The sequence below is a fragment of the Microcebus murinus genome, chromosome 13 (genome assembly GCF_040939455.1).
Source record: "Microcebus murinus isolate Inina chromosome 13, M.murinus_Inina_mat1.0, whole genome shotgun sequence".
Lineage (NCBI taxonomy): Eukaryota > Metazoa > Chordata > Mammalia > Primates > Cheirogaleidae > Microcebus > Microcebus murinus.
In genome coordinates, this window is record NC_134116.1 from 270,997 (window position 1) to 322,386 (window position 51,390).

The 51,390-nt window shown below is 62.6% G+C and overlaps 13 pseudogenes; all 13 read left to right on the top strand.

The window, feature by feature from the left end:
* The first annotated feature begins 1,383 nt into the window (after positions 1-1,383).
* Positions 1,384-1,502, top strand: LOC142875098 (uncharacterized; annotated as a pseudogene).
* Positions 1,503-5,347: 3,845 nt separating this feature from the next.
* On the top strand, positions 5,348-5,466 carry LOC142875099 (uncharacterized; annotated as a pseudogene).
* A 3,845-nt stretch (positions 5,467-9,311) lies between these two features.
* Positions 9,312-9,430, top strand: LOC142875100 (uncharacterized; annotated as a pseudogene).
* A 3,843-nt stretch (positions 9,431-13,273) lies between these two features.
* On the top strand, positions 13,274-13,392 carry LOC142875197 (uncharacterized; annotated as a pseudogene).
* A 3,845-nt stretch (positions 13,393-17,237) lies between these two features.
* On the top strand, positions 17,238-17,356 carry LOC142875198 (uncharacterized; annotated as a pseudogene).
* Positions 17,357-21,200: 3,844 nt separating this feature from the next.
* Positions 21,201-21,319, top strand: LOC142875199 (uncharacterized; annotated as a pseudogene).
* Positions 21,320-25,154: 3,835 nt separating this feature from the next.
* On the top strand, positions 25,155-25,273 carry LOC142875200 (uncharacterized; annotated as a pseudogene).
* Positions 25,274-29,118: 3,845 nt separating this feature from the next.
* LOC142875101 (uncharacterized) lies at positions 29,119-29,237 on the top strand (annotated as a pseudogene).
* A 3,845-nt stretch (positions 29,238-33,082) lies between these two features.
* Positions 33,083-33,201, top strand: LOC142875103 (uncharacterized; annotated as a pseudogene).
* A 3,846-nt stretch (positions 33,202-37,047) lies between these two features.
* Positions 37,048-37,166, top strand: LOC142875104 (uncharacterized; annotated as a pseudogene).
* Positions 37,167-41,011: 3,845 nt separating this feature from the next.
* Positions 41,012-41,130, top strand: LOC142875105 (uncharacterized; annotated as a pseudogene).
* A 3,844-nt stretch (positions 41,131-44,974) lies between these two features.
* Positions 44,975-45,093, top strand: LOC142875202 (uncharacterized; annotated as a pseudogene).
* A 3,846-nt stretch (positions 45,094-48,939) lies between these two features.
* Positions 48,940-49,058, top strand: LOC142875203 (uncharacterized; annotated as a pseudogene).
* The last annotated feature ends 2,332 nt before the right edge of the window (positions 49,059-51,390 follow it).

The following is a 51,390-nucleotide window of genomic DNA, read 5'->3' on the forward strand; positions in this document are numbered from 1 at the left end:
CCAGGAGTAGAGGAGCAGGAAGGGGAAGGGGGTGGCCATGCGAGGGGACACTTTCAGGCCAAGTCCCAGCTTCAGTCTGATCCTCCTGGGAACCCCGGGGTGGACATCACACCTCCTGGTTGCCCCGCTCTGAGACAAGGAGCCGGGCTTCGCATTGCCACAGCAGCCAGTCGTGGGCTGAGGACACCTGGGGCGTTGGGAACTCCCTGGCTTCTCCTTGGTTTAACATCTGGAGCTGCTTGTGAATCGTGCCGCCACACACACCCGAGTGCAGGTGTCTTCTGCACAGACTGCGGGCCTCGCTCTTCTGAATGCCGCTAGCTCGCGACCCACCCACGGGTGAACCTGGTCAGGGTACTTTCTCTCAGGGGCAGACTCTGATCCGGGCGGGCTACCGGTGTCTCTGTTTGCTCCTTTCTTTCTTCCACTTCGGGAAAGGCTTCCTTACTGGGTGTGGAAATCTCCTATGCCTTTCCTCGCCTATTCTGTCAGCTCTAAAATTCTCTTTCGGTTGCCACCCTCACAGATGGATTAGGAAACTCTTTGCGGTGCACTCATTAGTGAAATGACCTCAATGACGCTGGAATCCAATATCTAATCGCCAATTTTTAGCGAGTCCACACGCCAGGGTGGTCGGGGTCCAATGCAGCCCCGGCCAGGCCCAGGCCCCTTGGACTGGGCCACAGGAGGACACAGAGGAGGGTCCCGGCCCCCACGGTAGGTAGAGGTGCGGGCAGTTCTCCAAGGGCTTGGGTGTTTTCCAGAGGGAGGAGATGGAGGGGACTGATTTCTTCAGCGCCCCACAAACCACGCCACCCCACCCCACCCTTGGGACACATCCCGAGAGAGAGAGAGACGCCCCATACACTGGCTCCCCTCCCCCGTGCGCTGTGCCCCAGCCCTGGCCCGGGGGAATAGGCGGCCGCCGGGCCACAGGGTGGGGGGCGCAGCTGAAAGGGGTTGTGGGGGAGGGCCGCCCCTGGCTGGGGTCAAAGGGCGAGCGCCCCGCCCCTCCCGCCCGTGCGCAGTCAGCGGCCCCGGCGCGCTGGGGGTGGGGGGCGGGGAGGTGAAGGAGGCCAGGCGAGGAGAGGAGGGGGGCTGGAAGGGCTCCACCTTGGCGGGTCCAGCCGTGGAGGCGCATCTTGTGTGAGTGTGAGTGAGTGAGTGCGTGTGAGTGTGAGTGTGTGTGTATACAGAGACAGCCCCCAACCCCGGCCCGCCGCTCCCTGCCCGCCCCGCCTGTCACCCCCGTCCCTCGGAGCCCGCGGGACGCGGCCGGCGAACTCAACAGGCCCGACCCGGCGCGGGGCCTGGGGCGGGAGGAGGCGGCGGGGAAGCGCAGAGAGGCTCGGCTTCTTGAGCGGGGCAGGGGCGCCCTCCGCCGTCCACGGCCACACCACCCCGAACGCGCCCGATCCCGTCTGGTCTCGGAAGCTAAGCAGGGTCGGGCCTGGTTAGAACTTGGATGGGAGACCGCCCGGGAATACCGGGTGCCGTAGGCTTCTTCTTTTTTTTTTTTTTTTGCCTCTGGTTCTGTCGCGTTTCTGGGAGTGCGGGGGCGGCCCGGGGTGGGGGTGACCCCCACCCTCAGCGCCCGCCGGCCGCGGTGCCTGGCGCCCCAGCCCGCACCGTGGGGCCTCCTCTTGTCCCGAGCCGTGACACCGCCGCCACGCGGCAGCATGCGTGGCTTCTGGACTGTCAGGTCTCAGACCAAAGGTCTGCTCTGTTGGAGCCGACACGCTGGAGGAAACCTTGAGAGTCTGAGAGGGGAGGGAGTTCCAGAAGAAGGCCAGGATGTCATTTTGAGGGAGTATGTGACCAGAACTCCTCCCGTTGCTTTTGGGGTTCTATGGGCTACACGTAGGAATCTTTGGTGGTGGCACCTGATGTTCGGGGATCCGGAGTCACACCCAGACCTGCTCCACAGGCCTCCTTTTACTTTTCTCTTCGGATTCATTTTTTTTTTTTTTTTTTTTTTTGAGACAGAGTCTCGGTTTGTTGCCCAGGCTAGAGTGAGTGCCGTGGCGTCAGCCTAGCTCACAGCAACTTCAAACTCCTGGGCTCGAGTGATCCTTCTGCCTCAGCCTCCCGGGTAGCTGGGACTGCAGGCATGCGCCACCATGCCCCGCTAATTTTTTATATATATATCAGTTGGCCAATTAATTTCTTTCTATTTATAGTAGAGACGGGGTCTCGCTCTTGCTCAGGCTGGTTTTGAACTCCTGACCTTGAGCAATCCGCCCGCCTCGGCCTCCCAAGAGCTAGGATTACAGGCGTGAGCCACAGCGCCCGGCCGGATTCATTATTTTTAAAAAGTGTCTCTTATCTCTATTATTGCATTTACTTTTCTCTCTCTTTTCAAGCAGATGATGGGAGTCCAAGTATTAAGGTGACATGTGTTGCCCGTGCCCCCCTCCCCCCCCCGTGTTCTTATTCATTTACCCCTCATGTTGTTCCAGCATATTGTGGGGGCACCAATGTTAAGGACGGGTGCGTTGCCCTCTCCCAGCCTCCCCCCTCGGGTCAGAGCTTCAAGTGCGCCCATCCCCCAGTCGGTGCGTACCCACCCCATTCCTAATGGATGTGTATGCCCATCCCCTCCCCCCACCCGCCCGACACCCACCCGAAGAAGGTGATTCCTCTGTGTCCACTTAGGTGTCCATCGGTTCGTACCCATTTGCTGGTGAGCGCGAGCACGTGGTGCTCGTGTGTCCATTCTTGGGATACTTGGCTTACTGGAACGGGTTCCAGCTCTGGCCAGGAGAACCACGAGAGGTGCCCCCTCACCGCTGCTCCTCATAGCCGAATAGCACTCCGTGGTGTCCACGCGCCACATTTTATTTACCCACTCGTGGGTCGATGGGCACTCGGGTGGCTTCCAGGTCTTTGCGATTGTGACTTGTGCCCTGACACTAACCCTAACCCTTACCCAGCCCGTCTCCTCCACGGCCCCTGCCTGACTGACTCCTTCCCGCCCGGCCTATCACCTGTCACCGTCCTCTGCCCCTGCCTGACACGCTCCTCCCCGCCCGGGCCGTCACCGTCCTCGGCCCCTGCCTGACGGGGCTCCTCCGTCGCCTGGGCCTTCCAAGGGCTTGGTGTGGACGCTGGTTCCAGGACGCCCTCCCAGGAACCCGGTAGCAGGGCGGCCGCAGCGTCTCGCGCAACCCAACCGTCCGCCGGCTGGCCGCCGTGGCTAAGTGGCCTGCGGGGGACGTGCTCCCGCTGTGCCGTGGGGGCCCAGCCTGGTGTCTTCTCTGAGGCCCCGCGGCTGCCGCTCCCCGCAAGGGGAGAGCCGCGGAGGTGGGGACCGCCTCCTCATGGGGACGTACACCCAGCTCTCCAAGTCGGATTCCGGGGCTCTCTGTCCTGCCAGAAGGCCCAGCTGGCCTGCGGGTCCTCAGAGTGGCAAAAACATCCGAAAACTGAGATTGAGGGTCCGGTGGGTGTCTGCACTTTTGTGCTGGGCACCCCAGGGAGGCCCGGGGGCTGGCTGGACAACGCGGTCTGCTGGGCTGGGGGGGGGGTTTGGAGGAGCAACTGATGCCCTTTGCACTTTGGGTAGCAAGTGTCTGAGGTGTCTCTGGGCCCTGTGCCATGTGGGGGCGGGGGCGGAGGCGGGGTGGGAGGAGGAGGAGGAGGAGGAGGAGGAGGAGGAGGAGGAGGTGGGAAGGGCCGTGGCCTGCAGTCGTGTTCCCCGGGGTGGCACAGCATGTGGCTTCTTCCACAGGCTGCTTGGCCTGGGCTCCCTGCACCTGGGCCTTTGGAGGACTGGCCCTGTGCTTGCCAACACTTCCTGCAGGGACCCAGAGCTGGGAGGTTGCATCTCTCAGCCCTGGGTCGGGCAGAGCCCCAGCGGGCCATGCCCACAACCTCTCTCAGCAGGGGTCCCCCAGAAGGCTCCTTTGGGACCAGGATTCTCTTGCGGGTGACTCTTTAAGGTCTGGCCCCTGGATGGAGGGGCACCAGGAGTAGAGGAGCAGGAAGGGGAAGGGGGTGGCCATGCGAGGGGACACTTTCAGGCCAAGTCCCAGCTTCAGTCTGATCCTCCTGGGAACCCCGGGGTGGACATCACACCTCCTGGTTGCCCCGCTCTGAGACAAGGAGCCGGGCTTCGCATTGCCACAGCAGCCAGTCGTGGGCTGAGGACACCTGGGGCGTTGGGAACTCCCTGGCTTCTCCTTGGTTTAACATCTGGAGCTGCTTGTGAATCGTGCCGCCACACACACCCGAGTGCAGGTGTCTTCTGCACAGACTGCGGGCCTCGCTCTTCTGAATGCCGCTAGCTCGCGACCCACCCACGGGTGAACCTGGTCAGGGTACTTTCTCTCAGGGGCAGACTCTGATCCGGGCGGGCTACCGGTGTCTCTGTTTGCTCCTTTCTTTCTTCCACTTCGGGAAAGGCTTCCTTACTGGGTGTGGAAATCTCCTATGCCTTTCCTCGCCTATTCTGTCAGCTCTAAAATTCTCTTTCGGTTGCCACCCTCACAGATGGATTAGGAAACTCTTTGCGGTGCACTCATTAGTGAAATGACCTCAATGACGCTGGAATCCAATATCTAATCGCCAATTTTTAGCGAGTCCACACGCCAGGGTGGTCGGGGTCCAATGCAGCCCCGGCCAGGCCCAGGCCCCTTGGACTGGGCCACAGGAGGACACAGAGGAGGGTCCCGGCCCCCACGGTAGGTAGAGGTGCGGGCAGTTCTCCAAGGGCTTGGGTGTTTTCCAGAGGGAGGAGATGGAGGGGACTGATTTCTTCAGCGCCCCACAAACCACGCCACCCCACCCCACCCATGGGACACATCCCGAGAGAGAGAGAGACGCCCCATACACTGGCTCCCCTCCCCCGTGCGCTGTGCCCCAGCCCTGGCCGGGGGAATAGGCGGCCGCCGGGCCACAGGGTGGGGGGCGCAGCTGAAAGGGGTTGTGGGGGAGGGCCGCCCCTGGCTGGGGTCAAAGGGCGAGCGCCCCGCCCCTCCCGCCCGTGCGCAGTCAGCGGCCCCGGCGCGCTGGGGGTGGGGGGCGGGGAGGTGAAGGAGGCCAGGCGAGGAGAGGAGGGGGGCTGGAAGGGCTCCACCTTGGCGGGTCCAGCCGTGGAGGCGCATCTTGTGTGAGTGTGAGTGAGTGAGTGCGTGTGAGTGTGAGTGTGTGTGTATACAGAGACAGCCCCCAACCCCGGCCCGCCGCTCCCTGCCCGCCCCGCCTGTCACCCCCGTCCCTCGGAGCCCGCGGGACGCGGCCGGCGAACTCAACAGGCCCGACCCGGCGCGGGGCCTGGGGCGGGAGGAGGCGGCGGGGAAGCGCAGAGAGGCTCGGCTTCTTGAGCGGGGCAGGGGCGCCCTCCGCCGTCCACGGCCACACCACCCCGAACGCGCCCGATCCCGTCTGGTCTCGGAAGCTAAGCAGGGTCGGGCCTGGTTAGAACTTGGATGGGAGACCGCCCGGGAATACCGGGTGCCGTAGGCTTCTTCTTTTTTTTTTTTTTTGCCTCTGGTTCTGTCGCGTTTCTGGGAGTGCGGGGGCGGCCCGGGGTGGGGGTGACCCCCACCCTCAGCGCCCGCCGGCCGCGGTGCCTGGCGCCCCAGCCCGCACCGTGGGGCCTCCTCTTGTCCCGAGCCGTGACACCGCCGCCACGCGGCAGCATGCGTGGCTTCTGGACTGTCAGGTCTCAGACCAAAGGTCTGCTCTGTGGGAGCCGACACGCTGGAGGAAACCTTGAGAGTCTGAGAGGGGAGGGAGTTCCAGAAGAAGGCCAGGATGTCATTTTGAGGGAGTATGTGACCAGAACTCCTCCCGTTGCTTTTGGGGTTCTATGGGCTACACGTAGGAATCTTTGGTGGTGGCACCTGATGTTCGGGGATCCGGAGTCACACCCAGACCTGCTCCACAGGCCTCCTTTTACTTTTCTCTTCGGATTCATTTTTTTTTTTTTTTTTTTTTTTTGAGACAGAGTCTCGGTTTGTTGCCCAGGCTAGAGTGAGTGCCGTGGCGTCAGCCTAGCTCACAGCAACTTCAAACTCCTGGGCTCGAGTGATCCTTCTGCCTCAGCCTCCCGGGTAGCTGGGACTGCAGGCATGCGCCACCATGCCCCGCTAATTTTTTATATATATATCAGTTGGCCAATTAATTTCTTTCTATTTATAGTAGAGACGGGGTCTCGCTCTTGCTCAGGCTGGTTTTGAACTCCTGACCTTGAGCAATCCGCCCGCCTCGGCCTCCCAAGAGCTAGGATTACAGGCGTGAGCCACAGCGCCCGGCCGGATTCATTATTTTTAAAAAGTGTCTCTTATCTCTATTATTGCATTTACTTTTCTCTCTCTTTTCAAGCAGATGATGGGAGTCCAAGTATTAAGGTGACATGTGTTGCCCGTGCCCCCCTCCCCCCCCCGTGTTCTTATTCATTTACCCCTCATGTTGTTCCAGCATATTGTGGGGGCACCAATGTTAAGGACGGGTGCGTTGCCCTCTCCCAGCCTCCCCCCTCGGGTCAGAGCTTCAAGTGCGCCCATCCCCCAGTCGGTGCGTACCCACCCCATTCCTAATGGATGTGTATGCCCATCCCCTCCCCCCACCCGCCCGACACCCACCCGAAGAAGGTGATTCCTCTGTGTCCACTTAGGTGTCCATCGGTTCGTACCCATTTGCTGGTGAGCGCGAGCACGTGGTGCTCGTGTGTCCATTCTTGGGATACTTGGCTTACTGGAACGGGTTCCAGCTCTGGCCAGGAGAACCACGAGAGGTGCCCCCTCACCGCTGCTCCTCATAGCCGAATAGCACTCCGTGGTGTCCACGCGCCACATTTTATTTACCCACTCGTGGGTCGATGGGCACTCGGGTGGCTTCCAGGTCTTTGCGATTGTGACTTGTGCCCTGACACTAACCCTAACCCTTACCCAGCCCGTCTCCTCCACGGCCCCTGCCTGACTGACTCCTTCCCGCCCGGCCTATCACCTGTCACCGTCCTCTGCCCCTGCCTGACACGCTCCTCCCCGCCCGGGCCGTCACCGTCCTCGGCCCCTGCCTGACGGGGCTCCTCCGTCGCCTGGGCCTTCCAAGGGCTTGGTGTGGACGCTGGTTCCAGGACGCCCTCCCAGGAACCCGGTAGCAGGGCGGCCGCAGCGTCTCGCGCAACCCAACCGTCCGCCGGCTGGCCGCCGTGGCTAAGTGGCCTGCGGGGGACGTGCTCCCGCTGTGCCGTGGGGGCCCAGCCTGGTGTCTTCTCTGAGGCCCCGCGGCTGCCGCTCCCCGCAAGGGGAGAGCCGCGGAGGTGGGGACCGCCTCCTCATGGGGACGTACACCCAGCTCTCCAAGTCGGATTCCGGGGCTCTCTGTCCTGCCAGAAGGCCCAGCTGGCCTGCGGGTCCTCAGAGTGGCAAAAACATCCGAAAACTGAGATTGAGGGTCCGGTGGGTGTCTGCACTTTTGTGCTGGGCACCCCAGGGAGGCCCGGGGGCTGGCTGGACAACGCGGTCTGCTGGGCTGGGGGGGGGGTTTGGAGGAGCAACTGATGCCCTTTGCACTTTGGGTAGCAAGTGTCTGAGGTGTCTCTGGGCCCTGTGCCATGTGGGGGCGGGGGCGGAGGCGGGGTGGGAGGAGGAGGAGGAGGAGGAGGAGGAGGAGGAGGAGGAGGTGGGAAGGGCCGTGGCCTGCAGTCGTGTTCCCCGGGGTGGCACAGCATGTGGCTTCTTCCACAGGCTGCTTGGCCTGGGCTCCCTGCACCTGGGCCTTTGGAGGACTGGCCCTGTGCTTGCCAACACTTCCTGCAGGGACCCAGAGCTGGGAGGTTGCATCTCTCAGCCCTGGGTCGGGCAGAGCCCCAGCGGGCCATGCCCACAACCTCTCTCAGCAGGGGTCCCCCAGAAGGCTCCTTTGGGACCAGGATTCTCTTGCGGGTGACTCTTTAAGGTCTGGCCCCTGGATGGAGGGGCACCAGGAGTAGAGGAGCAGGAAGGGGAAGGGGGTGGCCATGCGAGGGGACACTTTCAGGCCAAGTCCCAGCTTCAGTCTGATCCTCCTGGGAACCCCGGGGTGGACATCACACCTCCTGGTTGCCCCGCTCTGAGACAAGGAGCCGGGCTTCGCATTGCCACAGCAGCCAGTCGTGGGCTGAGGACACCTGGGGCGTTGGGAACTCCCTGGCTTCTCCTTGGTTTAACATCTGGAGCTGCTTGTGAATCGTGCCGCCACACACACCCGAGTGCAGGTGTCTTCTGCACAGACTGCGGGCCTCGCTCTTCTGAATGCCGCTAGCTCGCGACCCACCCACGGGTGAACCTGGTCAGGGTACTTTCTCTCAGGGGCAGACTCTGATCCGGGCGGGCTACCGGTGTCTCTGTTTGCTCCTTTCTTTCTTCCACTTCGGGAAAGGCTTCCTTACTGGGTGTGGAAATCTCCTATGCCTTTCCTCGCCTATTCTGTCAGCTCTAAAATTCTCTTTCGGTTGCCACCCTCACAGATGGATTAGGAAACTCTTTGCGGTGCACTCATTAGTGAAATGACCTCAATGACGCTGGAATCCAATATCTAATCGCCAATTTTTAGCGAGTCCACACGCCAGGGTGGTCGGGGTCCAATGCAGCCCCGGCCAGGCCCAGGCCCCTTGGACTGGGCCACAGGAGGACACAGAGGAGGGTCCCGGCCCCCACGGTAGGTAGAGGTGCGGGCAGTTCTCCAAGGGCTTGGGTGTTTTCCAGAGGGAGGAGATGGAGGGGACTGATTTCTTCAGCGCCCCACAAACCACGCCACCCCACCCCACCCATGGGACACATCCCGAGAGAGAGAGAGACGCCCCATACACTGGCTCCCCTCCCCCGTGCGCTGTGCCCCAGCCCTGGCCGGGGGAATAGGCGGCCGCCGGGCCACAGGGTGGGGGGCGCAGCTGAAAGGGGTTGTGGGGGAGGGCCGCCCCTGGCTGGGGTCAAAGGGCGAGCGCCCCGCCCCTCCCGCCCGTGCGCAGTCAGCGGCCCCGGCGCGCTGGGGGTGGGGGGCGGGGAGGTGAAGGAGGCCAGGCGAGGAGAGGAGGGGGGCTGGAAGGGCTCCACCTTGGCGGGTCCAGCCGTGGAGGCGCATCTTGTGTGAGTGTGAGTGAGTGAGTGCGTGTGAGTGTGAGTGTGTGTGTATACAGAGACAGCCCCCAACCCCGGCCCGCCGCTCCCTGCCCGCCCCGCCTGTCACCCCCGTCCCTCGGAGCCCGCGGGACGCGGCCGGCGAACTCAACAGGCCCGACCCGGCGCGGGGCCTGGGGCGGGAGGAGGCGGCGGGGAAGCGCAGAGAGGCTCGGCTTCTTGAGCGGGGCAGGGGCGCCCTCCGCCGTCCACGGCCACACCACCCCGAACGCGCCCGATCCCGTCTGGTCTCGGAAGCTAAGCAGGGTCGGGCCTGGTTAGAACTTGGATGGGAGACCGCCCGGGAATACCGGGTGCCGTAGGCTTCTTCTTTTTTTTTTTTTTTGCCTCTGGTTCTGTCGCGTTTCTGGGAGTGCGGGGGCGGCCCGGGGTGGGGGTGACCCCCACCCTCAGCGCCCGCCGGCCGCGGTGCCTGGCGCCCCAGCCCGCACCGTGGGGCCTCCTCTTGTCCCGAGCCGTGACACCGCCGCCACGCGGCAGCATGCGTGGCTTCTGGACTGTCAGGTCTCAGACCAAAGGTCTGCTCTGTGGGAGCCGACACGCTGGAGGAAACCTTGAGAGTCTGAGAGGGGAGGGAGTTCCAGAAGAAGGCCAGGATGTCATTTTGAGGGAGTATGTGACCAGAACTCCTCCCGTTGCTTTTGGGGTTCTATGGGCTACACGTAGGAATCTTTGGTGGTGGCACCTGATGTTCGGGGATCCGGAGTCACACCCAGACCTGCTCCACAGGCCTCCTTTTACTTTTCTCTTCGGATTCATTTTTTTTTTTTTTTTTTTTTTTTGAGACAGAGTCTCGGTTTGTTGCCCAGGCTAGAGTGAGTGCCGTGGCGTCAGCCTAGCTCACAGCAACTTCAAACTCCTGGGCTCGAGTGATCCTTCTGCCTCAGCCTCCCGGGTAGCTGGGACTGCAGGCATGCGCCACCATGCCCCGCTAATTTTTTATATATATATCAGTTGGCCAATTAATTTCTTTCTATTTATAGTAGAGACGGGGTCTCGCTCTTGCTCAGGCTGGTTTTGAACTCCTGACCTTGAGCAATCCGCCCGCCTCGGCCTCCCAAGAGCTAGGATTACAGGCGTGAGCCACAGCGCCCGGCCGGATTCATTATTTTTAAAAAGTGTCTCTTATCTCTATTATTGCATTTACTTTTCTCTCTCTTTTCAAGCAGATGATGGGAGTCCAAGTATTAAGGTGACATGTGTTGCCCGTGCCCCCCTCCCCCCCCCGTGTTCTTATTCATTTACCCCTCATGTTGTTCCAGCATATTGTGGGGGCACCAATGTTAAGGACGGGTGCGTTGCCCTCTCCCAGCCTCCCCCCTCGGGTCAGAGCTTCAAGTGCGCCCATCCCCCAGTCGGTGCGTACCCACCCCATTCCTAATGGATGTGTATGCCCATCCCCTCCCCCCACCCGCCCGACACCCACCCGAAGAAGGTGATTCCTCTGTGTCCACTTAGGTGTCCATCGGTTCGTACCCATTTGCTGGTGAGCGCGAGCACGTGGTGCTCGTGTGTCCATTCTTGGGATACTTGGCTTACTGGAACGGGTTCCAGCTCTGGCCAGGAGAACCACGAGAGGTGCCCCCTCACCGCTGCTCCTCATAGCCGAATAGCACTCCGTGGTGTCCACGCGCCACATTTTATTTACCCACTCGTGGGTCGATGGGCACTCGGGTGGCTTCCAGGTCTTTGCGATTGTGACTTGTGCCCTGACACTAACCCTAACCCTTACCCAGCCCGTCTCCTCCACGGCCCCTGCCTGACTGACTCCTTCCCGCCCGGCCTATCACCTGTCACCGTCCTCTGCCCCTGCCTGACACGCTCCTCCCCGCCCGGGCCGTCACCGTCCTCGGCCCCTGCCTGACGGGGCTCCTCCGTCGCCTGGGCCTTCCAAGGGCTTGGTGTGGACGCTGGTTCCAGGACGCCCTCCCAGGAACCCGGTAGCAGGGCGGCCGCAGCGTCTCGCGCAACCCAACCGTCCGCCGGCTGGCCGCCGTGGCTAAGTGGCCTGCGGGGGACGTGCTCCCGCTGTGCCGTGGGGGCCCAGCCTGGTGTCTTCTCTGAGGCCCCGCGGCTGCCGCTCCCCGCAAGGGGAGAGCCGCGGAGGTGGGGACCGCCTCCTCATGGGGACGTACACCCAGCTCTCCACGTCGGATTCCGGGGCTCTCTGTCCTGCCAGAAGGCCCAGCTGGCCTGCGGGTCCTCAGAGTGGCAAAAACATCCGAAAACTGAGATTGAGGGTCCGGTGGGTGTCTGCACTTTTGTGCTGGGCACCCCAGGGAGGCCCGGGGGCTGGCTGGACAACGCGGTCTGCTGGGCTGGGGGGGGGGTTTGGAGGAGCAACTGATGCCCTTTGCACTTTGGGTAGCAAGTGTCTGAGGTGTCTCTGGGCCCTGTGCCATGTGGGGGCGGGGGCGGAGGCGGGGTGGGAGGAGGAGGAGGAGGAGGAGGAGGAGGAGGAGGAGGTGGGAAGGGCCGTGGCCTGCAGTCGTGTTCCCCGGGGTGGCACAGCATGTGGCTTCTTCCACAGGCTGCTTGGCCTGGGCTCCCTGCACCTGGGCCTTTGGAGGACTGGCCCTGTGCTTGCCAACACTTCCTGCAGGGACCCAGAGCTGGGAGGTTGCATCTCTCAGCCCTGGGTCGGGCAGAGCCCCAGCGGGCCATGCCCACAACCTCTCTCAGCAGGGGTCCCCCAGAAGGCTCCTTTGGGACCAGGATTCTCTTGCGGGTGACTCTTTAAGGTCTGGCCCCTGGATGGAGGGGCACCAGGAGTAGAGGAGCAGGAAGGGGAAGGGGGTGGCCATGCGAGGGGACACTTTCAGGCCAAGTCCCAGCTTCAGTCTGATCCTCCTGGGAACCCCGGGGTGGACATCACACCTCCTGGTTGCCCCGCTCTGAGACAAGGAGCCGGGCTTCGCATTGCCACAGCAGCCAGTCGTGGGCTGAGGACACCTGGGGCGTTGGGAACTCCCTGGCTTCTCCTTGGTTTAACATCTGGAGCTGCTTGTGAATCGTGCCGCCACACACACCCGAGTGCAGGTGTCTTCTGCACAGACTGCGGGCCTCGCTCTTCTGAATGCCGCTAGCTCGCGACCCACCCACGGGTGAACCTGGTCAGGGTACTTTCTCTCAGGGGCAGACTCTGATCCGGGCGGGCTACCGGTGTCTCTGTTTGCTCCTTTCTTTCTTCCACTTCGGGAAAGGCTTCCTTACTGGGTGTGGAAATCTCCTATGCCTTTCCTCGCCTATTCTGTCAGCTCTAAAATTCTCTTTCGGTTGCCACCCTCACAGATGGATTAGGAAACTCTTTGCGGTGCACTCATTAGTGAAATGACCTCAATGACGCTGGAATCCAATATCTAATCGCCAATATTTAGCGAGTCCACACGCCAGGGTGGTCGGGGTCCAATGCAGCCCCGGCCAGGCCCAGGCCCCTTGGACTGGGCCACAGGAGGACACAGAGGAGGGTCCCGGCCCCCACGGTAGGTAGAGGTGCGGGCAGTTCTCCAAGGGCTTGGGTGTTTTCCAGAGGGAGGAGATGGAGGGGACTGATTTCTTCAGCGCCCCACAAACCACGCCACCCCACCCCACCCATGGGACACATCCCGAGAGAGAGAGAGACGCCCCATACACTGGCTCCCCTCCCCCGTGCGCTGTGCCCCAGCCCTGGCCCGGGGGAATAGGCGGCCGCCGGGCCACAGGGTGGGGGGCGCAGCTGAAAGGGGTTGTGGGGGAGGGCCGCCCCTGGCTGGGGTCAAAGGGCGAGCGCCCCGCCCCTCCCGCCCGTGCGCAGTCAGCGGCCCCGGCGCGCTGGGGGTGGGGGGCGGGGAGGTGAAGGAGGCCAGGCGAGGAGAGGAGGGGGGCTGGAAGGGCTCCACCTTGGCGGGTCCAGCCGTGGAGGCGCATCTTGTGTGAGTGTGAGTGAGTGAGTGCGTGTGAGTGTGAGTGTGTGTGTATACAGAGACAGCCCCCAACCCCGGCCCGCCGCTCCCTGCCCGCCCCGCCTGTCACCCCCGTCCCTCGGAGCCCGCGGGACGCGGCCGGCGAACTCAACAGGCCCGACCCGGCGCGGGGCCTGGGGCGGGAGGAGGCGGCGGGGAAGCGCAGAGAGGCTCGGCTTCTTGAGCGGGGCAGGGGCGCCCTCCTCCATCCACGGCCACACCACCCCGAACGCGCCCGATCCCGTCTGGTCTCGGAAGCTAAGCAGGGTCGGGCCTGGTTAGAACTTGGATGGGAGACCGCCCGGGAATACCGGGTGCCGTAGGCTTCTTCTTTTTTTTTTTTTTTGCCTCTGGTTCTGTCGCGTTTCTGGGAGTGCGGGGGCGGCCCGGGGTGGGGGTGACCCCCACCCTCAGCGCCCGCCGGCCGCGGTGCCTGGCGCCCCAGCCCGCACCGTGGGGCCTCCTCTTGTCCCGAGCCGTGACACCGCCGCCACGCGGCAGCATGCGTGGCTTCTGGACTGTCAGGTCTCAGACCAAAGGTCTGCTCTGTGGGAGCCGACACGCTGGAGGAAACCTTGAGAGTCTGAGAGGGGAGGGAGTTCCAGAAGAAGGCCAGGATGTCATTTTGAGGGAGTATGTGACCAGAACTCCTCCCGTTGCTTTTGGGGTTCTATGGGCTACACGTAGGAATCTTTGGTGGTGGCACCTGATGTTCGGGGATCCGGAGTCACACCCAGACCTGCTCCACAGGCCTCCTTTTACTTTTCTCTTCGGATTCATTTTTTTTTTTTTTTTTTTTTTTTGAGACAGAGTCTCGGTTTGTTGCCCAGGCTAGAGTGAGTGCCGTGGCGTCAGCCTAGCTCACAGCAACTTCAAACTCCTGGGCTCGAGTGATCCTTCTGCCTCAGCCTCCCGGGTAGCTGGGACTGCAGGCATGCGCCACCATGCCCCGCTAATTTTTTATATATATATCAGTTGGCCAATTAATTTCTTTCTATTTATAGTAGAGACGGGGTCTCGCTCTTGCTCAGGCTGGTTTTGAACTCCTGACCTTGAGCAATCCGCCCGCCTCGGCCTCCCAAGAGCTAGGATTACAGGCGTGAGCCACAGCGCCCGGCCGGATTCATTATTTTTAAAAAGTGTCTCTTATCTCTATTATTGCATTTACTTTTCTCTCTCTTTTCAAGCAGATGATGGGAGTCCAAGTATTAAGGTGACATGTGTTGCCCGTGCCCCCCTCCCCCCCCCCCGTGTTCTTATTCATTTACCCCTCATGTTGTTCCAGCATATTGTGGGGGCACCAATGTTAAGGACGGGTGCGTTGCCCTCTCCCAGCCTCCCCCCTCGGGTCAGAGCTTCAAGTGCGCCCATCCCCCAGTCGGTGCGTACCCACCCCATTCCTAATGGATGTGTATGCCCATCCCCTCCCCCCACCCGCCCGACACCCACCCGAAGAAGGTGATTCCTCTGTGTCCACTTAGGTGTCCATCGGTTCGTACCCATTTGCTGGTGAGCGCGAGCACGTGGTGCTCGTGTGTCCATTCTTGGGATACTTGGCTTACTGGAACGGGTTCCAGCTCTGGCCAGGAGAACCACGAGAGGTGCCCCCTCACCGCTGCTCCTCATAGCCGAATAGCACTCCGTGGTGTCCACGCGCCACATTTTATTTACCCACTCGTGGGTCGATGGGCACTCGGGTGGCTTCCAGGTCTTTGCGATTGTGACTTGTGCCCTGACACTAACCCTAACCCTTACCCAGCCCGTCTCCTCCACGGCCCCTGCCTGACTGACTCCTTCCCGCCCGGCCTATCACCTGTCACCGTCCTCTGCCCCTGCCTGACACGCTCCTCCCCGCCCGGGCCGTCACCGTCCTCGGCCCCTGCCTGACGGGGCTCCTCCGTCGCCTGGGCCTTCCAAGGGCTTGGTGTGGACGCTGGTTCCAGGACGCCCTCCCAGGAACCCGGTAGCAGGGCGGCCGCAGCGTCTCGCGCAACCCAACCGTCCGCCGGCTGGCCGCCGTGGCTAAGTGGCCTGCGGGGGACGTGCTCCCGCTGTGCCGTGGGGGCCCAGCCTGGTGTCTTCTCTGAGGCCCCGCGGCTGCCGCTCCCCGCAAGGGGAGAGCCGCGGAGGTGGGGACCGCCTCCTCATGGGGACGTACACCCAGCTCTCCACGTCGGATTCCGGGGCTCTCTGTCCTGCCAGAAGGCCCAGCTGGCCTGCGGGTCCTCAGAGTGGCAAAAACATCCGAAAACTGAGATTGAGGGTCCGGTGGGTGTCTGCACTTTTGTGCTGGGCACCCCAGGGAGGCCCGGGGGCTGGCTGGACAACGCGGTCTGCTGGGCTGGGGGGGGGGTTTGGAGGAGCAACTGATGCCCTTTGCACTTTGGGTAGCAAGTGTCTGAGGTGTCTCTGGGCCCTGTGCCATGTGGGGGCGGGGGCGGAGGCGGGGTGGGAGGAGGAGGAGGAGGAGGAGGAGGAGGAGGAGGAGGTGGGAAGGGCCGTGGCCTGCAGTCGTGTTCCCCGGGGTGGCACAGCATGTGGCTTCTTCCACAGGCTGCTTGGCCTGGGCTCCCTGCACCTGGGCCTTTGGAGGACTGGCCCTGTGCTTGCCAACACTTCCTGCAGGGACCCAGAGCTGGGAGGTTGCATCTCTCAGCCCTGGGTCGGGCAGAGCCCCAGCGGGCCATGCCCACAACCTCTCTCAGCAGGGGTCCCCCAGAAGGCTCCTTTGGGACCAGGATTCTCTTGCGGGTGACTCTTTAAGGTCTGGCCCCTGGATGGAGGGGCACCAGGAGTAGAGGAGCAGGAAGGGGAAGGGGGTGGCCATGCGAGGGGACACTTTCAGGCCAAGTCCCAGCTTCAGTCTGATCCTCCTGGGAACCCCGGGGTGGACATCACACCTCCTGGTTGCCCCGCTCTGAGACAAGGAGCCGGGCTTCGCATTGCCACAGCAGCCAGTCGTGGGCTGAGGACACCTGGGGCGTTGGGAACTCCCTGGCTTCTCCTTGGTTTAACATCTGGAGCTGCTTGTGAATCGTGCCGCCACACACACCCGAGTGCAGGTGTCTTCTGCACAGACTGCGGGCCTCGCTCTTCTGAATGCCGCTAGCTCGCGACCCACCCACGGGTGAACCTGGTCAGGGTACTTTCTCTCAGGGGCAGACTCTGATCCGGGCGGGCTACCGGTGTCTCTGTTTGCTCCTTTCTTTCTTCCACTTCGGGAAAGGCTTCCTTACTGGGTGTGGAAATCTCCTATGCCTTTCCTCGCCTATTCTGTCAGCTCTAAAATTCTCTTTCGGTTGCCACCCTCACAGATGGATTAGGAAACTCTTTGCGGTGCACTCATTAGTGAAATGACCTCAATGACGCTGGAATCCAATATCTAATCGCCAATTTTTAGCGAGTCCACACGCCAGGGTGGTCGGGGTCCAATGCAACCCCGGCCAGGCCCAGGCCCCTTGGACTGGGCCACAGGAGGACACAGAGGAGGGTCCCGGCCCCCACGGTAGGTAGAGGTGCGGGCAGTTCTCCAAGGGCTTGGGTGTTTTCCAGAGGGAGGAGATGGAGGGGACTGATTTCTTCAGCGCCCCACAAACCACGCCACCCCACCCCACCCATGGGACACATCCCGAGAGAGAGAGAGACGCCCCATACACTGGCTCCCCTCCCCCGTGCGCTGTGCCCCAGCCCTGGCCCGGGGGAATAGGCGGCCGCCGGGCCACAGGGTGGGGGGCGCAGCTGAAAGGGGTTGTGGGGGAGGGCCGCCCCTGGCTGGGGTCAAAGGGCGAGCGCCCCGCCCCTCCCGCCCGTGCGCAGTCAGCGGCCCCGGCGCGCTGGGGGTGGGGGGCGGGGAGGTGAAGGAGGCCAGGCGAGGAGAGGAGGGGGGCTGGAAGGGCTCCACCTTGGCGGGTCCAGCCGTGGAGGCGCATCTTGTGTGAGTGTGAGTGAGTGAGTGCGTGTGAGTGTGAGTGTGTGTGTATACAGAGACAGCCCCCAACCCCGGCCCGCCGCTCCCTGCCCGCCCCGCCTGTCACCCCCGTCCCTCGGAGCCCGCGGGACGCGGCCGGCGAACTCAACAGGCCCGACCCGGCGCGGGGCCTGGGGCGGGAGGAGGCGGCGGGGAAGCGCAGAGAGGCTCGGCTTCTTGAGCGGGGCAGGGGCGCCCTCCTCCATCCACGGCCACACCACCCCGAACGCGCCCGATCCCGTCTGGTCTCGGAAGCTAAGCAGGGTCGGGCCTGGTTAGAACTTGGATGGGAGACCGCCCGGGAATACCGGGTGCCGTAGGCTTCTTCTTTTTTTTTTTTTTTGCCTCTGGTTCTGTCGCGTTTCTGGGAGTGCGGGGGCGGCCCGGGGTGGGGGTGACCCCCACCCTCAGCGCCCGCCGGCCGCGGTGCCTGGCGCCCCAGCCCGCACCGTGGGGCCTCCTCTTGTCCCGAGCCGTGACACCGCCGCCACGCGGCAGCATGCGTGGCTTCTGGACTGTCAGGTCTCAGACCAAAGGTCTGCTCTGTGGGAGCCGACACGCTGGAGGAAACCTTGAGAGTCTGAGAGGGGAGGGAGTTCCAGAAGAAGGCCAGGATGTCATTTTGAGGGAGTATGTGACCAGAACTCCTCCCGTTGCTTTTGGGGTTCTATGGGCTACACGTAGGAATCTTTGGTGGTGGCACCTGATGTTCGGGGATCCGGAGTCACACCCAGACCTGCTCCACAGGCCTCCTTTTACTTTTCTCTTCGGATTCATTTTTTTTTTTTTTTTTTTTTTTGAGACAGAGTCTCGGTTTGTTGCCCAGGCTAGAGTGAGTGCCGTGGCGTCAGCCTAGCTCACAGCAACTTCAAACTCCTGGGCTCGAGTGATCCTTCTGCCTCAGCCTCCCGGGTAGCTGGGACTGCAGGCATGCGCCACCATGCCCCGCTAATTTTTTATATATATATCAGTTGGCCAATTAATTTCTTTCTATTTATAGTAGAGACGGGGTCTCGCTCTTGCTCAGGCTGGTTTTGAACTCCTGACCTTGAGCAATCCGCCCGCCTCGGCCTCCCAAGAGCTAGGATTACAGGCGTGAGCCACAGCGCCCGGCCGGATTCATTATTTTTAAAAAGTGTCTCTTATCTCTATTATTGCATTTACTTTTCTCTCTCTTTTCAAGCAGATGATGGGAGTCCAAGTATTAAGGTGACATGTGTTGCCCGTGCCCCCCTCCCCCCCCCCCGTGTTCTTATTCATTTACCCCTCATGTTGTTCCAGCATATTGTGGGGGCACCAATGTTAAGGACGGGTGCGTTGCCCTCTCCCAGCCTCCCCCCTCGGGTCAGAGCTTCAAGTGCGCCCATCCCCCAGTCGGTGCGTACCCACCCCATTCCTAATGGATGTGTATGCCCATCCCCTCCCCCCACCCGCCCGACACCCACCCGAAGAAGGTGATTCCTCTGTGTCCACTTAGGTGTCCATCGGTTCGTACCCATTTGCTGGTGAGCGCGAGCACGTGGTGCTCGTGTGTCCATTCTTGGGATACTTGGCTTACTGGAACGGGTTCCAGCTCTGGCCAGGAGAACCACGAGAGGTGCCCCCTCACCGCTGCTCCTCATAGCCGAATAGCACTCCGTGGTGTCCACGCGCCACATTTTATTTACCCACTCGTGGGTCGATGGGCACTCGGGTGGCTTCCAGGTCTTTGCGATTGTGACTTGTGCCCTGACACTAACCCTAACCCTTACCCAGCCCGTCTCCTCCACGGCCCCTGCCTGACTGACTCCTTCCCGCCCGGCCTATCACCTGTCACCGTCCTCTGCCCCTGCCTGACACGCTCCTCCCCGCCCGGGCCGTCACCGTCCTCGGCCCCTGCCTGACGGGGCTCCTCCGTCGCCTGGGCCTTCCAAGGGCTTGGTGTGGACGCTGGTTCCAGGACGCCCTCCCAGGAACCCGGTAGCAGGGCGGCCGCAGCGTCTCGCGCAACCCAACCGTCCGCCGGCTGGCCGCCGTGGCTAAGTGGCCTGCGGGGGACGTGCTCCCGCTGTGCCGTGGGGGCCCAGCCTGGTGTCTTCTCTGAGGCCCCGCGGCTGCCGCTCCCCGCAAGGGGAGAGCCGCGGAGGTGGGGACCGCCTCCTCATGGGGACGTACACCCAGCTCTCCACGTCGGATTCCGGGGCTCTCTGTCCTGCCAGAAGGCCCAGCTGGCCTGCGGGTCCTCAGAGTGGCAAAAACATCCGAAAACTGAGATTGAGGGTCCGGTGGGTGTCTGCACTTTTGTGCTGGGCACCCCAGGGAGGCCCGGGGGCTGGCTGGACAACGCGGTCTGCTGGGCTGGGGGGGGGGTTTGGAGGAGCAACTGATGCCCTTTGCACTTTGGGTAGCAAGTGTCTGAGGTGTCTCTGGGCCCTGTGCCATGTGGGGGCGGGGGCGGAGGCGGGGTGGGAGGAGGAGGAGGAGGAGGAGGAGGAGGAGGAGGAGGTGGGAAGGGCCGTGGCCTGCAGTCGTGTTCCCCGGGGTGGCACAGCATGTGGCTTCTTCCACAGGCTGCTTGGCCTGGGCTCCCTGCACCTGGGCCTTTGGAGGACTGGCCCTGTGCTTGCCAACACTTCCTGCAGGGACCCAGAGCTGGGAGGTTGCATCTCTCAGCCCTGGGTCGGGCAGAGCCCCAGCGGGCCATGCCCACAACCTCTCTCAGCAGGGGTCCCCCAGAAGGCTCCTTTGGGACCAGGATTCTCTTGCGGGTGACTCTTTAAGGTCTGGCCCCTGGATGGAGGGGCACCAGGAGTAGAGGAGCAGGAAGGGGAAGGGGGTGGCCATGCGAGGGGACACTTTCAGGCCAAGTCCCAGCTTCAGTCTGATCCTCCTGGGAACCCCGGGGTGGACATCACACCTCCTGGTTGCCCCGCTCTGAGACAAGGAGCCGGGCTTCGCATTGCCACAGCAGCCAGTCGTGGGCTGAGGACACCTGGGGCGTTGGGAACTCCCTGGCTTCTCCTTGGTTTAACATCTGGAGCTGCTTGTGAATCGTGCCGCCACACACACCCGAGTGCAGGTGTCTTCTGCACAGACTGCGGGCCTCGCTCTTCTGAATGCCGCTAGCTCGCGACCCACCCACGGGTGAACCTGGTCAGGGTACTTTCTCTCAGGGGCAGACTCTGATCCGGGCGGGCTACCGGTGTCTCTGTTTGCTCCTTTCTTTCTTCCACTTCGGGAAAGGCTTCCTTACTGGGTGTGGAAATCTCCTATGCCTTTCCTCGCCTATTCTGTCAGCTCTAAAATTCTCTTTCGGTTGCCACCCTCACAGATGGATTAGGAAACTCTTTGCGGTGCACTCATTAGTGAAATGACCTCAATGACGCTGGAATCCAATATCTAATCGCCAATTTTTAGCGAGTCCACACGCCAGGGTGGTCGGGGTCCAATGCAGCCCCGGCCAGGCCCAGGCCCCTTGGACTGGGCCACAGGAGGACACAGAGGAGGGTCCCGGCCCCCACGGTAGGTAGAGGTGCGGGCAGTTCTCCAAGGGCTTGGGTGTTTTCCAGAGGGAGGAGATGGAGGGGACTGATTTCTTCAGCGCCCCACAAACCACGCCACCCCACCCCACCCATGGGACACATCCCGAGAGAGAGAGAGACGCCCCATACACTGGCTCCCCTCCCCCGTGCGCTGTGCCCCAGCCCTGGCCCGGGGGAATAGGCGGCCGCCGGGCCACAGGGTGGGGGGCGCAGCTGAAAGGGGTTGTGGGGGAGGGCCGCCCCTGGCTGGGGTCAAAGGGCGAGCGCCCCGCCCCTCCCGCCCGTGCGCAGTCAGCGGCCCCGGCGCGCTGGGGGTGGGGGGCGGGGAGGTGAAGGAGGCCAGGCGAGGAGAGGAGGGGGGCTGGAAGGGCTCCACCTTGGCGGGTCCAGCCGTGGAGGCGCATCTTGTGTGAGTGTGAGTGAGTGAGTGCGTGTGAGTGTGAGTGTGTGTGTATACAGAGACAGCCCCCAACCCCGGCCCGCCGCTCCCTGCCCGCCCCGCCTGTCACCCCCGTCCCTCGGAGCCCGCGGGACGCGGCCGGCGAACTCAACAGGCCCGACCCGGCGCGGGGCCTGGGGCGGGAGGAGGCGGCGGGGAAGCGCAGAGAGGCTCGGCTTCTTGAGCGGGGCAGGGGCGCCCTCCGCCATCCACGGCCACACCACCCCGAACGCGCCCGATCCCGTCTGGTCTCGGAAGCTAAGCAGGGTCGGGCCTGGTTAGAACTTGGATGGGAGACCGCCCGGGAATACCGGGTGCCGTAGGCTTCTTTTTTTTTTTTTTTTGCCTCTGGTTCTGTCGCGTTTCTGGGAGTGCGGGGGCGGCCCGGGGTGGGGGTGACCCCCACCCTCAGCGCCCGCCGGCCGCGGTGCCTGGCGCCCCAGCCCGCACCGTGGGGCCTCCTCTTGTCCCGAGCCGTGACACCGCCGCCACGCGGCAGCATGCGTGGCTTCTGGACTGTCAGGTCTCAGACCAAAGGTCTGCTCTGTGGGAGCCGACACGCTGGAGGAAACCTTGAGAGTCTGAGAGGGGAGGGAGTTCCAGAAGAAGGCCAGGATGTCATTTTGAGGGAGTATGTGACCAGAACTCCTCCCGTTGCTTTTGGGGTTCTATGGGCTACACGTAGGAATCTTTGGTGGTGGCACCTGATGTTCGGGGATCCGGAGTCACACCCAGACCTGCTCCACAGGCCTCCTTTTACTTTTCTCTTCGGATTCATTTTTTTTTTTTTTTTTTTTTTTTGAGACAGAGTCTCGGTTTGTTGCCCAGGCTAGAGTGAGTGCCGTGGCGTCAGCCTAGCTCACAGCAACTTCAAACTCCTGGGCTCGAGTGATCCTTCTGCCTCAGCCTCCCGGGTAGCTGGGACTGCAGGCATGCGCCACCATGCCCCGCTAATTTTTTATATATATATCAGTTGGCCAATTAATTTCTTTCTATTTATAGTAGAGACGGGGTCTCGCTCTTGCTCAGGCTGGTTTTGAACTCCTGACCTTGAGCAATCCGCCCGCCTCGGCCTCCCAAGAGCTAGGATTACAGGCGTGAGCCACAGCGCCCGGCCGGATTCATTATTTTTAAAAAGTGTCTCTTATCTCTATTATTGCATTTACTTTTCTCTCTCTTTTCAAGCAGATGATGGGAGTCCAAGTATTAAGGTGACATGTGTTGCCCGTGCCCCCCTCCCCCCCCCCCCGTGTTCTTATTCATTTACCCCTCATGTTGTTCCAGCATATTGTGGGGGCACCAATGTTAAGGACGGGTGCGTTGCCCTCTCCCAGCCTCCCCCCTCGGGTCAGAGCTTCAAGTGCGCCCATCCCCCAGTCGGTGCGTACCCACCCCATTCCTAATGGATGTGTATGCCCATCCCCTCCCCCCACCCGCCCGACACCCACCCGAAGAAGGTGATTCCTCTGTGTCCACTTAGGTGTCCATCGGTTCGTACCCATTTGCTGGTGAGCGCGAGCACGTGGTGCTCGTGTGTCCATTCTTGGGATACTTGGCTTACTGGAACGGGTTCCAGCTCTGGCCAGGAGAACCACGAGAGGTGCCCCCTCACCGCTGCTCCTCATAGCCGAATAGCACTCCGTGGTGTCCACGCGCCACATTTTATTTACCCACTCGTGGGTCGATGGGCACTCGGGTGGCTTCCAGGTCTTTGCGATTGTGACTTGTGCCCTGACACTAACCCTAACCCTTACCCAGCCCGTCTCCTCCACGGCCCCTGCCTGACTGACTCCTTCCCGCCCGGCCTATCACCTGTCACCGTCCTCTGCCCCTGCCTGACACGCTCCTCCCCGCCCGGGCCGTCACCGTCCTCGGCCCCTGCCTGACGGGGCTCCTCCGTCGCCTGGGCCTTCCAAGGGCTTGGTGTGGACGCTGGTTCCAGGACGCCCTCCCAGGAACCCGGTAGCAGGGCGGCCGCAGCGTCTCGCGCAACCCAACCGTCCGCCGGCTGGCCGCCGTGGCTAAGTGGCCTGCGGGGGACGTGCTCCCGCTGTGCCGTGGGGGCCCAGCCTGGTGTCTTCTCTGAGGCCCCGCGGCTGCCGCTCCCCGCAAGGGGAGAGCCGCGGAGGTGGGGACCGCCTCCTCATGGGGACGTACACCCAGCTCTCCACGTCGGATTCCGGGGCTCTCTGTCCTGCCAGAAGGCCCAGCTGGCCTGCGGGTCCTCAGAGTGGCAAAAACATCCGAAAACTGAGATTGAGGGTCCGGTGGGTGTCTGCACTTTTGTGCTGGGCACCCCAGGGAGGCCCGGGGGCTGGCTGGACAACGCGGTCTGCTGGGCTGGGGGGGGGGTTTGGAGGAGCAACTGATGCCCTTTGCACTTTGGGTAGCAAGTGTCTGAGGTGTCTCTGGGCCCTGTGCCATGTGGGGGCGGGGGCGGAGGCGGGGTGGGAGGAGGAGGAGGAGGAGGAGGAGGAGGTGGGAAGGGCCGTGGCCTGCAGTCGTGTTCCCCGGGGTGGCACAGCATGTGGCTTCTTCCACAGGCTGCTTGGCCTGGGCTCCCTGCACCTGGGCCTTTGGAGGACTGGCCCTGTGCTTGCCAACACTTCCTGCAGGGACCCAGAGCTGGGAGGTTGCATCTCTCAGCCCTGGGTCGGGCAGAGCCCCAGCGGGCCATGCCCACAACCTCTCTCAGCAGGGGTCCCCCAGAAGGCTCCTTTGGGACCAGGATTCTCTTGCGGGTGACTCTTTAAGGTCTGGCCCCTGGATGGAGGGGCACCAGGAGTAGAGGAGCAGGAAGGGGAAGGGGGTGGCCATGCGAGGGGACACTTTCAGGCCAAGTCCCAGCTTCAGTCTGATCCTCCTGGGAACCCCGGGGTGGACATCACACCTCCTGGTTGCCCCGCTCTGAGACAAGGAGCCGGGCTTCGCATTGCCACAGCAGCCAGTCGTGGGCTGAGGACACCTGGGGCGTTGGGAACTCCCTGGCTTCTCCTTGGTTTAACATCTGGAGCTGCTTGTGAATCGTGCCGCCACACACACCCGAGTGCAGGTGTCTTCTGCACAGACTGCGGGCCTCGCTCTTCTGAATGCCGCTAGCTCGCGACCCACCCACGGGTGAACCTGGTCAGGGTACTTTCTCTCAGGGGCAGACTCTGATCCGGGCGGGCTACCGGTGTCTCTGTTTGCTCCTTTCTTTCTTCCACTTCGGGAAAGGCTTCCTTACTGGGTGTGGAAATCTCCTATGCCTTTCCTCGCCTATTCTGTCAGCTCTAAAATTCTCTTTCGGTTGCCACCCTCACAGATGGATTAGGAAACTCTTTGCGGTGCACTCATTAGTGAAATGACCTCAATGACGCTGGAATCCAATATCTAATCGCCAATTTTTAGCGAGTCCACACGCCAGGGTGGTCGGGGTCCAATGCAGCCCCGGCCAGGCCCAGGCCCCTTGGACTGGGCCACAGGAGGACACAGAGGAGGGTCCCGGCCCCCACGGTAGGTAGAGGTGCGGGCAGTTCTCCAAGGGCTTGGGTGTTTTCCAGAGGGAGGAGATGGAGGGGACTGATTTCTTCAGCGCCCCACAAACCACGCCACCCCACCCCACCCATGGGACACATCCCGAGAGAGAGAGAGACGCCCCATACACTGGCTCCCCTCCCCCGTGCGCTGTGCCCCAGCCCTGGCCCGGGGGAATAGGCGGCCGCCGGGCCACAGGGTGGGGGGCGCAGCTGAAAGGGGTTGTGGGGGAGGGCCGCCCCTGGCTGGGGTCAAAGGGCGAGCGCCCCGCCCCTCCCGCCCGTGCGCAGTCAGCGGCCCCGGCGCGCTGGGGGTGGGGGGCGGGGAGGTGAAGGAGGCCAGGCGAGGAGAGGAGGGGGGCTGGAAGGGCTCCACCTTGGCGGGTCCAGCCGTGGAGGCGCATCTTGTGTGAGTGTGAGTGAGTGAGTGCGTGTGAGTGTGAGTGTGTGTGTATACAGAGACAGCCCCCAACCCCGGCCCGCCGCTCCCTGCCCGCCCCGCCTGTCACCCCCGTCCCTCGGAGCCCGCGGGACGCGGCCGGCGAACTCAACAGGCCCGACCCGGCGCGGGGCCTGGGGCGGGAGGAGGCGGCGGGGAAGCGCAGAGAGGCTCGGCTTCTTGAGCGGGGCAGGGGCGCCCTCCGCCATCCACGGCCACACCACCCCGAACGCGCCCGATCCCGTCTGGTCTCGGAAGCTAAGCAGGGTCGGGCCTGGTTAGAACTTGGATGGGAGACCGCCCGGGAATACCGGGTGCCGTAGGCTTCTTTTTTTTTTTTTTTTGCCTCTGGTTCTGTCGCGTTTCTGGGAGTGCGGGGGCGGCCCGGGGTGGGGGTGACCCCCACCCTCAGCGCCCGCCGGCCGCGGTGCCTGGCGCCCCAGCCCGCACCGTGGGGCCTCCTCTTGTCCCGAGCCGTGACACCGCCGCCACGCGGCAGCATGCGTGGCTTCTGGACTGTCAGGTCTCAGACCAAAGGTCTGCTCTGTGGGAGCCGACACGCTGGAGGAAACCTTGAGAGTCTGAGAGGGGAGGGAGTTCCAGAAGAAGGCCAGGATGTCATTTTGAGGGAGTATGTGACCAGAACTCCTCCCGTTGCTTTTGGGGTTCTATGGGCTACACGTAGGAATCTTTGGTGGTGGCACCTGATGTTCGGGGATCCGGAGTCACACCCAGACCTGCTCCACAGGCCTCCTTTTACTTTTCTCTTCGGATTCATTTTTTTTTTTTTTTTTTTTTTTTTGAGACAGAGTCTCGGTTTGTTGCCCAGGCTAGAGTGAGTGCCGTGGCGTCAGCCTAGCTCACAGCAACTTCAAACTCCTGGGCTCGAGTGATCCTTCTGCCTCAGCCTCCCGGGTAGCTGGGACTGCAGGCATGCGCCACCATGCCCCGCTAATTTTTTATATATATATCAGTTGGCCAATTAATTTCTTTCTATTTATAGTAGAGACGGGGTCTCGCTCTTGCTCAGGCTGGTTTTGAACTCCTGACCTTGAGCAATCCGCCCGCCTCGGCCTCCCAAGAGCTAGGATTACAGGCGTGAGCCACAGCGCCCGGCCGGATTCATTATTTTTAAAAAGTGTCTCTTATCTCTATTATTGCATTTACTTTTCTCTCTCTTTTCAAGCAGATGATGGGAGTCCAAGTATTAAGGTGACATGTGTTGCCCGTGCCCCCCTCCCCCCCCCCCCGTGTTCTTATTCATTTACCCCTCATGTTGTTCCAGCATATTGTGGGGGCACCAATGTTAAGGACGGGTGCGTTGCCCTCTCCCAGCCTCCCCCCTCGGGTCAGAGCTTCAAGTGCGCCCATCCCCCAGTCGGTGCGTACCCACCCCATTCCTAATGGATGTGTATGCCCATCCCCTCCCCCCACCCGCCCGACACCCACCCGAAGAAGGTGATTCCTCTGTGTCCACTTAGGTGTCCATCGGTTCGTACCCATTTGCTGGTGAGCGCGAGCACGTGGTGCTCGTGTGTCCATTCTTGGGATACTTGGCTTACTGGAACGGGTTCCAGCTCTGGCCAGGAGAACCACGAGAGGTGCCCCCTCACCGCTGCTCCTCATAGCCGAATAGCACTCCGTGGTGTCCACGCGCCACATTTTATTTACCCACTCGTGGGTCGATGGGCACTCGGGTGGCTTCCAGGTCTTTGCGATTGTGACTTGTGCCCTGACACTAACCCTAACCCTTACCCAGCCCGTCTCCTCCACGGCCCCTGCCTGACTGACTCCTTCCCGCCCGGCCTATCACCTGTCACCGTCCTCTGCCCCTGCCTGACACGCTCCTCCCCGCCCGGGCCGTCACCGTCCTCGGCCCCTGCCTGACGGGGCTCCTCCGTCGCCTGGGCCTTCCAAGGGCTTGGTGTGGACGCTGGTTCCAGAACGCCCTCCCAGGAACCCGGTAGCAGGGCGGCCGCAGCGTCTCGCGCAACCCAACCGTCCGCCGGCTGGCCGCCGTGGCTAAGTGGCCTGCGGGGGACGTGCTCCCGCTGTGCCGTGGGGGCCCAGCCTGGTGTCTTCTCTGAGGCCCCGCGGCTGCCGCTCCCCGCAAGGGGAGAGCCGCGGAGGTGGGGACCGCCTCCTCATGGGGACGTACACCCAGCTCTCCACGTCGGATTCCGGGGCTCTCTGTCCTGCCAGAAGGCCCAGCTGGCCTGCGGGTCCTCAGAGTGGCAAAAACATCCGAAAACTGAGATTGAGGGTCCGGTGGGTGTCTGCACTTTTGTGCTGGGCACCCCAGGGAGGCCCGGGGGCTGGCTGGACAACGCGGTCTGCTGGGCTGGGGGGGGGGTTTGGAGGAGCAACTGATGCCCTTTGCACTTTGGGTAGCAAGTGTCTGAGGTGTCTCTGGGCCCTGTGCCATGTGGGGGCGGGGGCGGAGGCGGGGTGGGAGGAGGAGGAGGAGGAGGAGGAGGAGGAGGAGGAGGTGGGAAGGGCCGTGGCCTGCAGTCGTGTTCCCCGGGGTGGCACAGCATGTGGCTTCTTCCACAGGCTGCTTGGCCTGGGCTCCCTGCACCTGGGCCTTTGGAGGACTGGCCCTGTGCTTGCCAACACTTCCTGCAGGGACCCAGAGCTGGGAGGTTGCATCTCTCAGCCCTGGGTCGGGCAGAGCCCCAGGGGGCCATGCCCACAACCTCTCTCAGCAGGGGTCCCCCAGAAGGCTCCTTTGGGACCAGGATTCTCTTGCGGGTGACTCTTTAAGGTCTGGCCCCTGGATGGAGGGGCACCAGGAGTAGAGGAGCAGGAAGGGGAAGGGGGTGGCCATGCGAGGGGACACTTTCAGGCCAAGTCCCAGCTTCAGTCTGATCCTCCTGGGAACCCCGGGGTGGACATCACACCTCCTGGTTGCCCCGCTCTGAGACAAGGAGCCGGGCTTCGCATTGCCACAGCAGCCAGTCGTGGGCTGAGGACACCTGGGGCGTTGGGAACTCCCTGGCTTCTCCTTGGTTTAACATCTGGAGCTGCTTGTGAATCGTGCCGCCACACACACCCGAGTGCAGGTGTCTTCTGCACAGACTGCGGGCCTCGCTCTTCTGAATGCCGCTAGCTCGCGACCCACCCACGGGTGAACCTGGTCAGGGTACTTTCTCTCAGGGGCAGACTCTGATCCGGGCGGGCTACCGGTGTCTCTGTTTGCTCCTTTCTTTCTTCCACTTCGGGAAAGGCTTCCTTACTGGGTGTGGAAATCTCCTATGCCTTTCCTCGCCTATTCTGTCAGCTCTAAAATTCTCTTTCGGTTGCCACCCTCACAGATGGATTAGGAAACTCTTTGCGGTGCACTCATTAGTGAAATGACCTCAATGACGCTGGAATCCAATATCTAATCGCCAATTTTTAGCGAGTCCACACGCCAGGGTGGTCGGGGTCCAATGCAGCCCCGGCCAGGCCCAGGCCCCTTGGACTGGGCCACAGGAGGACACAGAGGAGGGTCCCGGCCCCCACGGTAGGTAGAGGTGCGGGCAGTTCTCCAAGGGCTTGGGTGTTTTCCAGAGGGAGGAGATGGAGGGGACTGATTTCTTCAGCGCCCCACAAACCACGCCACCCCACCCCACCCTTGGGACACATCCCGAGAGAGAGAGAGACGCCCCATACACTGGCTCCCCTCCCCCGTGCGCTGTGCCCCAGCCCTGGCCCGGGGGAATAGGCGGCCGCCGGGCCACAGGGTGGGGGGCGCAGCTGAAAGGGGTTGTGGGGGAGGGCCGCCCCTGGCTGGGGTCAAAGGGCGAGCGCCCCGCCCCTCCCGCCCGTGCGCAGTCAGCGGCCCCGGCGCGCTGGGGGTGGGGGGCGGGGAGGTGAAGGAGGCCAGGCGAGGAGAGGAGGGGGGCTGGAAGGGCTCCACCTTGGCGGGTCCAGCCGTGGAGGCGCATCTTGTGTGAGTGTGAGTGAGTGAGTGCGTGTGAGTGTGAGTGTGTGTGTATACAGAGACAGCCCCCAACCCCGGCCCGCCGCTCCCTGCCCGCCCCGCCTGTCACCCCCGTCCCTCGGAGCCCGCGGGACGCGGCCGGCGAACTCAACAGGCCCGACCCGGCGCGGGGCCTGGGGCGGGAGGAGGCGGCGGGGAAGCGCAGAGAGGCTCGGCTTCTTGAGCGGGGCAGGGGCGCCCTCCGCCGTCCACGGCCACACCACCCCGAACGCGCCCGATCCCGTCTGGTCTCGGAAGCTAAGCAGGGTCGGGCCTGGTTAGAACTTGGATGGGAGACCGCCCGGGAATACCGGGTGCCGTAGGCTTCTTCTTTTTTTTTTTTTTTTGCCTCTGGTTCTGTCGCGTTTCTGGGAGTGCGGGGGCGGCCCGGGGTGGGGGTGACCCCCACCCTCAGCGCCCGCCGGCCGCGGTGCCTGGCGCCCCAGCCCGCACCGTGGGGCCTCCTCTTGTCCCGAGCCGTGACACCGCCGCCACGCGGCAGCATGCGTGGCTTCTGGACTGTCAGGTCTCAGACCAAAGGTCTGCTCTGTTGGAGCCGACACGCTGGAGGAAACCTTGAGAGTCTGAGAGGGGAGGGAGTTCCAGAAGAAGGCCAGGATGTCATTTTGAGGGAGTATGTGACCAGAACTCCTCCCGTTGCTTTTGGGGTTCTATGGGCTACACGTAGGAATCTTTGGTGGTGGCACCTGATGTTCGGGGATCCGGAGTCACACCCAGACCTGCTCCACAGGCCTCCTTTTACTTTTCTCTTCGGATTCATTTTTTTTTTTTTTTTTTTTTTTGAGACAGAGTCTCGGTTTGTTGCCCAGGCTAGAGTGAGTGCCGTGGCGTCAGCCTAGCTCACAGCAACTTCAAACTCCTGGGCTCGAGTGATCCTTCTGCCTCAGCCTCCCGGGTAGCTGGGACTGCAGGCATGCGCCACCATGCCCCGCTAATTTTTTATATATATATCAGTTGGCCAATTAATTTCTTTCTATTTATAGTAGAGACGGGGTCTCGCTCTTGCTCAGGCTGGTTTTGAACTCCTGACCTTGAGCAATCCGCCCGCCTCGGCCTCCCAAGAGCTAGGATTACAGGCGTGAGCCACAGCGCCCGGCCGGATTCATTATTTTTAAAAAGTGTCTCTTATCTCTATTATTGCATTTACTTTTCTCTCTCTTTTCAAGCAGATGATGGGAGTCCAAGTATTAAGGTGACATGTGTTGCCCGTGCCCCCCTCCCCCCCCCGTGTTCTTATTCATTTACCCCTCATGTTGTTCCAGCATATTGTGGGGGCACCAATGTTAAGGACGGGTGCGTTGCCCTCTCCCAGCCTCCCCCCTCGGGTCAGAGCTTCAAGTGCGCCCATCCCCCAGTCGGTGCGTACCCACCCCATTCCTAATGGATGTGTATGCCCATCCCCTCCCCCCACCCGCCCGACACCCACCCGAAGAAGGTGATTCCTCTGTGTCCACTTAGGTGTCCATCGGTTCGTACCCATTTGCTGGTGAGCGCGAGCACGTGGTGCTCGTGTGTCCATTCTTGGGATACTTGGCTTACTGGAACGGGTTCCAGCTCTGGCCAGGAGAACCACGAGAGGTGCCCCCTCACCGCTGCTCCTCATAGCCGAATAGCACTCCGTGGTGTCCACGCGCCACATTTTATTTACCCACTCGTGGGTCGATGGGCACTCGGGTGGCTTCCAGGTCTTTGCGATTGTGACTTGTGCCCTGACACTAACCCTAACCCTTACCCAGCCCGTCTCCTCCACGGCCCCTGCCTGACTGACTCCTTCCCGCCCGGCCTATCACCTGTCACCGTCCTCTGCCCCTGCCTGACACGCTCCTCCCCGCCCGGGCCGTCACCGTCCTCGGCCCCTGCCTGACGGGGCTCCTCCGTCGCCTGGGCCTTCCAAGGGCTTGGTGTGGACGCTGGTTCCAGGACGCCCTCCCAGGAACCCGGTAGCAGGGCGGCCGCAGCGTCTCGCGCAACCCAACCGTCCGCCGGCTGGCCGCCGTGGCTAAGTGGCCTGCGGGGGACGTGCTCCCGCTGTGCCGTGGGGGCCCAGCCTGGTGTCTTCTCTGAGGCCCCGCGGCTGCCGCTCCCCGCAAGGGGAGAGCCGTGGAGGTGGGGACCGCCTCCTCATGGGGACGTACACCCAGCTCTCCAAGTCGGATTCCGGGGCTCTCTGTCCTGCCAGAAGGCCCAGCTGGCCTGCGGGTCCTCAGAGTGGCAAAAACATCCGAAAACTGAGATTGAGGGTCCGGTGGGTGTCTGCACTTTTGTGCTGGGCACCCCAGGGAGGCCCGGGGGCTGGCTGGACAACGCGGTCTGCTGGGCTGGGGGGGGGGTTTGGAGGAGCAACTGATGCCCTTTGCACTTTGGGTAGCAAGTGTCTGAGGTGTCTCTGGGCCCTGTGCCATGTGGGGGCGGGGGCGGAGGCGGGGTGGGAGGAGGAGGAGGAGGAGGAGGAGGAGGAGGAGGAGGAGGTGGGAAGGGCCGTGGCCTGCAGTCGTGTTCCCCGGGGTGGCACAGCATGTGGCTTCTTCCACAGGCTGCTTGGCCTGGGCTCCCTGCACCTGGGCCTTTGGAGGACTGGCCCTGTGCTTGCCAACACTTCCTGCAGGGACCCAGAGCTGGGAGGTTGCATCTCTCAGCCCTGGGTCGGGCAGAGCCCCAGCGGGCCATGCCCACAACCTCTCTCAGCAGGGGTCCCCCAGAAGGCTCCTTTGGGACCAGGATTCTCTTGCGGGTGACTCTTTAAGGTCTGGCCCCTGGATGGAGGGGCACCAGGAGTAGAGGAGCAGGAAGGGGAAGGGGGTGGCCATGCGAGGGGACACTTTCAGGCCAAGTCCCAGCTTCAGTCTGATCCTCCTGGGAACCCCGGGGTGGACATCACACCTCCTGGTTGCCCCGCTCTGAGACAAGGAGCCGGGCTTCGCATTGCCACAGCAGCCAGTCGTGGGCTGAGGACACCTGGGGCGTTGGGAACTCCCTGGCTTCTCCTTGGTTTAACATCTGGAGCTGCTTGTGAATCGTGCCGCCACACACACCCGAGTGCAGGTGTCTTCTGCACAGACTGCGGGCCTCGCTCTTCTGAATGCCGCTAGCTCGCGACCCACCCACGGGTGAACCTGGTCAGGGTACTTTCTCTCAGGGGCAGACTCTGATCCGGGCGGGCTACCGGTGTCTCTGTTTGCTCCTTTCTTTCTTCCACTTCGGGAAAGGCTTCCTTACTGGGTGTGGAAATCTCCTATGCCTTTCCTCGCCTATTCTGTCAGCTCTAAAATTCTCTTTCGGTTGCCACCCTCACAGATGGATTAGGAAACTCTTTGCGGTGCACTCATTAGTGAAATGACCTCAATGACGCTGGAATCCAATATCTAATCGCCAATTTTTAGCGAGTCCACACGCCAGGGTGGTCGGGATCCAATGCAGCCCCGGCCAGGCCCAGGCCCCTTGGACTGGGCCACAGGAGGACACAGAGGAGGGTCCCGGCCCCCACGGTAGGTAGAGGTGCGGGCAGTTCTCCAAGGGCTTGGGTGTTTTCCAGAGGGAGGAGATGGAGGGGACTGATTTCTTCAGCGCCCCACAAACCACGCCACCCCACCCCACCCTTGGGACACATCCCGAGAGAGAGAGAGACGCCCCATACACTGGCTCCCCTCCCCCGTGCGCTGTGCCCCAGCCCTGGCCGGGGGAATAGGCGGCCGCCGGGCCACAGGGTGGGGGGCGCAGCTGAAAGGGGTTGTGGGGGAGGGCCGCCCCTGGCTGGGGTCAAAGGGCGAGCGCCCCGCCCCTCCCGCCCGTGCGCAGTCAGCGGCCCCGGCGCGCTGGGGGTGGGGGGCGGGGAGGTGAAGGAGGCCAGGCGAGGAGAGGAGGGGGGCTGGAAGGGCTCCACCTTGGCGGGTCCAGCCGTGGAGGCGCATCTTGTGTGAGTGTGAGTGAGTGAGTGCGTGTGAGTGTGAGTGTGTGTGTATACAGAGACAGCCCCCAACCCCGGCCCGCCGCTCCCTGCCCGCCCCGCCTGTCACCCCCGTCCCTCGGAGCCCGCGGGACGCGGCCGGCGAACTCAACAGGCCCGACCCGGCGCGGGGCCTGGGGCGGGAGGAGGCGGCGGGGAAGCGCAGAGAGGCTCGGCTTCTTGAGCGGGGCAGGGGCGCCCTCCGCCGTCCACGGCCACACCACCCCGAACGCGCCCGATCCCGTCTGGTCTCGGAAGCTAAGCAGGGTCGGGCCTGGTTAGAACTTGGATGGGAGACCGCCCGGGAATACCGGGTGCCGTAGGCTTCTTCTTTTTTTTTTTTTTTGCCTCTGGTTCTGTCGCGTTTCTGGGAGTGCGGGGGCGGCCCGGGGTGGGGGTGACCCCCACCCTCAGCGCCCGCCGGCCGCGGTGCCTGGCGCCCCAGCCCGCACCGTGGGGCCTCCTCTTGTCCCGAGCCGTGACACCGCCGCCACGCGGCAGCATGCGTGGCTTCTGGACTGTCAGGTCTCAGACCAAAGGTCTGCTCTGTGGGAGCCGACACGCTGGAGGAAACCTTGAGAGTCTGAGAGGGGAGGGAGTTCCAGAAGAAGGCCAGGATGTCATTTTGAGGGAGTATGTGACCAGAACTCCTCCCGTTGCTTTTGGGGTTCTATGGGCTACACGTAGGAATCTTTGGTGGTGGCACCTGATGTTCGGGGATCCGGAGTCACACCCAGACCTGCTCCACAGGCCTCCTTTTACTTTTCTCTTCGGATTCATTTTTTTTTTTTTTTTTTTTTTTTGAGACAGAGTCTCGGTTTGTTGCCCAGGCTAGAGTGAGTGCCGTGGCGTCAGCCTAGCTCACAGCAACTTCAAACTCCTGGGCTCGAGTGATCCTTCTGCCTCAGCCTCCCGGGTAGCTGGGACTGCAGGCATGCGCCACCATGCCCCGCTAATTTTTTATATATATATCAGTTGGCCAATTAATTTCTTTCTATTTATAGTAGAGACGGGGTCTCGCTCTTGCTCAGGCTGGTTTTGAACTCCTGACCTTGAGCAATCCGCCCGCCTCGGCCTCCCAAGAGCTAGGATTACAGGCGTGAGCCACAGCGCCCGGCCGGATTCATTATTTTTAAAAAGTGTCTCTTATCTCTATTATTGCATTTACTTTTCTCTCTCTTTTCAAGCAGATGATGGGAGTCCAAGTATTAAGGTGACATGTGTTGCCCGTGCCCCCCTCCCCCCCCCCCCGTGTTCTTATTCATTTACCCCTCATGTTGTTCCAGCATATTGTGGGGGCACCAATGTTAAGGACGGGTGCGTTGCCCTCTCCCAGCCTCCCCCCTCGGGTCAGAGCTTCAAGTGCGCCCATCCCCCAGTCGGTGCGTACCCACCCCATTCCTAATGGATGTGTATGCCCATCCCCTCCCCCCACCCGCCCGACACCCACCCGAAGAAGGTGATTCCTCTGTGTCCACTTAGGTGTCCATCGGTTCGTACCCATTTGCTGGTGAGCGCGAGCACGTGGTGCTCGTGTGTCCATTCTTGGGATACTTGGCTTACTGGAACGGGTTCCAGCTCTGGCCAGGAGAACCACGAGAGGTGCCCCCTCACCGCTGCTCCTCATAGCCGAATAGCACTCCGTGGTGTCCACGCGCCACATTTTATTTACCCACTCGTGGGTCGATGGGCACTCGGGTGGCTTCCAGGTCTTTGCGATTGTGACTTGTGCCCTGACACTAACCCTAACCCTTACCCAGCCCGTCTCCTCCACGGCCCCTGCCTGACTGACTCCTTCCCGCCCGGCCTATCACCTGTCACCGTCCTCTGCCCCTGCCTGACACGCTCCTCCCCGCCCGGGCCGTCACCGTCCTCGGCCCCTGCCTGACGGGGCTCCTCCGTCGCCTGGGCCTTCCAAGGGCTTGGTGTGGACGCTGGTTCCAGAACGCCCTCCCAGGAACCCGGTAGCAGGGCGGCCGCAGCGTCTCGCGCAACCCAACCGTCCGCCGGCTGGCCGCCGTGGCTAAGTGGCCTGCGGGGGACGTGCTCCCGCTGTGCCGTGGGGGCCCAGCCTGGTGTCTTCTCTGAGGCCCCGCGGCTGCCGCTCCCCGCAAGGGGAGAGCCGCGGAGGTGGGGACCGCCTCCTCATGGGGACGTACACCCAGCTCTCCACGTCGGATTCCGGGGCTCTCTGTCCTGCCAGAAGGCCCAGCTGGCCTGCGGGTCCTCAGAGTGGCAAAAACATCCGAAAACTGAGATTGAGGGTCCGGTGGGTGTCTGCACTTTTGTGCTGGGCACCCCAGGGAGGCCCGGGGGCTGGCTGGACAACGCGGTCTGCTGGGCTGGGGGGGGGGTTTGGAGGAGCAACTGATGCCCTTTGCACTTTGGGTAGCAAGTGTCTGAGGTGTCTCTGGGCCCTGTGCCATGTGGGGGCGGGGGCGGAGGCGGGGTGGGAGGAGGAGGAGGAGGAGGAGGAGGAGGAGGAGGAGGTGGGAAGGGCCGTGGCCTGCAGTCGTGTTCCCCGGGGTGGCACAGCATGTGGCTTCTTCCACAGGCTGCTTGGCCTGGGCTCCCTGCACCTGGGCCTTTGGAGGACTGGCCCTGTGCTTGCCAACACTTCCTGCAGGGACCCAGAGCTGGGAGGTTGCATCTCTCAGCCCTGGGTCGGGCAGAGCCCCAGGGGGCCATGCCCACAACCTCTCTCAGCAGGGGTCCCCCAGAAGGCTCCTTTGGGACCAGGATTCTCTTGCGGGTGACTCTTTAAGGTCTGGCCCCTGGATGGAGGGGCACCAGGAGTAGAGGAGCAGGAAGGGGAAGGGGGTGGCCATGCGAGGGGACACTTTCAGGCCAAGTCCCAGCTTCAGTCTGATCCTCCTGGGAACCCCGGGGTGGACATCACACCTCCTGGTTGCCCCGCTCTGAGACAAGGAGCCGGGCTTCGCATTGCCACAGCAGCCAGTCGTGGGCTGAGGACACCTGGGGCGTTGGGAACTCCCTGGCTTCTCCTTGGTTTAACATCTGGAGCTGCTTGTGAATCGTGCCGCCACACACACCCGAGTGCAGGTGTCTTCTGCACAGACTGCGGGCCTCGCTCTTCTGAATGCCGCTAGCTCGCGACCCACCCACGGGTGAACCTGGTCAGGGTACTTTCTCTCAGGGGCAGACTCTGATCCGGGCGGGCTACCGGTGTCTCTGTTTGCTCCTTTCTTTCTTCCACTTCGGGAAAGGCTTCCTTACTGGGTGTGGAAATCTCCTATGCCTTTCCTCGCCTATTCTGTCAGCTCTAAAATTCTCTTTCGGTTGCCACCCTCACAGATGGATTAGGAAACTCTTTGCGGTGCACTCATTAGTGAAATGACCTCAATGACGCTGGAATCCAATATCTAATCGCCAATTTTTAGCGAGTCCACACGCCAGGGTGGTCGGGGTCCAATGCAGCCCCGGCCAGGCCCAGGCCCCTTGGACTGGGCCACAGGAGGACACAGAGGAGGGTCCCGGCCCCCACGGTAGGTAGAGGTGCGGGCAGTTCTCCAAGGGCTTGGGTGTTTTCCAGAGGGAGGAGATGGAGGGGACTGATTTCTTCAGCGCCCCACAAACCACGCCACCCCACCCCACCCTTGGGACACATCCCGAGAGAGAGAGAGACGCCCCATACACTGGCTCCCCTCCCCCGTGCGCTGTGCCCCAGCCCTGGCCCGGGGGAATAGGCGGCCGCCGGGCCACAGGGTGGGGGGCGCAGCTGAAAGGGGTTGTGGGGGAGGGCCGCCCCTGGCTGGGGTCAAAGGGCGAGCGCCCCGCCCCTCCCGCCCGTGCGCAGTCAGCGGCCCCGGCGCGCTGGGGGTGGGGGGCGGGGAGGTGAAGGAGGCCAGGCGAGGAGAGGAGGGGGGCTGGAAGGGCTCCACCTTGGCGGGTCCAGCCGTGGAGGCGCATCTTGTGTGAGTGTGAGTGAGTGAGTGCGTGTGAGTGTGAGTGTGTGTGTATACAGAGACAGCCCCCAACCCCGGCCCGCCGCTCCCTGCCCGCCCCGCCTGTCACCCCCGTCCCTCGGAGCCCGCGGGACGCGGCCGGCGAACTCAACAGGCCCGACCCGGCGCGGGGCCTGGGGCGGGAGGAGGCGGCGGGGAAGCGCAGAGAGGCTCGGCTTCTTGAGCGGGGCAGGGGCGCCCTCCGCCGTCCACGGCCACACCACCCCGAACGCGCCCGATCCCGTCTGGTCTCGGAAGCTAAGCAGGGTCGGGCCTGGTTAGAACTTGGATGGGAGACCGCCCGGGAATACCGGGTGCCGTAGGCTTCTTCTTTTTTTTTTTTTTTTGCCTCTGGTTCTGTCGCGTTTCTGGGAGTGCGGGGGCGGCCCGGGGTGGGGGTGACCCCCACCCTCAGCGCCCGCCGGCCGCGGTGCCTGGCGCCCCAGCCCGCACCGTGGGGCCTCCTCTTGTCCCGAGCCGTGACACCGCCGCCACGCGGCAGCATGCGTGGCTTCTGGACTGTCAGGTCTCAGACCAAAGGTCTGCTCTGTTGGAGCCGACACGCTGGAGGAAACCTTGAGAGTCTGAGAGGGGAGGGAGTTCCAGAAGAAGGCCAGGATGTCATTTTGAGGGAGTATGTGACCAGAACTCCTCCCGTTGCTTTTGGGGTTCTATGGGCTACACGTAGGAATCTTTGGTGGTGGCACCTGATGTTCGGGGATCCGGAGTCACACCCAGACCTGCTCCACAGGCCTCCTTTTACTTTTCTCTTCGGATTCATTTTTTTTTTTTTTTTTTTTTTTGAGACAGAGTCTCGGTTTGTTGCCCAGGCTAGAGTGAGTGCCGTGGCGTCAGCCTAGCTCACAGCAACTTCAAACTCCTGGGCTCGAGTGATCCTTCTGCCTCAGCCTCCCGGGTAGCTGGGACTGCAGGCATGCGCCACCATGCCCCGCTAATTTTTTATATATATATCAGTTGGCCAATTAATTTCTTTCTATTTATAGTAGAGACGGGGTCTCGCTCTTGCTCAGGCTGGTTTTGAACTCCTGACCTTGAGCAATCCGCCCGCCTCGGCCTCCCAAGAGCTAGGATTACAGGCGTGAGCCACAGCGCCCGGCCGGATTCATTATTTTTAAAAAGTGTCTCTTATCTCTATTATTGCATTTACTTTTCTCTCTCTTTTCAAGCAGATGATGGGAGTCCAAGTATTAAGGTGACATGTGTTGCCCGTGCCCCCCTCCCCCCCCCGTGTTCTTATTCATTTACCCCTCATGTTGTTCCAGCATATTGTGGGGGCACCAATGTTAAGGACGGGTGCGTTGCCCTCTCCCAGCCTCCCCCCTCGGGTCAGAGCTTCAAGTGCGCCCATCCCCCAGTCGGTGCGTACCCACCCCATTCCTAATGGATGTGTATGCCCATCCCCTCCCCCCACCCGCCCGACACCCACCCGAAGAAGGTGATTCCTCTGTGTCCACTTAGGTGTCCATCGGTTCGTACCCATTTGCTGGTGAGCGCGAGCACGTGGTGCTCGTGTGTCCATTCTTGGGATACTTGGCTTACTGGAACGGGTTCCAGCTCTGGCCAGGAGAACCACGAGAGGTGCCCCCTCACCGCTGCTCCTCATAGCCGAATAGCACTCCGTGGTGTCCACGCGCCACATTTTATTTACCCACTCGTGGGTCGATGGGCACTCGGGTGGCTTCCAGGTCTTTGCGATTGTGACTTGTGCCCTGACACTAACCCTAACCCTTACCCAGCCCGTCTCCTCCACGGCCCCTGCCTGACTGACTCCTTCCCGCCCGGCCTATCACCTGTCACCGTCCTCTGCCCCTGCCTGACACGCTCCTCCCCGCCCGGGCCGTCACCGTCCTCGGCCCCTGCCTGACGGGGCTCCTCCGTCGCCTGGGCCTTCCAAGGGCTTGGTGTGGACGCTGGTTCCAGGACGCCCTCCCAGGAACCCGGTAGCAGGGCGGCCGCAGCGTCTCGCGCAACCCAACCGTCCGCCGGCTGGCCGCCGTGGCTAAGTGGCCTGCGGGGGACGTGCTCCCGCTGTGCCGTGGGGGCCCAGCCTGGTGTCTTCTCTGAGGCCCCGCGGCTGCCGCTCCCCGCAAGGGGAGAGCCGTGGAGGTGGGGACCGCCTCCTCATGGGGACGTACACCCAGCTCTCCAAGTCGGATTCCGGGGCTCTCTGTCCTGCCAGAAGGCCCAGCTGGCCTGCGGGTCCTCAGAGTGGCAAAAACATCCGAAAACTGAGATTGAGGGTCCGGTGGGTGTCTGCACTTTTGTGCTGGGCACCCCAGGGAGGCCCGGGGGCTGGCTGGACAACGCGGTCTGCTGGGCTGGGGGGGGGGTTTGGAGGAGCAACTGATGCCCTTTGCACTTTGGGTAGCAAGTGTCTGAGGTGTCTCTGGGCCCTGTGCCATGTGGGGGCGGGGGCGGAGGCGGGGTGGGAGGAGGAGGAGGAGGAGGAGGAGGAGGAGGAGGAGGAGGTGGGAAGGGCCGTGGCCTGCAGTCGTGTTCCCCGGGGTGGCACAGCATGTGGCTTCTTCCACAGGCTGCTTGGCCTGGGCTCCCTGCACCTGGGCCTTTGGAGGACTGGCCCTGTGCTTGCCAACACTTCCTGCAGGGACCCAGAGCTGGGAGGTTGCATCTCTCAGCCCTGGGTCGGGCAGAGCCCCAGCGGGCCATGCCCACAACCTCTCTCAGCAGGGGTCCCCCAGAAGGCTCCTTTGGGACCAGGATTCTCTTGCGGGTGACTCTTTAAGGTCTGGCCCCTGGATGGAGGGGCACCAGGAGTAGAGGAGCAGGAAGGGGAAGGGGGTGGCCATGCGAGGGGACACTTTCAGGCCAAGTCCCAGCTTCAGTCTGATCCTCCTGGGAACCCCGGGGTGGACATCACACCTCCTGGTTGCCCCGCTCTGAGACAAGGAGCCGGGCTTCGCATTGCCACAGCAGCCAGTCGTGGGCTGAGGACACCTGGGGCGTTGGGAACTCCCTGGCTTCTCCTTGGTTTAACATCTGGAGCTGCTTGTGAATCGTGCCGCCACACACACCCGAGTGCAGGTGTCTTCTGCACAGACTGCGGGCCTCGCTCTTCTGAATGCCGCTAGCTCGCGACCCACCCACGGGTGAACCTGGTCAGGGTACTTTCTCTCAGGGGCAGACTCTGATCCGGGCGGGCTACCGGTGTCTCTGTTTGCTCCTTTCTTTCTTCCACTTCGGGAAAGGCTTCCTTACTGGGTGTGGAAATCTCCTATGCCTTTCCTCGCCTATTCTGTCAGCTCTAAAATTCTCTTTCGGTTGCCACCCTCACAGATGGATTAGGAAACTCTTTGCGGTGCACTCATTAGTGAAATGACCTCAATGACGCTGGAATCCAATATCTAATCGCCAATTTTTAGCGAGTCCACACGCCAGGGTGGTCGGGATCCAATGCAGCCCCGGCCAGGCCCAGGCCCCTTGGACTGGGCCACAGGAGGACACAGAGGAGGGTCCCGGCCCCCACGGTAGGTAGAGGTGCGGGCAGTTCTCCAAGGGCTTGGGTGTTTTCCAGAGGGAGGAGATGGAGGGGACTGATTTCTTCAGCGCCCCACAAACCACGCCACCCCACCCCACCCTTGGGACACATCCCGAGAGAGAGAGAGACGCCCCATACACTGGCTCCCCTCCCCCGTGCGCTGTGCCCCAGCCCTGGCCGGGGGAATAGGCGGCCGCCGGGCCACAGGGTGGGGGGCGCAGCTGAAAGGGGTTGTGGGGGAGGGCCGCCCCTGGCTGGGGTCAAAGGGCGAGCGCCCCGCCCCTCCCGCCCGTGCGCAGTCAGCGGCCCCGGCGCGCTGGGGGTGGGGGGCGGGGAGGTGAAGGAGGCCAGGCGAGGAGAGGAGGGGGGCTGGAAGGGCTCCACCTTGGCGGGTCCAGCCGTGGAGGCGCATCTTGTGTGAGTGTGAGTGAGTGAGTGCGTGTGAGTGTGAGTGTGTGTGTATACAGAGACAGCCCCCAACCCCGGCCCGCCGCTCCCTGCCCGCCCCGCCTGTCACCCCCGTCCCTCGGAGCCCGCGGGACGCGGCCGGCGAACTCAACAGGCCCGACCCGGCGCGGGGCCTGGGGCGGGAGGAGGCGGCGGGGAAGCGCAGAGAGGCTCGGCTTCTTGAGCGGGGCAGGGGCGCCCTCCGCCGTCCACGGCCACACCACCCCGAACGCGCCCGATCCCGTCTGGTCTCGGAAGCTAAGCAGGGTCGGGCCTGGTTAGAACTTGGATGGGAGACCGCCCGGGAATACCGGGTGCCGTAGGCTTCTTCTTTTTTTTTTTTTTTGCCTCTGGTTCTGTCGCGTTTCTGGGAGTGCGGGGGCGGCCCGGGGTGGGGGTGACCCCCACCCTCAGCGCCCGCCGGCCGCGGTGCCTGGCGCCCCAGCCCGCACCGTGGGGCCTCCTCTTGTCCCGAGCCGTGACACCGCCGCCACGCGGCAGCATGCGTGGCTTCTGGACTGTCAGGTCTCAGACCAAAGGTCTGCTCTGTGGGAGCCGACACGCTGGAGGAAACCTTGAGAGTCTGAGAGGGGAGGGAGTTCCAGAAGAAGGCCAGGATGTCATTTTGAGGGAGTATGTGACCAGAACTCCTCCCGTTGCTTTTGGGGTTCTATGGGCTACACGTAGGAATCTTTGGTGGTGGCACCTGATGTTCGGGGATCCGGAGTCACACCCAGACCTGCTCCACAGGCCTCCTTTTACTTTTCTCTTCGGATTCATTTTTTTTTTTTTTTTTTTTTTTTGAGACAGAGTCTCGGTTTGTTGCCCAGGCTAGAGTGAGTGCCGTGGCGTCAGCCTAGCTCACAGCAACTTCAAACTCCTGGGCTCGAGTGATCCTTCTGCCTCAGCCTCCCGGGTAGCTGGGACTGCAGGCATGCGCCACCATGCCCCGCTAATTTTTTATATATATATCAGTTGGCCAATTAATTTCTTTCTATTTATAGTAGAGACGGGGTCTCGCTCTTGCTCAGGCTGGTTTTGAACTCCTGACCTTGAGCAATCCGCCCGCCTCGGCCTCCCAAGAGCTAGGATTACAGGCGTGAGCCACAGCGCCCGGCCGGATTCATTATTTTTAAAAAGTGTCTCTTATCTCTATTATTGCATTTACTTTTCTCTCTCTTTTCAAGCAGATGATGGGAGTCCAAGTATTAAGGTGACATGTGTTGCCCGTGCCCCCCTCCCCCCCCCCGTGTTCTTATTCATTTACCCCTCATGTTGTTCCAGCATATTGTGGGGGCACCAATGTTAAGGACGGGTGCGTTGCCCTCTCCCAGCCTCCCCCCTCGGGTCAGAGCTTCAAGTGCGCCCATCCCCCAGTCGGTGCGTACCCACCCCATTCCTAATGGATGTGTATGCCCATCCCCTCCCCCCACCCGCCCGACACCCACCCGAAGAAGGTGATTCCTCTGTGTCCACTTAGGTGTCCATCGGTTCGTACCCATTTGCTGGTGAGCGCGAGCACGTGGTGCTCGTGTGTCCATTCTTGGGATACTTGGCTTACTGGAACGGGTTCCAGCTCTGGCCAGGAGAACCACGAGAGGTGCCCCCTCACCGCTGCTCCTCATAGCCGAATAGCACTCCGTGGTGTCCACGCGCCACATTTTATTTACCCACTCGTGGGTCGATGGGCACTCGGGTGGCTTCCAGGTCTTTGCGATTGTGACTTGTGCCCTGACACTAACCCTAACCCTTACCCAGCCCGTCTCCTCCACGGCCCCTGCCTGACTGACTCCTTCCCGCCCGGCCTATCACCTGTCACCGTCCTCTGCCCCTGCCTGACACGCTCCTCCCCGCCCGGGCCGTCACCGTCCTCGGCCCCTGCCTGACGGGGCTCCTCCGTCGCCTGGGCCTTCCAAGGGCTTGGTGTGGACGCTGGTTCCAGGACGCCCTCCCAGGAACCCGGTAGCAGGGCGGCCGCAGCGTCTCGCGCAACCCAACCGTCCGCCGGCTGGCCGCCGTGGCTAAGTGGCCTGCGGGGGACGTGCTCCCGCTGTGCCGTGGGGGCCCAGCCTGGTGTCTTCTCTGAGGCCCCGCGGCTGCCGCTCCCCGCAAGGGGAGAGCCGCGGAGGTGGGGACCGCCTCCTCATGGGGACGTACACCCAGCTCTCCACGTCGGATTCCGGGGCTCTCTGTCCTGCCAGAAGGCCCAGCTGGCCTGCGGGTCCTCAGAGTGGCAAAAACATCCGAAAACTGAGATTGAGGGTCCGGTGGGTGTCTGCACTTTTGTGCTGGGCACCCCAGGGAGGCCCGGGGGCTGGCTGGACAACGCGGTCTGCTGGGCTGGGGGGGGGGTTTGGAGGAGCAACTGATGCCCTTTGCACTTTGGGTAGCAAGTGTCTGAGGTGTCTCTGGGCCCTGTGCCATGTGGGGGCGGGGGCGGAGGCGGGGTGGGAGGAGGAGGAGGAGGAGGAGGAGGAGGAGGAGGAGGTGGGAAGGGCCGTGGCCTGCAGTCGTGTTCCCCGGGGTGGCACAGCATGTGGCTTCTTCCACAGGCTGCTTGGCCTGGGCTCCCTGCACCTGGGCCTTTGGAGGACTGGCCCTGTGCTTGCCAACACTTCCTGCAGGGACCCAGAGCTGGGAGGTTGCATCTCTCAGCCCTGGGTCGGGCAGAGCCCCAGCGGGCCATGCCCACAACCTCTCTCAGCAGGGGTCCCCCAGAAGGCTCCTTTGGGACCAGGATTCTCTTGCGGGTGACTCTTTAAGGTCTGGCCCCTGGATGGAGGGGCACCAGGAGTAGAGGAGCAGGAAGGGGAAGGGGGTGGCCATGCGAGGGGACACTTTCAGGCCAAGTCCCAGCTTCAGTCTGATCCTCCTGGGAACCCCGGGGTGGACATCACACCTCCTGGTTGCCCCGCTCTGAGACAAGGAGCCGGGCTTCGCATTGCCACAGCAGCCAGTCGTGGGCTGAGGACACCTGGGGCGTTGGGAACTCCCTGGCTTCTCCTTGGTTTAACATCTGGAGCTGCTTGTGAATCGTGCCGCCACACACACCCGAGTGCAGGTGTCTTCTGCACAGACTGCGGGCCTCGCTCTTCTGAATGCCGCTAGCTCGCGACCCACCCACGGGTGAACCTGGTCAGGGTACTTTCTCTCAGGGGCAGACTCTGATCCGGGCGGGCTACCGGTGTCTCTGTTTGCTCCTTTCTTTCTTCCACTTCGGGAAAGGCTTCCTTACTGGGTGTGGAAATCTCCTATGCCTTTCCTCGCCTATTCTGTCAGCTCTAAAATTCTCTTTCGGTTGCCACCCTCACAGATGGATTAGGAAACTCTTTGCGGTGCACTCATTAGTGAAATGACCTCAATGACGCTGGAATCCAATATCTAATCGCCAATTTTTAGCGAGTCCACACGCCAGGGTGGTCGGGGTCCAATGCAGCCCCGGCCAGGCCCAGGCCCCTTGGACTGGGCCACAGGAGGACACAGAGGAGGGTCCCGGCCCCCACGGTAGGTAGAGGTGCGGGCAGTTCTCCAAGGGCTTGGGTGTTTTCCAGAGGGAGGAGATGGAGGGGACTGATTTCTTCAGCGCCCCACAAACCACGCCACCCCACCCCACCCATGGGACACATCCCGAGAGAGAGAGAGACGCCCCATACACTGGCTCCCCTCCCCCGTGCGCTGTGCCCCAGCCCTGGCCCGGGGGAATAGGCGGCCGCCGGGCCACAGGGTGGGGGGCGCAGCTGAAAGGGGTTGTGGGGGAGGGCCGCCCCTGGCTGGGGTCAAAGGGCGAGCGCCCCGCCCCTCCCGCCCGTGCGCAGTCAGCGGCCCCGGCGCGCTGGGGGTGGGGGGCGGGGAGGTGAAGGAGGCCAGGCGAGGAGAGGAGGGGGGCTGGAAGGGCTCCACCTTGGCGGGTCCAGCCGTGGAGGCGCATCTTGTGTGAGTGTGAGTGAGTGAGTGCGTGTGAGTGTGAGTGTGTGTGTATACAGAGACAGCCCCCAACCCCGGCCCGCCGCTCCCTGCCCGCCCCGCCTGTCACCCCCGTCCCTCGGAGCCCGCGGGACGCGGCCGGCGAACTCAACAGGCCCGACCCGGCGCGGGGCCTGGGGCGGGAGGAGGCGGCGGGGAAGCGCAGAGAGGCTCGGCTTCTTGAGCGGGGCAGGGGCGCCCTCCGCCATCCACGGCCACACCACCCCGAACGCGCCCGATCCCGTCTGGTCTCGGAAGCTAAGCAGGGTCGGGCCTGGTTAGAACTTGGATGGGAGACCGCCCGGGAATACCGGGTGCCGTAGGCTTCTTCTTTTTTTTTTTTTTTGCCTCTGGTTCTGTCGCGTTTCTGGGAGTGCGGGGGCGGCCCGGGGTGGGGGTGACCCCCACCCTCAGCGCCCGCCGGCCGCGGTGCCTGGCGCCCCAGCCCGCACCGTGGGGCCTCCTCTTGTCCCGAGCCGTGACACCGCCGCCACGCGGCAGCATGCGTGGCTTCTGGACTGTCAGGTCTCAGACCAAAGGTCTGCTCTGTGGGAGCCGACACGCTGGAGGAAACCTTGAGAGTCTGAGAGGGGAGGGAGTTCCAGAAGAAGGCCAGGATGTCATTTTGAGGGAGTATGTGACCAGAACTCCTCCCGTTGCTTTTGGGGTTCTATGGGCTACACGTAGGAATCTTTGGTGGTGGCACCTGATGTTCGGGGATCCGGAGTCACACCCAGACCTGCTCCACAGGCCTCCTTTTACTTTTCTCTTCGGATTCATTTTTTTTTTTTTTTTTTTTTTTTTGAGACAGAGTCTCGGTTTGTTGCCCAGGCTAGAGTGAGTGCCGTGGCGTCAGCCTAGCTCACAGCAACTTCAAACTCCTGGGCTCGAGTGATCCTTCTGCCTCAGCCTCCCGGGTAGCTGGGACTGCAGGCATGCGCCACCATGCCCCGCTAATTTTTTATATATATATCAGTTGGCCAATTAATTTCTTTCTATTTATAGTAGAGACGGGGTCTCGCTCTTGCTCAGGCTGGTTTTGAACTCCTGACCTTGAGCAATCCGCCCGCCTCGGCCTCCCAAGAGCTAGGATTACAGGCGTGAGCCACAGCGCCCGGCCGGATTCATTATTTTTAAAAAGTGTCTCTTATCTCTATTATTGCATTTACTTTTCTCTCTCTTTTCAAGCAGATGATGGGAGTCCAAGTATTAAGGTGACATGTGTTGCCCGTGCCCCCCTCCCCCCCCCCCGTGTTCTTATTCATTTACCCCTCATGTTGTTCCAGCATATTGTGGGGGCACCAATGTTAAGGACGGGTGCGTTGCCCTCTCCCAGCCTCCCCCCTCGGGTCAGAGCTTCAAGTGCGCCCATCCCCCAGTCGGTGCGTACCCACCCCATTCCTAATGGATGTGTATGCCCATCCCCTCCCCCCACCCGCCCGACACCCACCCGAAGAAGGTGATTCCTCTGTGTCCACTTAGGTGTCCATCGGTTCGTACCCATTTGCTGGTGAGCGCGAGCACGTGGTGCTCGTGTGTCCATTCTTGGGATACTTGGCTTACTGGAACGGGTTCCAGCTCTGGCCAGGAGAACCACGAGAGGTGCCCCCTCACCGCTGCTCCTCATAGCCGAATAGCACTCCGTGGTGTCCACGCGCCACATTTTATTTACCCACTCGTGGGTCGATGGGCACTCGGGTGGCTTCCAGGTCTTTGCGATTGTGACTTGTGCCCTGACACTAACCCTAACCCTTACCCAGCCCGTCTCCTCCACGGCCCCTGCCTGACTGACTCCTTCCCGCCCGGCCTATCACCTGTCACCGTCCTCTGCCCCTGCCTGACACGCTCCTCCCCGCCCGGGCCGTCACCGTCCTCGGCCCCTGCCTGACGGGGCTCCTCCGTCGCCTGGGCCTTCCAAGGGCTTGGTGTGGACGCTGGTTCCAGGACGCCCTCCCAGGAACCCGGTAGCAGGGCGGCCGCAGCGTCTCGCGCAACCCAACCGTCCGCCGGCTGGCCGCCGTGGCTAAGTGGCCTGCGGGGGACGTGCTCCCGCTGTGCCGTGGGGGCCCAGCCTGGTGTCTTCTCTGAGGCCCCGCGGCTGCCGCTCCCCGCAAGGGGAGAGCCGCGGAGGTGGGGACCGCCTCCTCATGGGGACGTACACCCAGCTCTCCACGTCGGATTCCGGGGCTCTCTGTCCTGCCAGAAGGCCCAGCTGGCCTGCGGGTCCTCAGAGTGGCAAAAACATCCGAAAACTGAGATTGAGGGTCCGGTGGGTGTCTGCACTTTTGTGCTGGGCACCCCAGGGAGGCCCGGGGGCTGGCTGGACAACGCGGTCTGCTGGGCTGGGGGGGGGGTTTGGAGGAGCAACTGATGCCCTTTGCACTTTGGGTAGCAAGTGTCTGAGGTGTCTCTGGGCCCTGTGCCATGTGGGGGCGGGGGCGGAGGCGGGGTGGGAGGAGGAGGAGGAGGAGGAGGAGGAGGAGGAGGAGGTGGGAAGGGCCGTGGCCTGCAGTCGTGTTCCCCGGGGTGGCACAGCATGTGGCTTCTTCCACAGGCTGCTTGGCCTGGGCTCCCTGCACCTGGGCCTTTGGAGGACTGGCCCTGTGCTTGCCAACACTTCCTGCAGGGACCCAGAGCTGGGAGGTTGCATCTCTCAGCCCTGGGTCGGGCAGAGCCCCAGCGGGCCATGCCCACAACCTCTCTCAGCAGGGGTCCCCCAGAAGGCTCCTTTGGGACCAGGATTCTCTTGCGGGTGACTCTTTAAGGTCTGGCCCCTGGATGGAGGGGCACCAGGAGTAGAGGAGCAGGAAGGGGAAGGGGGTGGCCATGCGAGGGGACACTTTCAGGCCAAGTCCCAGCTTCAGTCTGATCCTCCTGGGAACCCCGGGGTGGACATCACACCTCCTGGTTGCCCCGCTCTGAGACAAGGAGCCGGGCTTCGCATTGCCACAGCAGCCAGTCGTGGGCTGAGGACACCTGGGGCGTTGGGAACTCCCTGGCTTCTCCTTGGTTTAACATCTGGAGCTGCTTGTGAATCGTGCCGCCACACACACCCGAGTGCAGGTGTCTTCTGCACAGACTGCGGGCCTCGCTCTTCTGAATGCCGCTAGCTCGCGACCCACCCACGGGTGAACCTGGTCAGGGTACTTTCTCTCAGGGGCAGACTCTGATCCGGGCGGGCTACCGGTGTCTCTGTTTGCTCCTTTCTTTCTTCCACTTCGGGAAAGGCTTCCTTACTGGGTGTGGAAATCTCCTATGCCTTTCCTCGCCTATTCTGTCAGCTCTAAAATTCTCTTTCGGTTGCCACCCTCACAGATGGATTAGGAAACTCTTTGCGGTGCACTCATTAGTGAAATGACCTCAATGACGCTGGAATCCAATATCTAATCGCCAATTTTTAGCGAGTCCACACGCCAGGGTGGTCGGGGTCCAATGCAGCCCCGGCCAGGCCCAGGCCCCTTGGACTGGGCCACAGGAGGACACAGAGGAGGGTCCCGGCCCCCACGGTAGGTAGAGGTGCGGGCAGTTCTCCAAGGGCTTGGGTGTTTTCCAGAGGGAGGAGATGGAGGGGACTGATTTCTTCAGCGCCCCACAAACCACGCCACCCCACCCCACCCTTGGGACACATCCCGAGAGAGAGAGAGACGCCCCATACACTGGCTCCCCTCCCCCGTGCGCTGTGCCCCAGCCCTGGCCCGGGGGAATAGGCGGCCGCCGGGCCACAGGGTGGGGGGCGCAGCTGAAAGGGGTTGTGGGGGAGGGCCGCCCCTGGCTGGGGTCAAAGGGCGAGCGCCCCGCCCCTCCCGCCCGTGCGCAGTCAGCGGCCCCGGCGCGCTGGGGGTGGGGGGCGGGGAGGTGAAGGAGGCCAGGCGAGGAGAGGAGGGGGGCTGGAAGGGCTCCACCTTGGCGGGTCCAGCCGTGGAGGCGCATCTTGTGTGAGTGTGAGTGAGTGAGTGCGTGTGAGTGTGAGTGTGTGTGTATACAGAGACAGCCCCCAACCCCGGCCCGCCGCTCCCTGCCCGCCCCGCCTGTCACCCCCGTCCCTCGGAGCCCGCGGGACGCGGCCGGCGAACTCAACAGGCCCGACCCGGCGCGGGGCCTGGGGCGGGAGGAGGCGGCGGGGAAGCGCAGAGAGGCTCGGCTTCTTGAGCGGGGCAGGGGCGCCCTCCTCCATCCACGGCCACACCACCCCGAACGCGCCCGATCCCGTCTGGTCTCGGAAGCTAAGCAGGGTCGGGCCTGGTTAGAACTTGGATGGGAGACCGCCCGGGAATACCGGGTGCCGTAGGCTTCTTCTTTTTTTTTTTTTTTGCCTCTGGTTCTGTCGCGTTTCTGGGAGTGCGGGGGCGGCCCGGGGTGGGGGTGACCCCCACCCTCAGCGCCCGCCGGCCGCGGTGCCTGGCGCCCCAGCCCGCACCGTGGGGCCTCCTCTTGTCCCGAGCCGTGACACCGCCGCCACGCGGCAGCATGCGTGGCTTCTGGACTGTCAGGTCTCAGACCAAAGGTCTGCTCTGTGGGAGCCGACACGCTGGAGGAAACCTTGAGAGTCTGAGAGGGGAGGGAGTTCCAGAAGAAGGCCAGGATGTCATTTTGAGGGAGTATGTGACCAGAACTCCTCCCGTTGCTTTTGGGGTTCTATGGGCTACACGTAGGAATCTTTGGTGGTGGCACCTGATGTTCGGGGATCCGGAGTCACACCCAGACCTGCTCCACAGGCCTCCTTTTACTTTTCTCTTCGGATTCATTTTTTTTTTTTTTTTTTTTTTTTGAGACAGAGTCTCGGTTTGTTGCCCAGGCTAGAGTGAGTGCCGTGGCGTCAGCCTAGCTCACAGCAACTTCAAACTCCTGGGCTCGAGTGATCCTTCTGCCTCAGCCTCCCGGGTAGCTGGGACTGCAGGCATGCGCCACCATGCCCCGCTAATTTTTTATATATATATCAGTTGGCCAATTAATTTCTTTCTATTTATAGTAGAGACGGGGTCTCGCTCTTGCTCAGGCTGGTTTTGAACTCCTGACCTTGAGCAATCCGCCCGCCTCGGCCTCCCAAGAGCTAGGATTACAGGCGTGAGCCACAGCGCCCGGCCGGATTCATTATTTTTAAAAAGTGTCTCTTATCTCTATTATTGCATTTACTTTTCTCTCTCTTTTCAAGCAGATGATGGGAGTCCAAGTATTAAGGTGACATGTGTTGCCCGTGCCCCCCTCCCCCCCCCCGTGTTCTTATTCATTTACCCCTCATGTTGTTCCAGCATATTGTGGGGGCACCAATGTTAAGGACGGGTGCGTTGCCCTCTCCCAGCCTCCCCCCTCGGGTCAGAGCTTCAAGTGCGCCCATCCCCCAGTCGGTGCGTACCCACCCCATTCCTAATGGATGTGTATGCCCATCCCCTCCCCCCACCCGCCCGACACCCACCCGAAGAAGGTGATTCCTCTGTGTCCACTTAGGTGTCCATCGGTTCGTACCCATTTGCTGGTGAGCGCGAGCACGTGGTGCTCGTGTGTCCATTCTTGGGATACTTGGCTTACTGGAACGGGTTCCAGCTCTGGCCAGGAGAACCACGAGAGGTGCCCCCTCACCGCTGCTCCTCATAGCCGAATAGCACTCCGTGGTGTCCACGCGCCACATTTTATTTACCCACTCGTGGGTCGATGGGCACTCGGGTGGCTTCCAGGTCTTTGCGATTGTGACTTGTGCCCTGACACTAACCCTAACCCTTACCCAGCCCGTCTCCTCCACGGCCCCTGCCTGACTGACTCCTTCCCGCCCGGCCTATCACCTGTCACCGTCCTCTGCCCCTGCCTGACACGCTCCTCCCCGCCCGGGCCGTCACCGTCCTCGGCCCCTGCCTGACGGGGCTCCTCCGTCGCCTGGGCCTTCCAAGGGCTTGGTGTGGACGCTGGTTCCAGGACGCCCTCCCAGGAACCCGGTAGCAGGGCGGCCGCAGCGTCTCGCGCAACCCAACCGTCCGCCGGCTGGCCGCCGTGGCTAAGTGGCCTGCGGGGGACGTGCTCCCGCTGTGCCGTGGGGGCCCAGCCTGGTGTCTTCTCTGAGGCCCCGCGGCTGCCGCTCCCCGCAAGGGGAGAGCCGCGGAGGTGGGGACCGCCTCCTCATGGGGACGTACACCCAGCTCTCCACGTCGGATTCCGGGGCTCTCTGTCCTGCCAGAAGGCCCAGCTGGCCTGCGGGTCCTCAGAGTGGCAAAAACATCCGAAAACTGAGATTGAGGGTCCGGTGGGTGTCTGCACTTTTGTGCTGGGCACCCCAGGGAGGCCCGGGGGCTGGCTGGACAACGCGGTCTGCTGGGCTGGGGGGGGGGTTTGGAGGAGCAACTGATGCCCTTTGCACTTTGGGTAGCAAGTGTCTGAGGTGTCTCTGGGCCCTGTGCCATGTGGGGGCGGGGGCGGAGGCGGGGTGGGAGGAGGAGGAGGAGGAGGAGGAGGAGGAGGAGGAGGTGGGAAGGGCCGTGGCCTGCAGTCGTGTTCCCCGGGGTGGCACAGCATGTGGCTTCTTCCACAGGCTGCTTGGCCTGGGCTCCCTGCACCTGGGCCTTTGGAGGACTGGCCCTGTGCTTGCCAACACTTCCTGCAGGGACCCAGAGCTGGGAGGTTGCATCTCTCAGCCC